General features: G+C 43.9%; 2 long non-coding RNA genes across 5 annotated transcripts; both read right to left on the bottom strand.

The window, feature by feature from the left end:
* Positions 1-9,406: 9,406 nt before the first annotated feature.
* On the bottom strand, positions 9,407-17,381 carry LOC307211988. Of its 3 annotated transcripts, none has more exons than XR_013836691.1 (3): positions 16,986-17,379; positions 11,891-12,025; positions 9,407-9,984 (listed from the first exon to the last, which is right to left on the bottom strand). It is a non-coding gene; the product is annotated as an uncharacterized lncRNA (long non-coding RNA). The 3 variants fall into 3 exon arrangements; XR_013836692.1 differs by having other exon boundaries at positions 9,410-9,981; positions 16,986-17,375; XR_013836693.1 differs by lacking the exon at positions 9,407-9,984 and adding an exon at positions 10,081-11,440 and having other exon boundaries at positions 16,986-17,381.
* A 9,603-nt stretch (positions 17,382-26,984) lies between these two features.
* Positions 26,985-50,611, bottom strand: LOC307212022. Of its 2 annotated transcripts, none has more exons than XR_013836733.1 (4): positions 50,487-50,611; positions 43,274-43,684; positions 31,044-31,165; positions 26,985-27,580 (listed from the first exon to the last, which is right to left on the bottom strand). It is a non-coding gene; the product is annotated as an uncharacterized lncRNA (long non-coding RNA). The 2 variants fall into 2 exon arrangements; XR_013836734.1 differs by lacking the exon at positions 26,985-27,580 and adding an exon at positions 29,745-29,813.
* Between the last annotated feature and the right edge of the window lie 21,478 nt (positions 50,612-72,089).

Here is a 72,089-nt window from a genome sequence, read left to right on the forward strand (position 1 = left end):
AACACAGAAGTGGTCCATTTCTTTCTCTGAGTGTGAAAAAGAAGTGAAGACGAAAAACTATGAAAGATATTCATATGACCTCCCCGGTTCCATCCTGAACACAAATTATCAAGTGACTTCTGCAGGGGCCTTTGTTGTGAGACACACCATTGATCCATCTAGCTCCATACTGCCTGCACAGACTGGCAGGGGCTCTCCATGGCTGTAGGTAGGGGAGATCCTCAGCCCTACTGGGAGATGCCAGAGATTGAACCTGGGACCTTCTGGGGTGGGGGAAGCAACCATGGTCCTGTCAGGAGCTCAGCCTACACTTGAGTAGGACCCTGACAGAGACACATGCCCGACTGGCATGTTCTCTCCCTCCTGGTCTTTCGTCCGGGAGCTTCATAAGCTTTCTTCAGCCCGAACATCACAGCGACCAATGCCAACCGACACCAGCACACTTAGGGATCCACAGAGTTTGTGCAACTTGCGTGACAGACCTCAGCAACTCAGCATTTTGGCTAATCTACTTTATTTACTGGTTGGACAGTGTTCTCGAAGCCACAAACATGAGTCTGACCAAACTGTGGGAGGCAGTGGAAGACAGGAGTGCCTGGCGTGCTCTGGTCCATGGGGTCAAGAAGAGTTGGACACGACTAAACGACTAAGCAACAACAGCAACACTTTATTTCCATAAAAACACACACGGAACACTGTAACATGGCTCCCTCTCTCTCTAGCATCACACAGCAAAGAGAAAAAGAACAAAGGACAATAGTCCCACTTCATGGAACACAGTAATACAATCATCCTGTCTTCGTCACTTCCCATTCTGTGGAGTCAAAACATACAGTATACCATCATGTGAAAGACAACAATCCCATGACTGCAATCATGGAGCAGGAATTCTAACAGGTCCTTCCCCATAGGAAGTGTCAGCCAGTTGCAAGCTTGGCCCCAGATCTGACAGGTGGTGGAAAAAGCCATCCCACTACCAGTAAAAAGCACTAGGAGCCAGCTCTGTGACTTTCTTCCCTTCCTGCTTCAGCACTGCACAGTCACCAGGCTGCAGCATCAAGGAAGGACATTATAAGATGGACACCAGCCACAGAAGGCATCCATTGCATTTGTGAAAGTGTTCTGCGCAATTGGGCACTATTTTCTGCACCCCTCCACAGCTGTGCCTCTTACTTCCTCCTCTCACACAGCAGCATCCATTCTCTCCCGCAGGGATCTTGACCCTTTTCTATAACAACCTCTAACAACAACACCCGGTGACTGGAAGTCGGGTTACAGGAGCTGCCTTTGCCGACGACAGAATTATTTCTCAGCATTCAGTTTCTAGACACCGATCAAGTGTTCCTTTCGCTTGCATTTCTGTTTGTTTGCTCGGAGTTGTATATTAATGAGGTGCCTGGAATAATCTTTATCAAACCCAGTCTGCAGCCACTGCCATATGGCACCTATCTACCTGCTGACAACATAATTAGACACCCACCCCCTGTATCATTTTCCAGCACCGGCTTCTGAAAACACAACCAAACAACAACTCCCACCATTACTCCAGCACTATTCAGGAGTTGACAGATTAAAGCTTTGCTTTATTTCCAGTGTCTCAAGAAGCAAATTAGCTGCTATAAATCCTTTCCCAAAAATTTTTTTTTAAAGCTGTCCTGGATTTCTATTCTGCCCTTGCTACCTCACTCTTGCCTATTCAGTCTATGTTCACTTGATCAGTTATGCCAAGTCTAACAAAAGCTCAGTGCTGGCTCAAAACATCCTGCAAGAGACCAATAACTGGCTGAGTTGAGGAGATGGCAGGTTGCAGCTCAGAGGCGAAACGTCTGCTCTGCATACAAAAAGTTCCAGTTTCAGTCCTTGGCATATCCAGGTAGAGCTTGGAACACCCCCTGTCTGAAAACTTGGAGAGTAACTGCCAGCCAGTGTTGAGACTATTTAGCTAGATGGACCAATGGTCTGACTCCGGATAAGGCAGTTTCCTATGAATTGTAATGTGAAGAGGAACAATTTATGCTGGAAATGCAGAGTCAGGTTGTTCTATATCAAGTGATCCGACATTTTCATCTCATATCAAACAATTTTCTTAATATTCTGTATACTTGTTGAATGATCAGAACAAAGTTTAAATCTAAAAAAATTATCTCATCCCATTTGTGAGTTATGAGGATTTGAAATTTCAAGAAATGGACAATTTTGGCCTTGCCAGACTACACAAAAAACCTTAAAAGCTCATCCCAGAACTGAGATACATCAAGACTAAAAACACCAATCTCTTCAGAACTACATGGGATTTAATATATGCCAAGTGGTGGACTTACTTTAAAATTTAAATTTAAGTTACAAAATTTAAATAATGATTTAAAAAATATGATTTAGAAAATACAAAAAAAGTATTTATTATTTAATATATTTAAGAGCTACCTGCAAAATTTCATCTTGGGATCCCAATGGGATCATATTATATATATATATATATATATATATATATATATATATATATTGTACATACATGTCTGCCTTATTGGGTTCTGTTTAGGATAAATGGGTAAAATATAACAGAATAAACAAGACTTCAGACTGTAATTTCAGTTACTTCAGGCATTTCTTTAGAAAGTTACTTAAGTAAAAGGTACCTGAAAAGCTAGTCAGGCTTTTCTTTTTAAAATGTGTTCCAATGCAGAGCGAGAGCTTGCTGTTGCATGATAGAAATGCCTGAAAAGGGATGGAGGCCAGTGTTGCCCCTGACCATCATTCAAGGCACCCAGGATGCCATGGCAAACTGGTTGAAAGCCACTGGTTTAGATAATACTGAGGTAGATGGTCCAGTGGTCTGACTCGGTATTAGGGCTTATGCACACTTTATAAAGCAACCTGTATGCTGGCTGAGCCATTTCCTTCCCTTATCTGATGTACACACTACAGTTGTACCTCGGGTTACAGACGCTTCAGGTTACAGACTCCGTTAACCCAGAAATAGTACCTCGGGTTAAGAACTTTGCTTCAGGATGAGAACAGAAATCGTGTGGGGGTGGCGCGGTGGCAGCGGGAGGCCCCATTAGCTAAAGTGGTACCTCAGGTTAAGAACAGTTTCAGGTTAAGAACGGACCTGTATAGTCATTTTCTTAAGCACAGCATCCATTTATTCTATGGGAAATTAGCAAAACTTGACAACTCTTGACTTGGGAGTTTGTTCACGGATCTGGTAGAAGCAGCACCTCAGTGTAGCCTTTAAAAAGGCTCAGCCTTAACTGCTCAGAAAAAGATAGAGAAGCAGATCCACAGTCCCCTGGAAACAAGGAATGCCTTTTTCAGCGATGTCTTGGGAAAGCTGAAGGGCAGACTTCAAGAACCAGATGTTTTGCCTAGGAAATATGATATGGATAAAAGCAGGGAGCCGATCTGAAAGGAAAAGGGGCTAGACCATATGACTTTGATTCTTGAGGCAGCTGCTTTCTCTCTTTTCACTCTCCCTGCCTTTGGCAAATGGACAATCTGATTGCTCCTGCTGCAGCAAGTTATCTTATCTCCTTTTCCTGGGCTGGCTCTCCATCCTACCGACACAGCATATGGCAAGGCTTATCATGTGGAAACTCCTGATGACCTTCATAGTTTCCACACCAGCAATGCCTGCTTCTGGGGAACACCGAGTCCCACCAGCACAGAACTTTTCCATGTCTTCGGCAGTTTCCTGCAGGGCAAGAATACATACCTAGACTACTCAAGCGATTTGGTTGTGTGAGTGGGTGGGGCTGAAAAGACTTCGCTCTTTAAAGAGCTGTCAAGTAGAAGATGGAGCAAGCTTGTTTTCTCCTGCTCTGGAGGGTAGGACCCAAGTTGCAAGAAGGAGATTCAAGAATGGATTCAAGTTACAAGTTACAAGAAAGGAGATTCCGACTAAACTTCAGGAAGAACTTTCTGACGGGAAGAGCTGTTTGAAAGTGGAACAGACTCCCTCAGAAGGTGGTGGGCTCTCCTTCCTTGAAGGTTTTAATGAAGATGTTGGAGGGCCATCTGTCATGGATGTTTTAGTTGAAATTCCCACGTTGCAGCGGGTTGGCCCCCGGGACCCCTTCCAACTGTACAATTCTTTGATGCTGTCATTCGCCTACCTCTCATTCTCATTCCATATAGTTAAAGCTATGGTTTTCCCAGTGGAAGTGAGAGCTGGACCATAAAGAAGGCTGATTGCCGAAGAATGGATGCTTTTGAATTATGGTGCTGGGGGAGACTCTTGAGAGTCCCATGGACTGCAAGAAGATCAAACCTCTCCATTCTTAAGGAAATCAGCCCTGAGTGCTCACTGGAAGGACAGATCATGAAGCTGAGGCTCCAATACTTTGGCCACCTCATGAGAAGAGAAGACTCCCTGGAAAAGACCCTGATGCTGGGAAAGATGGAGGGTACAAGGAGAAGGGGACGACAGAGGACGAGATGGTTGGACAGTGTTCTCGAAGCTACAAACATGAGTCTGACCAAACTGCGGGAGGCAGTGGAAGACAGAAGTGCCTGGCGTGCTCTGGTCCATGGAGTCACGAAGAGTCGGACACGACTAAACGACTAAACAACAACAACAACAACTCATTCTGATCTATCCAAGTCACTGTTAGGACGGTTTTTGTATAACATCCACAATGAAACAGAACTTGTTCCCTTATGCCTGATCATGTTTACTTAGAATTAGGTCCCATTGACTCAATGGGATCAGTTCCTGAGTTATGCCTCTCTCTTTCCCTGCCCACCCCCCGACAGATTCACCTCAGCAGCCCTCCCTTCAAGGTGCTTTGGGCATCACAGCTGCCTCCTCCCCCACCATGGTCCCAGCGCAGCTTAACTTTCAGCAAGTGCTCTATCTTGGCAGAGGATCACTTTATTGCTCTCAAAGGGAAAACATGTCTGAGGTCTTGCAAGAACATGAGAGCGAATTTCCTGAAATGAGTTTGATCTCTCCAAGTTGTTGTGTTTAGCCAGGAAGGAAAATCAGTCTAGACGGTCACGTGACTGGTCAGGAGACCTGATTTACCGAAGGTTATTGCTCCCCTTGCAAAGTGAAGAACATACAAAGCTCTGCTTAAACAAGAATGCACGTCTCAGTTGTATGAAGCTGTGTTCAAATGAAATGTGACAACGGCTATGAGGAAATAACCACAGACATAAAAAACTACTTGCCAAAAGAGAGATAGACAAATCTATCATTTTTGGTTTCTCTCCTTTTCTCGTTTTCCAGTCACAAGTTCTCCACATTTCTGCAGCAATCCTTGTGAAATTTCATCAGCACTTTAGTGCAAATTTCTCCCCATAAACACCTTTTTATATGCAGTGTTGACTAATGTACACATTTTTGCAAGGAATCTTCTCTAATAAAATACATTTTTCTACACTTTGGTTGGTTGGAGATCATGTGAACAAAATTGAATTTCTCCAGCACCCAGGAGCTAAATTCAGCCAGTGCAATTCTTTCACCAGCCGTGTCACGTGATGGTGGTAGTTTGCTCCAGTGGATGTGTTGATATTATTCAGCGACATCTCTTGTAAAGACAATCAAAGGTGGGCAGAACAAAGGTGAAGACAGAGCATAGCTGGAATGAGATGATCCTGGATGAAGTTGGCAGGTGTACTGCCTAAGGAGCAATCATTCTTTTAGGATTTAGAGCACACAAATAGAGTGAAGGCTAAAGATTTCATCAAATGGCCCCCCTCCCCAAAGCTACAAAGCATTGCCACAATCTTATGCTCTCTAGTGCTGTCAGAGAACCACCCAACTGAGAGCTTGGCACAGAGGTGACAACTAACAAATGTGTTCTTGGGGCTTATAGACCCTTTGGACTGTGCATTTGGGCGATACATCCATTCCCAACAGAGTGGTTGTTGGAGCTACATAAGCCACAGCTGGTGTTAGAGGGACACATCAGTTTCCCAACTGAGTGAAAGACTAACGCTTGGAAGGAAGTCAACACAGAGGTGACTCCCAAGGCTATCCTATACTACTTTTTCCAGGTGCCACCTAAAGTGCCATTTCAGTGCCATCTCAACAAATAACTGACTGTGAGAAACTAATCCTTTATCAAATGTACAGGGCCACTTAAAGGACCAGGCCCACAGGATTTCTAGTCACAGTGGGAGCATGGGAGGGGCAATTGCTGGGCACCATGCTAATCTCCTCGAGGTAACAATAATCTTCTGCGACGTGTCAATACATTTGAAAGGGACGATTTGCAGATAAGCTTTCAGCAGACGGAAGGTGAGTTGACTATGGAAGGTTTGTAGTCTATTATTATACTGAGCTAAGATGAGTAGTTAAAGTGAAATTGTTGTAGGGAATGAAGCCTTAATGAAATCACCGTGCTCTCTGAGAACTGAACAAGCTAATTATTGCTGAAGTCCAGGAATCAATACACAGTAAAAGATGCAGCACTGAAAGGCAGCCAATATACATGCCACATTTTCCAGACCAGAAATTACTCCTGTGCAAATGCCATATGTGCAATTTGATTTCCTGGATATCCATGAGCGGCCATCAACGGGGGGGGGGGGGGGGCGTGTTCTATGTGCAATGAGTGAAATTTAGCAATTTGCAGATATGAAAGGAATGCTTATTATTGATCTTCCACGTATGTCCCAAGGTGATAAATATAGGGGGGGAAAGCTAAATAAAAACATATTAGGGTAAGGGAAGAAGAAGAAGAAGAAGAAGAAGAAGAAGAAGAAGAAGAAGAAGAAGAATAGTAGTAGTAGTAGTAGTAGTAGTAGTAGTTTGGATTTGATATTCCGCTTTATCACTACCCGAAGGAGTCTCAAAGCAGCCAACATTCACCTTTCCCTTCCTCCCCCACAACAAACACTCTGTGAGGTGAGTGGGGCTGAGAGACTTCAGAGACGTGTGACTAGCCCAATCTCTGAGCAGTGCCAGATTCCAGCAATTTGGGGCACTTACCTAGGGTTCCGTTTCCTCAGAATGTGAGAAAGCAGAGACTGAGTTGTCTTAATGATTATGATTATGATTATACTGTGCTTCATACGCAGATCTCAGGGAGATCCACAACATAAAAATATATGGTTTATTTACACATTCAGTCAAACCTTGGCTGTCAAACGTAATCCGTTCCAGAAGACCATTTGACTTCTGAAACGTTCTACAACTGAGGCGCGGCTTCCGAATGGTTGCAAGAGCTTCTTGCACTCAAGTGGAATCTGTGTTGGATGTTTAGGTTTCGAAAACTGTTCGAAAACTGTAGCATTTACTTCCAGGTTTTTGGGTGTTCGGGAGCCGAAACGGACCATAACAGATGTGTTTGGAAACTGAGGTTTGACTACATATACAACCTGAGCCTATGATGGAAGGGCTCACAGCATTAACACCCCAGAACGTCTTACTTCTCACATAGCCACAACCTTGGATTCCAACAGAAATCAAGCATGGCTTTTACTCTCTGGCTTCTGCCTGCAGCCTGCTTCTAGCCTAGGGTTACCAGACGTCCCCGGTTCCTGGGGACAGTCCCCAGATTTGCAAGTCTGTCCCCGGACAAATTCTATCCCCGGAATGACCCGAGATTTGCAAATCTGTCCCGGGAAATGTGGTAGTGTGGCAGCCTCAGCAACCCAGAGCCAGCCTGGTAGCGCAGTTGGCTCTGGCTGGCTTCAGGAGCTGCTTGCTGCCATGGTGCCTGCCATTTTTCCTCGCCCAATAGCGAGGGGAAATGGCAGGCTCCAAGGCAGCGAGCAGCTCCTGAAGCCAGCCGGAGCCAACTGCGCTACCAGGCTGGCTCCAAGCTGCTGACTGCCGCTGCCGCCACTGCCAAAAGGGAACCAGGGACGTCTGGTGGTATAGATCAAAGGGGGAAGGGGGCAGGAGATTGGGAAAGGCTCAGGAGTCACGGGCGGGTGGCACGTCATTGCCCAGGAGGGGTACAAGGTGTGTGGTTTCTCTGCCGGGCAAGGTACAAAGTCCTTCTTTCGCACCCTGTGAAACAGAAATGCAGAGTTTTTTAAAAAACTGGGCAACTGCGCGCAGCCCACCTGTGACTCCCAAGCCTTCCCCAATCTCCTGTCCCCTTCCCCCTTTGTTTTGACTGATTGGGGGAGGCTCGTCCGGCCATTGCTCAGTTTTTTCAAAACTTTGCGCATTTATGTTTCACAGGGTGCGAAAGAAGGGTTTTGCACCTTATACAATATGCATGTGTGCTTGGGCCCAAGGTCTTTTGCCTCACCATTCCCACTACTGACTCCCTGTTGCTACTCAGCTTAAAAAAAAAGTGCCCCTGGATTCATTGAAAATAATCTGGTAACCATATTCTAATACATGCTGAGCACATTGGCTTTTGATTAAGCTTAACATTGAAAGGCATATAGCATGAGTTTCAAAGACGAAGTTAATAAAAACATTTTCTTCAATTGCACCACAGGCTCCTGTGTGAGATTAACTCAGACATTTAGGTGAAAAGTAAGTAACTCTAGGAAATGAAAACTACTGATGAAGCTGCAATTTTTTTTTTTTTTTTAAAGTATGGCCCCAAAGAAAGAAGTTTCAGAACCACTGTTCTAGAGTGTAAATTTGAACTCTGCTAATTAGATAATCAAATGAGCACTATTGGAGACGAAAGATGAAGAGGTAAAATCAGTCATGATCAAATGGGCACAAGATATAGGTCATAACATTATGATGGAAGATTGGGAAAGGTTATGGAAAATTTATTTAAAATTTACAGATTATTCTTTGTTGAAAGAAAATTATATGAAGATGATGTATAGATGGTATATGACACCAGTGCAGTTAGGGAAAATGTATAAAACTAGCTCAAATATGTGTTGGAAGTGTAAGGAAAAGGAGGGGACATTTTAGCATAAGTGGTGGGATTGTAATGAAATTTTTAAAAATTTGGGAAATGATATATAATGAATTGAAGAAAATGTTCCATCTAACATTTGTTTAAAAACCTGAAGCATTTTTGTTAGGGATTGTAGGAAAAGACCTGCCAAGGAAGTTGAAAAATATCTTCATGTATGTGACAACGGCGGTGAAAGTCTTAATAGCACAAGGATGGAAGACTGAGGAAATCCCGACTAAAGAATTACGGCAAGAGAAACTGATGGACTATGCAAAATTCGCAAAATTAACACATAAACTATGGGACAAGGATAACTGTGACTTTAAAGATGAATGGGAACCTTTTACAAAGTATCTAAAGATCCAACAAAGTGAATTGGACTCCTTGGCAGGCTTTGAATAAACACTCACAAACTTTTTATTGATAATAACCAGTTAGACAAATTAAGGATTTATACAATTTTGTAACATGCAGAGAATAGCATTTATAGAGAAACCAGAGATTGGAACTGAGGGAAGACGGAAGGGGGCGGGGAAGGTGGGTTGTTTTATGGGAGGGAGGGGTGGGGGGAAATTAAGGATGATATGTTTTAAGATAATGTTTTGTTTAAATTCCTAATAATTTTTTTTAAAAAGAAAGATAATCAAATGAGCATTATTATATTGATTTCTGCATATTAAACCATCTGTCCAAGAGCAGGTCAAGCTGCTTTTCCCCCTGGCTTGTTGGCAACCTTTGCCGCAGCCTTGTCTGCTATGTTTTCTAGGCTCTGGAGAATCAGAGGGGCTCTGCCTCCCTTTCTCCACAAATGAAACCCTCAATTCCTGCTCTTCCTGCTGCCCACATGCAGGGCTCCTCTCCTCTCTCTGCCCCTTTGTTCTCCTTGGAAATGAACCAACAGATTCTTCTTCCCATGTGGTGCCCTGCGCAAAAGTTGTTGACCAGTCCTTTTTTTTTTAAAAAAAAGCACCTCCACAGCTTGCCTCCTGCTCTAAAAGAAACTGACTTTAAAAAGATAGGCGGCAGCGGCAACAGCAGCAGGGGTACCTTTTGGTCACACACCCCACACCCCCGCCGTCTTGAGTCATTTGTTGTTCTCCTAGCTCTGAAATAAACTGTCTTCCCCTCCCATGAAGGTCTTCTGCCTCTGAAGAATCTGCTTCGGAAAGGCAAAAAAGTAAAAGAGCTATTCTCTTTGTCTCTCTTTGATATTTTCCCATAGATGTCCCTGTTTCCCTGTACACCTTTCTCGGCATTCACATGTACATAGCAAACAATAAGTGTCTCCTGGATTCATTGAAAAAAAATCTGGTAACCTTATTCCTAGCCCAGCTCTCACACACACTGTTACGTACTGAGTTGAATAGGATTCAGAATGCAGCAGTCTGATTGGTCCTAGAACAATAGGATTCAGAATGCAGCAGTCTGATTGGTCCTAGAACAATAGGATTCAGAATGTAGCAGTCTGATTGGTCCTAGAACAATAGGGTCCAGAATGCAGTAGTCTGACTGGTGCACAGGAGCCACCCAATCCAGCTCCAGGTGGAAGTGAATCCTCAACCTGATTGGCCTACAGGTGAATCCCGGAATTAGCCAATCACGTGGGGCCCATTGTGTAAATAATGTATATAAAGCAGATACTTTGGGGGAACTTCCATTCCTCCTCACCACTATGAGCTGAATAAAGAGCATGAAATCCACTCTCGACTCCGAGTATATTTCACACACACACTCAACTCTCTGGCTTTTGTTTTTGTCATTGCCAGCCGCCCATTTGCCCTATGGTGCAGAGAGCTTCTGTTCTTACACGACCCATAGTTAGGGGGCCATTATGGCCCTTGCCTGGCTAATTCATCACTAATTACAAGGGACTCAGACACCATGCAGCAGCTGCCCCCCCCCCACGTGTGTGTGTGTGTGTGTGTGTGTGTGTGTGTGTGTGTGTGTGTAGAGGGAATATGGAGAGAGAGGGGGGGAAATGTTTCTGATTGACTGGCATCTAATCCCTCTGCTCAGGCCTCTGTTTTGCTGAAGGGTTCCTGGCTCATCCAGAGTGTTTTATTTCCACACATAAAAACCATGCGCATTTCATTTATGTCATACTTGCAGGCTGGACCTCATGCATAATAACCGTGTGTGTTCCATGCCAGCAGAGGAAATGGATTTTGGTTTGTGTTTTTTTTTTTAAAGAGCACAGCGGCCCAGAGCGCACCATAAAAAGTATTCGGAGCCCTGTAAACTTTGGGTTTTGTTTTTGCAGGAGGATTACAGGCAGCCTGATGTTGTGAAAGAATAATGGTTGGGATGAGGGCAACTGACACTTGTCTTGGAAACAATAAGCCTTCACAACCCACATGCGCCCCAGATGTAATCTCCTCTGATGGAGATCAAAGAATGCCCAATCTCCCAACTCAATGTACTTGCCTGTGCGTCCATTTCAGCTGGGAGATCTCCATCAGATAATGCAGGCAGCATTTTGCCCAATGACTGTCTGGCTTCTGCATTCCTCAAACTCTCACCGTTTTCTATGCATTTGTGAAACCCTGGATACAGCATAGCCCGACTCAATCAGGACAATAATTAGAATCAAAATAGTTCACAGAAAATAATAAATGCTGGTGGAATGAAGTGAGGTGAAGTTATTGGGGGAGGGGCATAGTTAATATATTGTTCCTAAGCAGTTTTCAGACCCCTGAGCAGTGCTTTTTTATATAAAAATAATGTTTAAGGGGTACTCTCATTTTGACTCAAGAAAATCACGGGGAAAGGAAATGAAGCCACCATCGGAGGTGGCAACACCGTGCTAAATTCCAAGTCCTACTTCACATGTTAAACACTCGCTTCCATCTGAGACTCAGGAAACATTGTGACAGAAAATGAGGTAGCAACGGAACTGATGATTCACTGTGCTAGCAAAGAAACTAAAAATTTTAATTTTTATAGTTTCTTCTCCCGTTAGATTCACTACATGTTTAGAGGTATGCGCACCCCTGCCCCCCCCCGAAAAAAGCACTGCCCCTGAGTATTGAACATTGAAGATGGAGGGACTAAGGATAGCAACATACCACTCCGTCTATTTCTGATGTTCAAGAGGAGAGTGTCATTACTAGGGATGGAAGGATTTGTCAGCTTCGGTTGTCTCAATTTCTCCTTTTCCTCCCCTGAAATTAAGTTCTCCACATTTATGCAGCAGTTTGAGACTAATAATAATAATAATAATAATAATAATAATAATAAATTAAAAATCACCATGAAAATTATCCAGCATTACAGTGCAAATTTCTCCTAATAAACACATTTTTGCATGCAGTTTTGACACATTTCGGCATGCAATTTCTCTTAATACCATACATTTTTGCATGTTATCCTCACCAATATATTTCCATGCACGCTTTCATGATCCAGCAGGCTTTTCTTATGTTCGAGCATCCCTATGAAAGTGGAGCAAACAGCTTCTCTCCCCTGAGTAGAACTGCTGCTTATGCATGCTCTGTTTCATAACAACACAGGAAGAGATCTGTTGGATCAGGCCAGAACCAGCCCTGTCCTGGGATGCCCAGCATAAGAATACAATGATAGCTATGAGAAGCTCATGATAAACCGAGAGCATAACATTAAATCTGATTCATTGCTAGTAACTCTTCACCAACGAAAGAGAAGATTTCCCCCTTCCTTCAATTCCCCTTCTCCGTTCTCTGGCATGATGAACTGGGTGGGTGGGGGGTAATCCTACAGCTTAGAGGAATGGCAGTGGCTGAGAGCAGCCTTGTCTTTGTGGATGAATGCTTTTAATTTCATCACGAACAGGACTGCTGCACCCGTCAAGTCGCAAAAGGAAGTTCTGTACAAGTCCAAGTCGAATGGAACTACCCAGCGTGAGATGCAGCGAAATGTGACCAAATAGGGAAAGCGCGGCTGAGAAGTAATTTAATGTGCTCCATGGGAGTGGAGATTTCTTCTTGAACAACGCTTGATAACCCTGCAGAACGGAGTTCGCTATAGAGGAGAAATGTTTCACTCTGGCAAGGACCATTCAGGGGTACTGTTTCAGGCTTCACAGAGGTGTCAGAGGTTTCAGTAGTGAGGAAAGGAGACAAGACCTTCTTGGCTATAGTCAAGAAGGATCTGATTTGGGCCCACACTTGATTATATGGGTTTCCTGCAACCTCACGCACTCTAGTCAATGGTTAAGGCCAAGTTGATTTTCCTCTTGCTGGTGCTGTTCCTGGGAGGGAAAGAGAAAAAACAACCAAAATGAGGCCTGACATTTAACAAAGCAAATGAAATCCCTGTTGGGTAGCAGAGGAGTGGGGCAAGCGGCAGCTGTAGCCCATGGCCATCAAACAATAGAAGTGGGGCTGCTTTAGGATTAGAGATCTGTGGATTTCATTATGTCTGACAGGGACCGTGCTGAGGAGGGCTGCACTGAGGAGGAATGGTGAGAGCCACCCCTCCCCCTCCCCCTGACCCTTATCCTGAATCTTCCCAGGAGCAGGAGGACAGTATAGATTTGGAACAGTGGTTTGCAGAGGGGAATAGTTCAGAAGGCAGAAGTTGGGAAGAACTGGGTGGTGAACAGCTAGGAGAAGAAACACTGGGGGAGAGCGGGTTAACAGATTCACTGTCTATGGAAAGCATTCATACGCTTTCCCCAAGGTCAATAATAATAATAATAATAATAATAATAATAATAATAATATTTATACCCCTCCCATCTGGCTGGGTTTCTCCAGCCACTCTGGGCGACTTCCAACGGAATATTAAAATACAATAACCCATTAAACATTAAAAGCTTCCCTAAACAGGGCTGCCTTCAGATGTCTTCTAAAAGTCTGGTAGTTGTTTTTCTCTTTGACATCTGGTGGGAGGGCATTCCACAGGGTAGGTGCCACTACCAAGAAGGCCCTCTGCCTGGTTCCCTGTAACTTGACTTCTCGCAGTGAGGGAACCATCAGAAGGCCCTCAGCGCTGGACCTCAGTGTCTGGGCAAAACAATGGGGGTGGAGAAGCTCCTTCAGTTATACAGGACCGAGGCCGTTTAGGGCTTTAAAGGTCGACACCAACACTTTGAATTGTGCTCGGAAACGTACTGGGAGCCAGTGTAGGTCTTTCAAGTGCTGTGAAAGTGGTAGAACAGAAAGCACACAAAGCACAGAGGGGACAGGCCCAGATTACAAGACGTAGAAGTGACGTAGATCAATAGGGACAGAAGGGGGTGGGATCCTTAACTGGGAGCACGGCCATTTCTAGGAGACGAGTTCTTTGTTCTCTCGCTGTGATTATTAAAGTTTCTAACTGATAAGAAGACTCCTTTTCCTTTGTTCTGCTTATCTACTGCCATGGGGGGAGGAAGCCGATTCCCTGAAGCCTGACAATGTCCATATCAGAAGAGCCTGCTGGATCAGGCCAGTGGTCCATCAAGTCCAGCGTCCTGTTCTCACAGTGGCCAACCAGGTGCCTGAAGCAGGATCTGACCACAAGAGCCCACACTCTTCCTTTTAAAGCCATCTAGATTGGTGGAATGCAGCTACTACTGGCAGACAGGGGGCAGGTCTCAGGGCCAGAGGATTCTCAGTCAAATTAAGCCAGCTTGTGCTTAATTTGTGTCCTGGTTTCGTTGCACACCATGCTTGCTCTGGGTGGGAAAGGGCACATTTCCCCAGAGGAACGGCTAACAGCCAAAAGTGTGCAAACGTTCTCCATGAGACATGTGTTTGTTTAAAGAGAGAAAGCGGGAAAAGAACATCTTTGAACCTGGAGAGCACTCGGCCATCAATTTGGTCCCACCAAGACAGAGGCTGCATCTTGATTGAAAAGCCTCTCACACCCAAAGGATTCCTGTCTGGCGGCTTTCAGAGGAGAGAGAGAGAGACTGCATTCATCTCAAACTGCTTGGCTCTCAGCTCTGACAAGTACAGATTGTTTTTCTGGAGAGTGTTTTGATTTCACTCTATTCAGAAAAAAGGTTACCCAGCAGGGGAAGGTGGTCATCTTGAAATAAAGAAAGCAACACCGTGCCATTTGGAAAGAAATTTGGATTAAGACGTCTGCAGGCCTGTCGGTCTGGAAATAGCATTGCATTTTGTAAAGGAAAAGAGGTGCATCTGATCTCAGGTCTAGTACGGCTTCTCCATTCAGTTTAAAATTATCAAGGTTCTTCTTATTGCTGTAGTTCAGTGGTAGAGCATCTGTTTGGTGTATAAAAAGTCCAAGACTCAATGCCCAGCAGTGGAGAGCTGCTGCCAGTCAGTGAGGACAGTACTGGGCTAGATGGACCTATGGTCTGACTTAGTATTAGGCAGCTCCTTATGTACCTATTCAGATACATCTATACAGCCATCAGGCAATCAATGTTCCCTGGGCAGCTTACAAACTAAATAATATATATAATATATAGGAAATGAAAATCAAGAATATGTGCTAAAAACAGCAAAACTAACAACAAAGACAAAATAGAACCATTTGAAGCAAAACTTAAAGGCCCAGGTATCTACCTGCTGCTGAAAAGACCATAGGGAAGGCACCAGGCAAGGTGGGTTGGGGCAGGGGAAGAGTAAAAAAAGGTAAATGGTTAAGTCCAGTCAAGGGCAACTATGGGCTTGCTGCGCTCATCTCACTTTCCAGGCCGAGGGAGTCAGTGTTTGTCCACAGACTGCTTTCCGGGTCATGTAGCCAGCACGACTAAACCGCTTCTGGTGCAATGGGACACTATGATGGAAACCAGAGCGCACGGAAATGCCGTTTACCTTCCCACCGCAGCGGTACCTATTTATCTACTTGCACTGGTGTGCTTTCGAACTGCTAGGTTGGCAGGAGCAGGGACAGAGCAACGGGAGCTCACCCTCCCGTTCGAAGGGGAATTCGAAGGGGAAGAGCAGATTCCCCTTACTCATGAGCTCCAGCTGCTGCCCCTCAAGTGACAGTTGTTTGCTTTCAGTTGACAGCATAGGAGCCAATACTTAGGGGTTGAGGTCCCTTTGCCCCCCCATAAAATTTTTGAAAATGGCATTGCCATTCAAATGGTGTTTGTGCACCATGTCATGTGATCGATTATGCAGAGCGGGGCTCCCCCCCCCAATATTTTGTTCACATTGGCTCCATTTGAAGACAGAAGGAGGCAACCAGACTTTCAAGTGGGTTCTAGGGAAACAATGTACAGTAGAATATAACATATTGTGCATTGTTCATGGCATGCAATGCTGCTCAGCTAAGCTATAGCAGCTGTTTGTATCTGTGAAGGGATCCACAGCCAAATCACAACCTGAAATATACTGCAGGCATCAGGAGTGACATTTGAGTGGTGGAGAAAGCAGCAGGACACCCTCTGTTGCTGACAGTATGGGTAGGCAAACTAAGGCCCAGGGGCAGGATCCGGCCCAAACGCCTTCTAAATCCGGCCCGTGGATGGTCCGGGAATCAGCATGTTTTTACATGAGTAGAATGTGCCCTTTTATTCAAAATGCATCTCTGGGCTATTTGTGGGGCCTGCCTGTTGTTTTTACATAAGTTGAATGTGTGCTTTTATTTAAAATGCATCTCTGGGTTATTTGTGGGGTATAGGAATTCGTTCATCCCCCCCCAAAAAAAAAAATATAGTCCGGGCCCCCACAAGGTCTGAGGGACTGCTGAAAAAGTTTTCTGACCCCTGTTCTAGTTATTTGGGATGAAAATAGACATCACCAACCACTTAAGGGGTGTCACATGGAAGAAGGAACAGGCTTGTTTTCTCCTGTTCAGGAGGGCAGGTCCTGAACCGATGGATTCAAGTTACAAGAAAGGAGATTCTGACTAAACATCAGGAAGAACCTTCTGACAGTAAGTGCTGCTTGACAGTGGAATGGTCTCCCTCAGGAGGTTTTTTTCCTAAGCAGAGTTTGGATGGCCATCTGTCATGGATGCTTGAGTTGAGAGTCTTGCATTACAGGGGGTTGGTCTGGGTTCCTTCTGTGGGAATTAAACTCTAGCTCCCATTTACAGAGTTACGCAGAAGAGAGTCCAAATCTTGACTTAGTTCCCTTTTTCCTCCTATAAAAACCCACAAAACACTCTCCTTTAAAGTTTAAATAATAAATAACTCTTAACTCGGTGCATTTGCACTTGCAGGTTACCGGTAAATACAGAAAGCAGGCAGGTGTAACTTACGTTGCTAATACATCTTACCTAGATTTGTAGGTGAGATAAAATACTGTCACAGACTGACTAACTCTGAGACAGAGAGCAACATACCTGCTGTATGTTCTGCAGCACACCCACAGAACGTACCTGCTGCTCTAACTGTCAAGACTGTTCCCAACTGCCATAATCATAGCAACTGAAAATAGCTGCCTCAGGTGTATGGCATCACAGAGTTCTGTAGCCCTGGTGATCATTAACCCTTTCCGTAGCATTTTGGATCCTTTCATCCCCCACCTTCCAGCTCTACAACTCTATGATAAAGTCTATGATGTACTACTAACTTGATGGTGTTAAAAAAGAATAAGGAAAAGGTGCTATGTGCTCTACCAGTGGTTGTAGTTGTTTAATCATTTAGTCATGTCCGACTCTTTGTGACCCCATGCACCAGAGCATGACAAGCACTCCTGTCTTCCACTGCCTCCCCCAGTTTGGTCAGACTCATGCTGGTAGCTTCGAGAACAATGTCCAACCATCTCGTCCTCTGTCGTCCCCTTCTCCTTGTGCCCTCCATCTTTCCCAACATCAGGGTCTTTTCCAGGGAGTCTTCTCTTCTCATGAGCTGGCCAAAGTACTGGAGCCTCAGTTTCACAATCTGTCCTTCCAGTGAACACTGAGGGCTGATTTCCTTCAGAATGGATAGGTTTGATCTTCTTGCAGTCCATGGGACTCTCAAGAGTCTCCTCCAGCACCAGAATTCAAAAGCATCCATTCTTCGGCGACCAGCCTTCTTTATGGTCCAGCTCTCACTTCCATACATCACTACTGGGAAAACCATAGCTTTAACTATACGGACCTTTGCCGGCAAGGTGATGTCTCTGCTTTTTAAGATGCTGTCTAAGTTTGCCGCTGCTTTTCTCCCAAGAAGCAGGCGTCTTTTAATTTCGTGGCTGCTGTCACCATCTGCAGTGATCATGGAACCCAAGAAAGTAAAATCTCTCACTGCCTCCATTTCTTCCCCTTCTATTTGCCAGGAGGTGATGGGCCCAGTGGCCATGATCTTCGTTTTTTTTATGTTGAGCTTCAGACCATATTTTGCGCTCTCCTCTTTCACCCTCATTAAGAGGTTCTTTAATGCCTCCTCAATTTCTGCCATCAAGGTTGTGTCATCAGCATATCTGAGGTTGTTGATATTTCTTCTGGCAATCTTAACTCCGGCTTGGGATTCATCTAAAAAAAGAGGGAGGTGTTTGTAGGGGGAGGGAATAGGGGAGGAAATGGCTGGTAGAGAAAGAGTGAAACAGCCTTCTCCTGCAAAACGCCCCCTCCTCACCTTCATCTGAGTCATCAAATAACGTGCTGGGATCAGCATTTGCTGATGCAGCACCCACAACCTCTTTCGCCGATGGGGACAGAATGCCTTTTCCACAATGTCAGAGCCCCCCCCCCCCAGTTAAATACAAGGAACCACTTCCCAGGTTTTTATCCTCAGGTTTACCGGTGTTCCACTGCAGAGCCAGCCTGGGAATGCCGGAGTTCAACCCTGTGGAGGATGTGGAGGGAATAGTAAGTATGAGAGGGTGGCTTCTTTTGTGTTTAAAATATGCAGGAAGCTTTTCCTTCAGTGCTGCGGAACCATAATCAGCTCACACATCTGCAGGGCCGGCAGAAAACACGTCTGCTACTGCTGCTTGTCGGTTTAATCTGCATTGTGCTTCATCATGTTTGCTCTTTAAACTTAGGGTGCACTGAGCATTTGGAACGGGTGATTGTCCACACAAGCACCCCATCCCCAATTCCTCTTTGCAGAACTGAACTATTGCTTGGATAGCTCAGTTGGATAGCTATCGCCTAGATAGCTCACTTGGCTAGACAGAGCACGGCGCTGATAACGCCAAGGTTGCAGGTTTGATCCCTGTATGGGACAACTGCATATTCCTGCATTTCAGGGGGTTGGACTAGATGATCCTCAGGGTTCCTTCCAACTCTACACTTCTATGTCTGGCCATAATGACACACCAGCCTCACTGTGCGGGCAACAGTTTTAACATTCACAACAGCTGGGGAAGGAGAAGAATCTTGTGGGTTCCCAGCACCCATTCCAGCTTGTCAACACCTTTCTTAAAATGCCCAGAATTGGGCACAATATTCCAGGTGTGGTCTGACCAAAGCATAATAGAGTGGTACTATTACTTCCCTTGACCCCCTTCTTATATTTGTGCATCTGATTCTTCCTGCCTAAGTGCACAACCTTACAATTGTTTCTACTGAAATTCATTTTGTTATTTTGGGCTCAGCTCTCCAACCTTGCTTCCGGTTCCAGAAAATACCACCCTAATTCCTTCTCTGTTTAGTTTTTAGAATCTTTCAATTCCTCACCATGACCTTATGGCCCTTGCAGCCACAAAAGGAGCCATCTTTATCGCTGCCAATTACAGTGCCTAACCTTTGCAAGACAGACCTGCCCGGGGTCTTCCTCTGTTCTTCATCGCAAGACTTCTCTTCAAATTCCATCCATCTCGTCTGATCATTGATGCCTTGGGCTGCAACAGCATCCAAAGCAACTGGAGGGTAGACTTTATGCCATCCAGGCAATTCAGTTCTACCCCCATCTTCCTTTTTATATGCCATTTCCTTCAAATCACTTCTTCCTGTGGTGGAGGTCATGCTTGGTCAAATGATTTGTGCCGGCTTCTTTCAACTGCTTCCCAAAATGTCAGTCCTGTGGTTTTGAGTTAGAAACTAGAGTTCTGACAATTTCATCTTTCCCCTCTCCATGCTGGAATTAGATTCTAAACACTTAAGTTTGGGTGCTCTGTGATAACCAGCCTTCTGTCCCAGATAATCAGACACATCGGCTCTGGTCGTAAATAACCTTGTGAAATCCTCAGCTGTTCTAAAAGATGCTCAGGAAAGAAATATTAATTTGTAGCCTATAGTCTGTGATGTGAGAGGGAAACTGGCAATGCAATGATTGGATCATGAAGAAGCATTCAACAGAGAATACGGAAATTGGCAAATTGGCCAGTCATTGTTTCTTTCTGGTCCCCGCCCCTCCCCCAATCTGAAATTAAATTCACCACATTTGCAATTTATTTTTAAAGTCCTTGATACATTTTTTCAGCCTTTTAGTGTGCATTTCCCCTAATATAAACTATATTTTCTCTAGCACACATATTAGGGGTGTCTGCTTGCAAAAATGTAACGCGTTTTCCTTTTTTTAAATTCTAAAATATGCTGCACCCCATAGTCACCTTTGACTGGACTTAACTGTCCAGGGGTCCTTTACCTTTACCTTTTTACCTTACAATTCTAGACGGGTCTACCAAGAAGCAAGCCTCATTCATTTCAATGGGACTTACTTTCAAGTGTATATTGAGACTGCGGCCTGAAAGACTGCACGCTCCCTCTCTGCTTGCCCTTGTGATGACCTTCAGAAATCAATTAGCAGGGAAGGCGCCAAACCCAGTATTCATGATACCTCCATTGTGCTGATGATTAAAAATGTCTCCTTATCCCTGCAAAGCTGTGCTCTTCCAGGAACTGTTTTGCTCCACTCAGAGCATTAATTTTTTTAAAAAAAATGTTTTTGCACACATTCAGATGCACACAATGGAGAAATTCCAGGGGAGAAGATTGCAATGGATATTTTGATTTCGCAGGAACAATAGCGTGTGCTGAGGTGTCTCGAAGGGATGGTGTTGCACGTGACCCTTGGTTTTTAAGGAGACAATTAAAACACCTGAGACGCTGAGGAATGAACAGCAGCTACTGTGTCTGTAGACCAGTATAACTCCCCCACAATAGATGTTTTGCTATGAAAGACCGCTGCACATATTTTTAAAAGCAAATGCGTAGCAGTAATTATGCTTCTCTGAGTCATCAGTCATGTGTACCATGGTTGTACTTCGAATCATGCAAATTACAAGTGAGACCACTGTAATTTGGGATGAGAATGGGCAACAGATTATTACACAAAACTAAACATCTGCATTATGGTCAAAGTGCATTAACTAATCTTACATTATATTTAAAAGCTGTGGCCACAATACCAGCAATTCTGCTGTGATCATTCATAATATCAAGTCATCATATATCTCAGGTGTTTTTGCCTAGATTATAGACTTGAAGCTAGAGCTGTAATTAATATTTCTAAATATGTGGACGTTCTCATGCATTCCAGTTTCAGCAATTGAATTTTGCATGAAATATTTCAAGCTCATAATTACTTTGGACTGTTATTTTTTAAAAAATCTCGAAATATTTTAAGCTTGGCCTCTCTTGACTGGTTTTGATTTTGACCAGTTTTGTGCGTAACAAGTCCACTTTCAAATACAAACTTCAATTGTCCTGCGGAATTCACTGCCACAAGGTGCAGTGGTGGCTATCCACGTGGATGCCGATGAAAGAGGATTAAGCAAATTCATGGAAGATGAGGCTATTAATGGCTATTTTGCCATGTGGGCTCTGTTCTAACCCAGTGCTCGAGGCAATATACCTCTGTATAACAATTGCTGGAAATTGCAAGTAGGGAGAATGCTGTTCTACCTGTGAGCTTCTCAGAGGTATCTTGTAGGCCTCTGTGTGAATAGGATGCTGGACCAGATGGGTCCTAGATTTAATCTCACAGACCTCTTATGTTCTCATTGCATGCTAACACTGAAATGCTATCAGACAGGAAATATGATTCCTGTGTTGCAGGTTTTGAGTCTCTTCCAGCTCTAAAATTCTATGATTGGGTGTCAGCTACAAAATACTGTCAAAATGTAATTTTACATTTCACATTTATTTATTTTTACAATTTGGAAGCTTACACAAACAAAAAATCTACAAAGACAAAAACGAAGACACAAGAAAACAACAATAGGAACACTACCCACAGCAGAGAACAGAAGCAAAACCAAAAACAGGGGTTTCAGAAATTGGACATACTGAAATCATGAGATTTCAAGTAATACAGATGTTGTTCGTTTTTCCTGTTTTTTTTTTGTTTTGCCTTTGTAGATTTTTGTTTGTGTAAGCTTTTAAATTGGAAGCCAAAGTTTTAAATAGAAAACAAAAACAAATGAAAATAAGGTGATCAATTGTTAATAGTCATGGTGAATGCTTTTTTTCCTGGGGGTACCCAAGGGTACGTGGTACCGGCATATTTTTTCCTAGAAGAAAAGCACTGGTCATGATGACTACATGCTGCCTATATTCTGACTCAAGGCACCAGGTCTCTGGATATCAGTCACTAGGGAACCACAGTGCAAGAGTGGTGTTGTGTTCTTATTGACTTCCCAGGAGCATCTGGGCGGCCACTGTGGAAAAAGGGTGCTGGACAAGGTAGATCTTTGATCTGACCCAGAAGGGATCTTTGTACAATCTTAAGACCTGAGATGTCGAGACTGTCAAATAGTGTATACCATTGCATGTCAGTACTGTCAAATAGTGTATGCCATTGCATGTCAGTACTGTCAAATAGTGTATGCCATTGCATGTCAGTACTGTCAAATAGTGTATGCCATTGCACGTCAGTATTGTCAAATATCAATTCTCTGCCATCAGATAGTTAAACAATTGCCTGAATTCACATACTCCCTCTTCCCTTTCTCCCTAACTTTTAGAGGTCAGGGGCTGTCTTGGTTTTTTAAAGATTGAATTGTAAGCCACTTTGGTGGCATTTTGGGCTGAAGAACATGTTTGTGTGAAAATGCTGCAAATAAACAATAATTTAATTGGATGTTAAATACATATTTGGAGTACTTTATAACAGGAAGGTGTGTGCACTCAGCTACGTAATAGTTTCAGCTAGATTTTGCTCGCCAGATTTGTTGGAGAATATTTGACAACTTTTTCCAAAGGAGCATTTTGAGGACAAATCTGGCGAGCAAAATCTAGCTGAAACCATTACGTAGCTGACTGCACACACCTTCCTGTTATAAAGTATGATCTCCCAGTTTTGTGTTTGTCTGTTTTACGTCCATTGGCATTTCCTGAGTGACACTCGTTGGTGCTAAGCCCTCAGCCGGATCAAATCCTGAACGCTTTGCAAGATTGCCCATCAGCTCCTTTGCAAGCCAAGTCGTCCAGAACCTGAGCTGCTAAATAAAGTCTTCAGCTGCTTTACAAATCATTACTAATCAGTTGGTAGATCACTCTGATCTAGGTCTGGCAAGCAATGCTCAGTGCTTTTGCCAGCAACCTGAGCAGCAGGTACCTAGATCAGAAATTCAGTTGACAGAGTCAAGCAATAAAGCTCTAATCTACCATCCAGCTTTTAAGTACTGAAAAATGAAGCATCTTGCAAAACATCTAGGCTTTGCTTTAATTCTAGCATGCCTGGGAATATGATCCAATTAAATGCAGCTATCAACACATACCTTTTGAACTATCTGTTTAATCATGAGGCAAACAGAAAAGCCTGTGGCAGAGCAGTTTTCCAGCTCACAGTGATATATCCTAAACATACACACCACCACCACAACAACAACAATTTATTACTTATACCCTGCCCATCTGGCTGGGCTTCCCCAGCCACTCTGGGTGGCTTCCAACAAGCGATAAAAAATGCATTAAAACATCAGTCATTAAAAACTTCCCTAAACAGGGCTGCCTTCAGATGTCTTCTAAACATCAGATAGTTGTTTATTTATTTGACATCTGATGGGAGGGCGTTCCACAGGGCAGGTGCCACTACCGAGAAGGCCCTCTGCCTGGTTCCCTGTAACTTTGCTTCCTGCAGCAAGGGAACCACCAGAAGGCCCTTGGTGGTGGACCTCAGGCGATGGGGGTGGATATGCTCCTTCAGGTATACCGGACCGAGGCTGTTTAGTTAAGTGGGGTTATGAGTAGCAGCCTTTGCCCAACTTGGAACAGACCTGTTGACCAGCTGCAGAGCATGTTCCCATGGTTCCCGAGCTAGGCACATGCACCCACACCAGGAACCGGAGCGCTTGGGGAGGGCAGAATGAGAAGGTTGCATAGCTGTTGCAAAGCCCTGAGTGGCTTTCTGTGGAGTCTTTACATGGCAGGGTGTGCACCTATTTATCTACTTGCGCTGATGTTCTTTTGAACTGCTAGGTTGGCAGAAGCTAGGACAGAGCTACGGGAGCTCACCCTGTCACTCGGATTCGAACCACTGACCTTCCGATCAGCAAGCCCAAAAGCTCAGTGGTTTAATCCACAGCGCCACCCAAGTCGCTCTAGAATTGTACTGTTAGTATATCAGTGTAGTCTATCATTCTCCATCAGATGAGAAAAGAAATTGCATGCAATAATTATTAAGGGAAACAAACAATTCAGTGACATTCTCATGGGTGGGGCATGCATCTTTGTCCATGCTCTCCTTATTTTAAAGGTGAACCTGCGGAGTTTATACGTCTCATATCATTCATTCTAGAAAGAATCTCTCCAGTGTTCTGTATTTTGCAGCCTTCCTGGGTGCCTTTGTTTTGGTGAAAACCCAATTATCTCCTTGGCTGGGCTTTCCTGTAAACACAGCAAGCTAGAGAGGTTGTCTACCAAGGGTCTGGCTTTTCACTGTTATTGTTTTAAGTGAAGTGATATCATGAGGTAATTCCTCCTATACAGATTTTTTTAAATTCAGGAAGTGCAGGCAGCTGGGGAGGCTGCAGAAATAAAAACATATAAATCCCCCTTGGCCACCTTACAGCAATAATGCAAGCTCAATCCTATACCTTTCAAAATAATAAAGGAATTCTAAAGTGCTCTGTATGTGAGGCAAGAAGTCCTCTCCCCTTTATCCTGCAGCTGATCATGTCTCTAAAAATAGTTCAGAAAAGGGAGCTAGTGTGGTGTAGTGGTTAAGAGCGATAGACTCATAATCTGGGGAACCGGGTTTGCGTCTCTGCTCCTCCATATGCAGCTGCTGGGTGACCTTGGGCCAGTCACACTTCTTTGAAGTCTCTCAGCCCCACTCACCTCACAGAGTGTTTGTTGTGGGGAAGGAAGGGAAAGAAGAATGTTAGCCGCTTTTAGACTCCTTCGGGTAGTGATAAAGCGGGATATCAAATCCAAACTCTTCTTCCATAGGCTGTATAATCCAGAAAAGTAAGGTATCTGGGCTGATTTCCACATACATGTACATTATCACATATATGTACATTATGAATGTACTTCCTTCATAACCAGGAATTCTAATAGAAATGAATGAAAGACAATGAGTCTGAGGTTAGTCAGCTGCAGTGGCTAGGACTGATAATGAGGAAATGAGATTCCATGGCAGGAACAGGAAAGCTGTAGAATTACTCTGTGGTGTCCAAAGAGATTAAAGTGAAAGGAAATCAGAGTATAGACATCTTTGTTTTAGTAGCAGCTGTTTCACTTGGTGGTCCCAATTTGGTCTCCACTGCATTCCTAATTGACTTGTCTGAGTTAGCGTATTTCCTTGTTTAATCAAGTTCATTTGGATTTCATTTTATTGTCTAACCGGGGCCTCCCTTTCATAGAGCTTTCTGGCTTTTAGTACTTTGCAGAGCTGTTATCAGTTATAACTTGGAGCATATGGCAAACCAGATGTACTTACATGCCCTGGTAGATAGATGCAACTGTAGTGATTCCTACAACCAGTGCACTTTGGAGCTGAGACTTCTGGGAATTGCCAGAGTCAACATCTACTGATGTTTACAGGTGATTCTTGCCCCAAGTAATCCTGGATGAAATTTGGGCCACGGGGACAGAGTCCATTCATCTCCAGTGATTTTTAGAACATTAATTTGATTTGACGCTGGTCATTTGTTCTGCATTTTAGAATTTTATGATTTGATGATGTTTTTGACTGCTGGACAGTTAAGTCCAGTTAAAGGCGACTATTAGGTGTGGCACTCATCTCACTTTTCAGGCTGAGGGAGCCAGCATTTGTCCAGAGGCAGCTTTTGGGTCATGTGGCCAGCATGACTAAACTGCTTCTGGCGCAACGGGAGACACCGTGACAAATGCCAGAGTGCACGGAAATGCCATTTACCTTTCCACCACAGCAGTACCTATTTATCTACTTGCGCTGAGGTGATTTTGAACTGCTAGGTTAGCAGGAGCTGGGACAGAGCAATGGGAACTCACCCCTTCACACAGATTCTAACTGGCCAAGAGGCTCAGTGGTTTAGGTCACAGTTCCACCTGTGATGCTTTAATACCTATATCAGTAGTCTGTCTGTCTTTCTATGGGAAATCCGGACGTATGGCAGTCCATGTTGACAGTGCAGATTTTCCTGATTTCCCCCCTTAAAATAACAACTTTTTTTGGGGGGGGGGGGGAAGCTCAGCAACTTTTCTTTCCAGACTCTCACTGTTTGAAATATGGAAACCTTAACCTACCCATCAATTTATATGAATGAGTTGGTGGTTTAGAAAGACTCAGTGCTTTTTTTTCTAGGGGTACACAGGGGTACGCATACCCCTAAACATTTTGTGAATCTTTAAGTTTGGCCTTGTGGGGCAGTATTTCAATATGAGTAGGAAAATGAGAGTACCCCGGAACAATTTTTTTTGGGGGGAAGTAGATTGAGTATGGACTAAAACAAAGGACAGTGGCCAACCCTCCCCTCTGGGGGCAGGAAGCTGTGAACTCCTCTTTGTCCTCTGGAATGTATGCTTCAGGGGGAAAAGAGGAGAAACAGAACAGGTGACAGGACACTCAGGTTACCAATTCAACCCCTCCCTAAACCCCTCCTTTTTGTGATGTATCAATGATGTAGTCTTAGGGGTGTAGCATGGGGATTAGGAGCTAATAAAAGTTGGGGTCTTCTTTTGTTCAGGGCTTCCATCTTGTTTCGTCTTGCTGTGAGTGGGAGTCCTGTCGCGACAGTTTCAAAAAAGACCAAGCCTACTGGCTGCTATTTTGCTCCAATATTCCTGGTTGATGTCCTTGCTTTTTGTTCAAGGGAGCCCTCGGATTTCTCCGTTAACAGTTCGCAAACCTTGGGGGTCCTCATTGAGCATGCTCCTTCCTCCCCCCCCTTCTGTTTCTCAATAGCTGCACTCTGGCCACAGAGCCATCAATCGAATCTCAGCTGTGAGGAGTTTGAGAACACTTTCCTAAAGTCCTGAAATCCAGCCCAGCCTTTTTGACTCTCCCTCAATTGATGGGACTGGAGTTTCCCAAGTGCGGGGGGCTGGGCAGGGGCTGGGCAGGGGGCAAGAATTCATCTCAGACTGCTGCGCACAGACTTTGGTGATTATTATTAATAATAAAAACACCCAACAGAAAAACAAACTGCCGAGAGACTTATGAGACATACTGTTCTGGGGAAAAGTATGCCGTGCCCAAAGCTATCAGACAACTGATAAATGGCATATGGACATGGCTTTATAACATAACGAAATGAAGAAAAAAATTCAATACATTTTCCCTTCAGTTTAGACTGACACCTTATTTATCAAGTAACAAATCTGAATAATTTGAGGTTTTGTGCCACCCGATATTGTATTTCTTTTCTTCTTGCTGTTGGTTTTTTTGTCTGCCTGCAGATTTCTGTGCATTTAATTTCAGGCACAACTAAGCGAAGACCCAAGCTGCAAGTAAGCAAACTCTTTAGCATAGGCATTTTTCAAGGCTGACGCTTGCCCAGATGATGGCCGACATGGAGAGGAATGCATAATGTTTCTGTTCGTTCCGCAGAGCTACTGAGCTTGACAATAGGCTGAAAATAAGGCCAAGCGAAAATCATTATATGCAGCTATGGTAGGAGCATTAGCCTTTTGCACTTGCAAACCTAATTAACAATTACCAAAAGAGCCAGTGTGGTATATCTATGGCTGGATGTTGCATGTTAAAATAAATTATTAAGTTAAAGTTGAGAAATAAGTAAAAAGGATTTGCTGAACTAATAATCTGAATTGGAATACAAGAAGGGGAGGTGTGAGGAGGTCTGAGAAGCAAGTTAAAAGAAAATAAGCAATTGAAATTTTATGTGTTTTTAATTGTTTTTAAGTTTTGTATTTTTGTATTTTTGTTATTTTGTTATTGTTTATTTTTGTTTCTGTGTTGCTATTGAAAATGCCAATAAATATTCATTTAAAAAAACAACAACTAAAAACACCAATCTTTGTGGGCTTTAACAGGATATGTCACATGGTGGACTTACTTAAAAATGTAAATTTTAAATTTAAGTTGCAAAATTTAAAAATTGATAAAAATATGATTAAAAGTTTCAAAAATAAAAATAAAAATCTATGGCTGGATGTTGCTATTCATAGAATCATAGAATTGTAGAGTTGGGAGGAACCACAAGGCTCATCCTGCAATATAAGAATCTTCCACCCAATGTGGGGTTTGAACCCACAGCCTGAGATTAAGAGTCTCATGCTCTACCCACTGAGCTATCCAGCCTGGATGGTGCCCAGCCTGGAGCATAGAGCTCTGTTCACCCTTCACACCCCACCATGTAAAGACTCCACAGAAAGCCACTCAAGGCTTTGCAACAGCTAGGCAACCTTCTCATTCTGCCCTCCGCAAGCGCTCTGGCGCCTGGTGTTGGTGCATGCGCCTGGTTCAGGAACCATGGGAACACACTCTGCAGGTGGTCAACAGGTCTGCTCCAAGTTGGGCAAAGGCTACAGCTCATAACCCCCCTTAACTAAACGGCCTCAGCCCAGTATACCTGAAGGAGCATCTCCACCTCCAGTGTTCAGCCAGGACACTGAGGTCCAACGCCAAGGGCCTTCTGGTGGTTCCCTCACTGTGAGAAGTGAGGTTACAGGGAACCAGGCAGAGGGCCTTCTCGGTAGTGGTGCCTGCCCTGTGGAACACCCTCCCACCAGATGTCAAAGAGATAAAGAACTACCAGACTTTTAGAAGACATCTGAAGGCAGCCCTGTTTAGGGAAGTTTTTAATGTATGGTGTTTTATCATGGTTTTAATACAGTGGTACCTCAGGTTAAGTACTTAATTTGTTCCGGAGGTCCGTTCTTAACCTGAAACTGTTCTTAACCTGAAGCACCACTATAGCTAATGGGGCCTCCCGCTGTCGCCGCGCCACCGGAGCACGATTTCTGTTCTCATCCTGAAGCAAAGTTCTTAACCTGAGGTACTATTTCTGGGTTAGCAGAGTCTGTAACCTGAAGCTTAAGTAACCTGAAGCGTATGTAACCCGAGGTACAACTGTATTCTGTTGGGAGCTGCCCAGAGTGGCTGGGGAAACCCAGCCAGATGGGCGGGGTATAAGTAATAAAATTACTACTACCACTGCTACTACTACTGAGAGTAAGCCCCAAATAATTCAGTAGGACTAACTTCTGAGCAGACGTGTTTAGGATTACACTGTTAGTTGGATACAATCCTAAATCTTTCTGGCTTCAACCCCATTCAGGTCTCCTATCATGTATATGCATGCAGTATACATCCTGGAACCAACCATCCTTTTTATATATATTTTTAAAAAACAATAACCAAACAAACTTGCCGCTTCTGTTTTTGTTGTTGTTTGCTCAGATAAGCGGTATTAGATTACCGCTTGTCTTTAATCTGTCACGCAGTGGGTGGGAACTATAAATAGCGCAGGCAAGAATGGGCCTGTTGTCTTGGCTATACATATGATTAGTGAACATCAAGCTAAATTCATTACAATAGGCTTAATTTAATTTGAACCGTCTAAATGTTCTGAGTGTGTGTGTGTGTGTGTGTATCACATTTATGAACAAATTGGGCTGACATATGCATCTAAAAAATGGATGAGAGAGAACTCGTAGGACCACACCAAGAGAGTAAAAATCAGAATGCTAATCCATGCTGAGAGACAAAACCACACACACACACACACACACACACACACACATCCCACACAAAACTATAGGAAACCAGGGAAATTCTTCATATTGCTCATTGTTTGAGGCAGCAGTACAAAACATTAACTGATATCTGTTTGATGTTCCTTTCTGCAAAAAGAAGAAAATATCTACTTTTTTTATAAAGGAAATCAGAACGAATCCGCCTTGCCGCCCCCCCCCCCGACCTCTCCCCAAAACATTTTCCCTTATGAAGGAGGTTGGGAGACAGGACTGCCCAGTATGTGCGACAGAGTGGTGCTGTTCATGTTTTGGTCTTGCTCATGAGTCTGTTCCTGAACAGGGCTGAGGAATATCACATCACAGTGGAGAAAAGAAGTCCTATATAAGCCCATATGAAACCGCCCTAGGGTACAATCAAATGAAAAGATTGATGGGATTGAGATACAGTGAAATCACGGAAGAGGAAAACGACGTTTCAGCTTAACAAAATCTCTCTTATTGGAAATCTTTCCTGCTGGCCCTTTGCGAACAACTGATACTTGATCATCTTCTGAGGTGGGGAGGGTTTTGTCCAGAACCCACGCAACCACCAAAGCTGCTTAAACTGAAAGTGGGTAATAGGAGGTGTAAAATCTGCCAAGATTTTATATATATATATATATATATATATATATCTGGCAAAATTCCCAGATTGGCAGGAGTCACTTGAGTGGCTTTCTTTTTCTTTCTGACATTTTCCCTTCCATTTTAAAGTTAACACTGATTCACAGTGAAATTCTCAAGTTATGGAAATCTTTAAGCAGTCCTAAGAAGCTGGAGGTGTCGGTGTAAACTCTTCCCCCATCCCTGTTAGTTAACCGGCTCATATAGTAGCATCTATGTTTCTGTCCTACATGATGGGACGCAGGTGGCGCTGTGGGTTAAAGCCTCAGCGCCTAGGACTTGCCGATCGAAAGGTCGGCGGTTCGAATCCCTGCGGTGGGGTGCGCTCCCGCTGCTCGGTCCCAGCGCCTGCCAACCTAGCAGTTCGAAAGCACCTCCGGGTGCAAGTAGATAAATAGGGACCGCTTACCAGCGGGAAGGTAAACGGCGTTTCCGTGTGCGGCTCTGGCTTGCCAGAGCAGCGATGTCACGCTGGCCACGTGACCCGGAAGTGTCTCCGGACAGCGCTGGCCCCTGGCCTCTTGAGTGAGATGGGCGCACAACCCCAGAGTCTGTCAAGACTGGCCCGTATGGGCAGGGGTACCTTTACCTTTACCTTTATGTTTCTGTCCTACATGATGCCCTGTCTACTGCTGATTGGGAACAATGGAGGGTGAAGGAAGAGGGGAGGTGTGGGGTGCCATCTGATAAGTTAATGCCCAGTGGCTGCCTTACTATTACTGGTGCTGCTGCTACAATAGGGACGGGAAAACGGTCAGTTTTGCTTCTCCCAGGTTCTCATCCTTCCAGTCTTCAGTTCAGTTCTCTACATTTCCACATCATTTTCCTGAATTTATCTTTAAAAAGAAGAAGAAGAAAAAAGTCCTTGTGAAAATCCATCAGCATTTGGGTCCAAATTCCAATATGCACATTTTTGCAAAGCAACTTCCCTTAATATGTTAGGTGTTCAGCCTACACTCAAGTAGGACCATGGTCGATTGTCCGGGAGCTTCAGAAGCTTTCTTCTGCCCGAACATCACAGCGACTGATTCCAACTGACAGTGGCACACTTAGGGATCCACTGAGTTTGCGCATCTCGCGTGACAGACCTCAGCAACTCCGCATTTTGGCTAATCTACTTTATTTACATATAGACACACACGGAGCACTGCAACATGGCTCCCTCTCTCTCTAGCATCAGACAGCAAAGAGAAAAAGAACAAGAGGACAATAGTCCCACTTCAGGAAACACAGTAACACAAACATCCTGTCTCTGTCACATCCCACTCTGTGGAGTCAAAACATACACCGTCATGTGATAGACAAAAATCCCATGACTGCAATCATAGATCAGGAGTTCTAACAATACACAGTAACACATTTCCATATGTTATTTTCACTCCTAGAATCATAGCGCTGAAGGGACCTGGAGGGTCATCTAATCCAACCCCCTGCATTGCAGGAATCTCAACACGTGGTTCCCCATCCAATCAAAAACCTTGGCAGACCCTGCTTAGCTTCTTAAATGTGCTAGCAGTTTTACTGCTGCGCCACTAGAGCCTGGACATAATCTGAAAACAGAATCGCCGAAGAGTGCCACCTAGTCACTGTGATCAATGTCTAGTGTTCATTTCACCTTTTGTAATTGATAACAGGACACCACCAGGATAAAATAAACGACTGGCTTGATCTTTTCAGGGGCTCTGGGTAGGCTGTCCCCAGTGTCTGCTGCCCATGCCTACTATTGCTTGCCCCCTCTTCCTACACACGCTCATAGGAAGGCTTATGCAATGGCAGCAGTCTAAATGTATCTCCGAGGTCTAAGCCTTTCATTAAGAACAAAAAGATAATGAAGGAATTAAAAAAAGTATCAAATAGCCAGGATCCAAAGTTGCTATGGAAATTGAACTAGAATACAAAAAGGGAGGTGTGAGGAGGTCAAGGAAATAAGCAAAGGAAAGAAAGTTATGTAAAAGTTTGAGCTGTTTTTTCTTCTCTTTTTTTTCTTTTTTTCGAATTGTTTGTATTTTTGTATTGTATTTTTTGTACTTTTTATTTTCCTTTTTTGTTTTTTCTAATTTTCTCTTTGTAATCTTTAAAATTTGAATAAATATTATTTTTTTTTAAAAAAAAGGAAATTGGTGATTTGGCTTTTCAATTTTCAATTCTCTAGCAAGTGGGAAAGTGTGCAAAGATAATATCAATACATCCCCCACACCACAAGACCAAAGATGATAACCTATGAAGCTTATTTAAAATAGACATCCATCTTTGGTTGAGCTTTGATGCATTTTTCAGTTGCATTCTTCCTTCCTGGGGAATCTTTTAGGAGCTGCATTCCATTGGTACATGGGGCCAAACATTCATTTGTATTCATAATTTGCCCTAGCATGTGCATTTTGGTATGTATTATTTGGCTGCAAAACTGTGCTGCAAAATTCAGAGAAGAGCAAATTTCGAAGAACGGCTGTGTTTCGTTCTGCATATTGTTTCAGAAAGTGCAAAATAGGGAAATTTGAGAGCCAATGTGGTGTAGTGGTTAAGAGCGGTAGTCTTGTAATCTGGGGAACTGGGTTCGTGTCTCCGCTCCTCCACATGCAGCTGCTGGGTGACCTTGGACCAGTCACACTTCTTTGAAGTCTCTCAGCCTCACTCACCTCACAGAGTGTTTGTTGTGGGGGAGGAAGGGAAAGGAGAATGTTAGCCGCTTTGAGACTCCTGAAGGGGAGTGAAAGGCGGGATATCAAATCCAAACTCTTAAATTTGCCTTAAAATGCAAATGGGATTGAATGGGTGGTGTTCAGAGACTTCCGGTCGGCACCAGCGCTTAATGGCGGCTCTCTCCGCGATCTCCGGAGAGAGGGCTGCTTCACGAGTTCGGGTCTGACTGCTACGGCGAAGCGGGGACCCCTAAAATCACAAGCGCGGAAGCCTGTGAACAAGGAGACTTGGTGGGCACCTTTTGCGCCCCCCTTTACTGCAAAAGAGCCTTTTTAAAGGCTCCGGAGGAGCATCGGGGGATCGTGCGGTGCTGAGAGTCGCTACCCAGCCCGTGAAGTGAAGCCGCGTCGCCATAAGCGGAGAGCGCCGATTCCTTCCTGAAATCTGGACTGAAATTGAAATACCTGTAAGTAGGATTGGGAAACCTACTGGGATTATAAAAAAAGTCTGAAATTTGGCTGAAAACGGGGTTGGTAAATAAAGGAAGTCTGCCTCCCCCGGTTTGCATGGCTTTTAAAGCAACGGAACTGGAAAGCTGCAATTGAAGGAAAAATAACTTTGAACTTTTGAATTACCTAACTTTGGCATTGAACTTTAACTACCCCTCCAGCAAGCAGGAGCAGGGGGGGGAAGAAAAGGAAACTTGGCTTAACCTGCGTGAGAGGAAATTTAAGTGATTAATTTCTGCTGTCTCTGACTCTGGGAACGGACTGCCTGGGTGAAGCGCTTTGACAGGAACTGTCTGATAGAATCTGCTGCAAAGCAGAGAGCTTAAATAGATACAATTTTGGGGACTTTACAGATACAATTTTTGGGACTTTACAGAAATAAATACTGTTGCAATTGGAAGACTGAAAGCTTCTTTCTCTAAGAGGGCTTTTGGTTTCTTTGTTTCTTCTGCTTATTGGATATAATGTACTGCTCCCTCTAGAGGGCTGAAAGGTTACAGTTTGTAACATAGACTGTCAAATAAAAACAAGTCACTGGATTTTTCCACTTAAGAGCTGTTCCTGTGGGAACGACCTTGGGACATGAGTGGTTCCGCAGAAGACATAACAACAAGATCTAAGGCTAAAGCTGCACAAAAGAAAAGAGGCTCAATATCAGGCTTAGCTGGACAGGAGAAAGGAATAAACGCATTCATGGAATCAGTGACTCAAGCATTACTCAAAATAAATGAATCTTTAGAAAATTTGACCAAGCAGAGCACAGAGAATACCAAACAACTGACAGAACTTACAACAAAATTGGACTTGAATACAAAAAGTATTACATCTAACACAGAAACCATAAATAGATTGGTTCAAGAAAACATTACAATTCGAAAAATTGCAGAAGAGGCTAAAGCCACTGCTGAAAACACACAGGAAAGTTTAATACCAGTCTGCAAGAAGTTGGACCAACATGAGGCGGCCTTGTCTTTGTGGGAGATGCAGAGGAAAGAGAGGAATTTGAGACTTAGGCTGGTCCCTGAAAGTGAAGGGGACAACCTAGTGGACTTTCTCACAAAAGAAGTATCAGAATTTTGGCAGGTAAATTCAGAGGAAGACGACTTTAAGATAACAACTGCCTTCAGACTGGGCAGAAGGCAAGGCAGGAAGATCCCAAGGGATTGTCTGATAACTCTGAGATCCAAAGAGGAAAGAGATAAAATTCTAAATTTACATTACCAGAGAACCCTTCAGATTGGAAATGCTTCTGTTCAAATTTACAAGGACATCCCAAAATACATTCTGGAGGTAAGAACTTATTTCAAGAATCTGGTTGACCTGCTGAAGAAGAATAACATAACTTTCAGGTGGGAATTTCCACAAGGCTTGTCTTTTAACTTCAAAGGAAAAAAAGTCAAAATAAGAACAGTGCAAGATAAAGAACAATTCCTAGACAGAAACGAGGAGGACCTTGTGAAAGGAGTGCTTGACTCGACTTCTGATACAGACCTTGGAAACTTGACATTTGGATTGAAATCACCTACGGAAGGAGAACAGCTGCAGGGGCAGCTGGAGGCAACTAACTAATAATGTCTCTGCAATTTTTAACCTGGAATTGTAATGGGCTTAACCTTCCCAGAAAAAGGCGCGAGGTCTTTCATATTTTGAAAAGAGAACAATTGGATTTGATATGTCTACAAGAAACCCACATAACAAGAGCACACAGAAGACTACTTATAAATAAAAGATTAGGACAGGAATTTATCTCATCAGATAAAGTTAAGAAAAGAGGAGTGGTGATCTATGCAAAGGAAAAATTGGCCCCAAAATTGATCTTTAAAGATGAACATGGAAGAACTTTGGCAATTGAGGTACAAATCCAAGGAGAAAAACTCTTGATAGTTGGCATCTATGCACCAAATGAAGGGAAGGCAGAATTTTATAAGAAATTGCATGAGACATTAACGGACTATTTGGATCATAAGGTGATTTTATTAGGAGATATGAATGGCGTGGTCTCTTTAAACATGGATAAAGCACAAAGACAGGTGGTCTCTAAGGACGGGAGACTACCTAAGACCTTTTTTGAAATGACTGAAAATATAGATCTGATTGATATCTGGAGAACAAGAAACCCTCTTGAGAGAGAGGGAACATTCTTTTCAGAGGCACAAATGACATGGACAAGAATAGATCAAATATGGATTACTAGTGGAATGGCTCCAAGGATAAAAAAGGTGGAAATCTGCCCAAAGACATGCTCCGACCATAATGCAGTGAAGATGGAAATGAAACTAACAACAGCTGGATCCTTCAGATGGAGAATGAATGACACCCTATTTAGAGAGGTGGAGATTTACAAAAAGGCCCAAAAAACCTTGAAGGATTACTTTGAGATAAATCTGAGGACAGAGGTTGACAAAAGAGTGATTTGGGACGCAAGTAAGGCCGTGATGCGAGGTTTTCTGATACAACAGAACTCTTTAAAGAGAAAGAAACAAAATAAAAGGAAGGACAAGATTCTGGAAAAAATAAAAGAAGGAGAAAAGAAACTGAGGTCTAAACCAAAGTCTCATGAAATCCTGAGAGAAATTAAGTTCTACCAAATGCAATATATGGAATTGATGAACCAGGAGATAGAATGGAAAATTAAGCAAATGAGACAGAGGACATTTGAATCAGCGGATAAATGTGGGAAACTTCTAGCATGGCAATTGAAGAAGAGACAGAAACTAAATACAGTCACAAGCTTGGAGGTGGATGGAAAGAACATTTTTAAACCAAATGAGATTAGTAACTGCTTTCAGAGTTATTTCAGGAGATTATATGCACAAGGGCCGGAAAATGAAGGAGACATGGAAGATTTTCTTAAGAAATATGGATTACAAAAAATTTCGCAACAAAGTATGTTGATTTTAAATGAGAAAATAACAGACCAAGAAGTGGAGGGTGCCATTCAAAATATGCAACCAGGGAAATCTCCAGGACCAGATGGATTAACCTCCAGATATTATAAAACATTGAAAGAATGGTTAATACAGCCGCTTAAGGAGGTTTGTAATGAAATATTAGAGGGGAAAAAGGCACCTGAATCGTGGAAAGAAGCTTTTATCACACTTATACCAAAGACTGAAACTGAAAAAAACCAGATTAAGAACTACCGCCCTATATCACTACTTAATGTGGATTACAAAATATTTGCTGACATTTTAGCAAAAAGACTGAAGAGGGTGTTAATGGAGGAGATTCATAAGGACCAGGCAGGCTTTCTCCCAGGAAGACATTTATCAGATAATGTAAGGAACATAATTGATATTATGGAGCTGCTAACTGTAAATATTAACACGAAGGCAGTTCTGATTTTTGTGGACGCGGAGAAAGCCTTTGATAATATTTCTTGGAAGTTCATGAAAAAGAATCTCCATGGGATGGGGGTAGGTCAAAGGTTTGAAAATGGTATAAGTGCAATATATTCTGAACAAAAGGCTAAGTTAATTGTAAATAATGTGGTTACTGATGAACTTTCCATAGAAAAAGGGACACGGCAGGGGTGCCCGATATCCCCATTACTTTTTATATCAGTCCTGGAGGTTTTGTTGAACATGATCAGGGGGGACCAGCTGGTAAAAGGAGTTCAGGTCGGAGCTAAACACTATAAATTGAAGGCATTTGCAGATGACTTAGTATTGACTTTACAAGAGCCAGACACTAGTACAAAAAGAGTTTGAGTTAATTCAATTCTTTGGTCAGGTGGCAGGATTCAAGTTGAACAAACAAAAAACTAAAGTTCTGGAAAAAAACTTAACAAATGTTGAAAGAGAGAGATTCCAAAATGAAACTGGGTTAATGGTGGCAAAGAAAGTAAAATATTTGGGGATTAACATGACATCTAAAAATGTGAATTTATTTAAAGACAATTATGATAAATGTTGGACAGAGGTAAAGAAAGATCTAGAAATATGGTCGAATTTGAAGCTTTCCTTGTTAGGCCGAATTGCAGTGATCAAAATGAATGTATTGCCTAGAATGTTATTTTTGTTTCAGACATTACAAATTGTGGATAAACTGGATTGTTTCAAGAAGTGGCAGAAAGATATATCTAAATTAATCTGGCAGGGCAAAAAGCCCAGAATAAAATTTAAGATACTTACTGATGTAAAAGAAAGAGGGGGGTTTGCCCTGCCGGATTTGAGACTGTACTATGAATCGGCGGCTTTCTGCTGGTTGAAAGACTGGCTACTTCTTGAGAATGCAGACATTCTGGACTTGGAAGGATTTGATAATAGGTTTGGTTGGCATGCATATTTATGGTACGACAAGGTTAAAGTTCACAAGGGTTTTAAAAACCATATTGTTAGGAAAGCACTATATAATGTTTGGATTCGGTACAAGGATTTGTTGGAAAATAAAACTCCTAGGTGGTTATCACCTATGGAGGCTAAGGAGGTGAAGAAACTTAACATGGAATCCAAATGGCCAAAATATTCTGAAATTTTAGAACAAGAAAGCGGTGAATTTAAACTACAGAGTTTTGAGAAATTAAAGCCCAAGGTGCGAGATTGGCTTCATTATTACCAAATAATGGAAACCTTTAAACAAGACAGGAAAATTGGCTTCCAGGTGGAGAAATCGAAATTGGAAACAGAACTGTTAGAACCCAATACTAAGAATGTATCAAGAATGTACAATTTGTTGCTGAGGTGGAATACAATAGATGAGACAGTCAAATCAGCCATGATTAAATGGGCACAGGACATTGGACATGACATTATGTTTGCTGACTGGGAACAGTTATGGACCACCGGTATTAAATTCACGGCATGTAATGCCCTAAGAGAAAATATTATGAAAATGATTTACAGGTGGTACATGACCCCAGTTAAGCTTGCGAAGATTTATCATCTGCCCAATAATAAATGTTGGAAATGTAATGAGACTGAAGGTACCTTCTTTCACCTTTGGTGGACCTGCCCAAAGATTAAAGCCTTTTGGGAAATGATCTATAATGAAATTAAGAAGGTACTTAAATGTACTTTTCACAAGAAACCAGAGGCATTTCTCTTGGGCATGGTCGGCCAATTGGTGTCAAGGAGGGACAAGATCTTTTTTATGTACGCCACTACAGCAGCAAGGATTCTTCTAGCAAAGTATTGGAAGACACAAGAATTACCCACACTGGAAGAATGGCAGACGAAAGTGATCGACTTTATGGGACTGGCAGAAATGACTGGCAGAATCCGTGACCAAGAGAAAGAGACAGTGGAGGAAGACTGGAAGAAGTTTAAAGTATATCTTAAGAACTGTTATAAAATTGAGGAGTGCTAAAATGTCAAGGGGAAGGAAGATGCAGAATTACAGCTGAAAATGTTTGATGACTTAAGGTGAAATTGAGAAAGATAACAAATTTAAACTTAATTGGCTAAAAGGGTTGCTGAAAAACTGTAAAATAAGGATGCAAAAAGGGTGAGGTATGGGGAAGTCCGAGAAAGGAGGTTTATGAAAATGAGGTTAAGAACTTATATTTGTGTGTTTGTATGTATTTGTTGACGTTTTTATGTTGCTGTTGCTGTTTTGTTTTAAAATTGGAAAATTAATAAAAATTATTATAAAAAAAAATATGAATGGGTGGTGTTCAATGCTAGTCCTACTCAAAGTAGACCAACAGAAGTTAATGGGCATGACTAACTGGGCATTACTAGCAGGAACCACTACTGCGTATTTCTTACTCTCATAGGAACCACATTGGTATTTTTATTTTGCAAAAATGAAAGAAGTCTGGCTCCGCTCTTAAGAGAACTGGAATAACTGCATGTTTACAATGCAAAATAAAATGAGCAAATAAATGAATAAGGGTAGAGGAAGCATCTGGAAAGTTATATAAAAAAATTATTTAATCTGAAAATTTGCTTGTTGTGAATGATGAACAAGTTGTACCTTAGCCGTTTTGAAAAGGAGCCTTTTCAGCTCAGCAGTAACATAACATTACATCCAGATTCCTCTAAGCCAAGAATTTCAATGAAGATCAATTAAGTCTCTCTCTAATTTAGCGGCCTTCTGCCAGGCTTTGGGCACGAAGAAGCTGGCAAAGAAAATGATATTCAATTGACTTTTGAGGATTAGATGCCAGCCAGTGCATATTAATCAGCTAATAGCATGCACCCAACAGGTACCATGGGATCTCATTAATAGTGGTACGTGATTAATGCAATGATGAAGGGAGCGACCCAAAAATTACAGTTGATGTGGGTCTGTGCGGACAAACAGTTCACAGGCAACCACACATATCTGTCACTTTTTTGGCTCCTCTATGCCATTTTTCTAATATCATTTTGAGACAGCAAAGTGAGAAAGGGAGGGTGACAGAGAAGTGCAGGATTATTAATCATAGAGAAACATTCTGTTACTCAGCAATAGATGGCTATCAAAATAAACAACACAATAGTTGAGTTGGAAGGGACCCTGAGGGTCATCTAGTCCAACCCCTGCAATGCAGGAATCTCAGCTAAAGCATCCATGACAGATGGCCATCCAACCTCTGCTTAGAAACCTCCAAGCAAGGAGAGTCCACCGCCTCCCGAGGGAGTCCATTCCACTGTTGAACAGTTGTCGGAAAGTTCTTCCTGATGTTTAGCTTTTCCATGGACCGCCTGAATAGAGCTTCAGACCACCAGTGGCCTACAGGCCACAGATGGAAAACTTCTCTGGTAGCTGTTAATGCCCCCTGCAGAACCATCTTTTAGCCACTGGCTAAACAAAAGCCTCGGGAAAAGGTCATTTCCTTACTCTGCAAGGCCATAAAATAGCATTTTTGTTGCTGCGTGTTACACTGAAACCATTAATTTGGCCCCAAGTGTAGACAGGTTTGGCCAGTACCAACCAGGGGACAATGTTCCTTCCATTCTCCTAAAGTCAAAACCAGCTCATTGGCCAAACTTCTGAAATATCAAGTTGATCCCCACGCACCTTTATAACTGCTTATATGCTGGAAACAGCAGGCCGAACGTCAGCCTTTTGTACCTGTAGCCTGATATTCTGTTACTTTTTAAATATATTTTTAATGTGCTTGCTTCTTTTTATTTTATTTTCCATATGTTAAATGTTGAGGTGGCCGGATGTGTAGGAACTCGTTTTAAAATCTCAGCGCATCCGGAATATGACTCGTGCACTCCTATATGTAATCGCCCATGTGGAAGTTCATTTAGCAAACATTTCCAAGGTGGTTAAGTGCTTGTTAAATAAATCTTTATACGACTGCTCAGATTGCCTGTAGGCTTGCAAAGGATCCCACTGCTCTCAGAGCCATCTGTTAGAACCTGGGCCGCACTGACTCATGATGAGAAACATGAGGAACAGCTCATTCGCAAGCATACTAATTCAAATTGGCTGGAGTTGTCCGTAAGCCAGTGAAAGAATCACATTCAGAGATGACATCAACTGCAGCAGGAAGTCTACTGACCCCAGATCTGTGGCTGGTGTGTAATTCAGTAACTCTGCTTAAAACTAAGGCTGTGGACACAAGTTTTATTCTATAATCAATGGAGTCTGAGTACTTCTTTTTCCTATGTAGTCCACACATACAGAGGCTAGATCTATTGCATGTTTTTTGGGGCTGCTTGAGAAACTGGTTTCATCTGGAAATAAAAGCTTGTAGATTGATTCTGTGTTACCCTGCAGTGTGACCATCTGAAAACATATGTAGGTAGTCTCAGCAATGGAGAAGAGGTATCTGCATACCTGCCTAATGACATTAGTGGATGGGCACATAAGGTAAAGGGACCCCTGACCGTTAGGTCCAGTCGTGGTCGACTCTGGGGTTGCAGCTCTCATCTTGCTTTATTGGCCGAGGAAGCCGGCGTACAGCTTCTGGGTCATGTGGCCAGCATGACTAAGCCGCCTCTGGCAAACCAGAGCAGCACATGGAAACACCATTTACCTTCCCACCGGAGCGGTACCTATTTATCTGCTTGCACTTTGATGTGCTTTTGAACTGCTAGGTTGGCAGGAGCAGGGACAGAGCAACGGGAGCTCACCTCGTCACGGGGATTCGAACCGCCGACCTTCTGATCGGCAAGTCCTAGGCTCTGTGATTTAACCCACAGCGCCACCATACTGAGATCATAATTACCACTTCCTTCTTCCTTCACCTGGGCATGTGTAGAGAAGAAAAGTAATGTATAACGTAATCAAGAGAAGGGTTTTTAAGTGTGCATCAAATAACTATACCCACCTTGTGGGTCACAGAATCTATTCATCATCATTATCATCATCATCTGTGATCCACTCAAATGCTGTAATCTGTTGTTTTACTTAGGGTTGCCAGATTCCTCAAAGTGAAAAGCAAGATAAAATGGTTGAGCGCTTCCTGGTTTTCCCAGACATTTTGCCAATTCAGTGAAAACCCTGCCCCACCCCCCGATGCCATTTTGCTGCCCAATTCCTGGATGTGTCTGGGGAAACCCAGGCATATGACAGCCCTAAGTGACACACACAGCTAGATCGGTCTGAAATTCATTGGCCATTCAGAAGATTTAAGGAAGATCGTCTTAACAATCGACTCCCATGGGAACACATTGTTTACCTAACAAAAGGTGGAGCAAGCTTGTTATAATAATAATAATAATAATTTATTATTTATAGCCCGCCCATCTGGCTGGGATTCCCTAGCCACTCTGCTCTGGAGGGTAGGACTCAAACCAATGGCTTCAAGTTACAAGAAAGGAGATTCGGAGTAAACACCAGGAAGAACTTTCTTACAGCAAGAGCTGTTCAACAGTGGAACGGTCAGTGACGTGCAGTGAATTTTTTCGTAGGAGAACAGTTAGGGCCAGAGGTGCCAGCTTGCAAGGGTGATTGGGAGCGGCCGTGATGTTGTTCCTGCGAGCATCATGCCTCCCTCCTTCTGCTGGGCAGAAGCTTCCCGGAAGGATGTGCCAGGGGAACGTTTAGGGGGCTACCCTAGTCCCCCTAGTCCACTGATCCCATACCACGGCTAGAGTGAGGTCATAGGCAGCCAAGCAACTGTGTACAAAGTGTCAGCCTATGAAACAGATCTGATACCCACTTAGACAATTATTCCCTTTCCCTCAAAAAAGGACAAAGAAAGGTATTTGCTTGAAGTGGAATGCTCTCCCCAGGGAAGTTCATCTGGCGCCTTCATTATACACCTTTAGGCACCAGGCAAAAACATTCCTTTTTAATCAGGCCTTTGGTTGATCTGATTACATCCTATGCCCTTATAAAATGTGGGGTTTTTTTTTTTTTATGAGTGCTAAGGGCAGTGTAAATGAAATGATGGGGATCCAGTGATTAGGATAAGGAAGAGTACAAAGGGAAAGATAAAGGATAAAACGAATTTGAATGAGCTTGCTGAAAAAAAAAAACTTTTAAAGTGGAATACAAGAAGGGAAGGCGGGAGGAAGCAAGGAAAATAAGGTTTTGAAGACTATTAGAATGAACCAGAGTGGTCTTTTAATGTTTCTTTTATTATTGTGTTGAATCTTCTGTATGTTTTTGTTTTTATGTTTTTTGATATTGTTTGTATTTCTGATGTCTGTTGTTTGTTGTTCTGAAGTTTGTTATATTTTGTGAAATTTAATAAATATCATTTTAAAAATAAAATAAAATAAAATGTGGGGTTTTTTGGGGGGAGTTTATTGGGTTATTGTTTTTATTTTGATTATGTATTTTGTGGTTTCATATTTTGATTTTATTCTGTGAACCACCCTGAGACCCCTGGGTATAGGGCAATATAATAATAATAATAATAATAATAATAATAATAATACGCATAAGTGTAAATGTAGAAATACTTACTAGAATTGAAATAGAAATATAATCCATTTCACCACAGTGAGACAAGTGGCCAGGTGACCGATGTACCTTCTTGGTCCAGGTGATGGTCCAGGTGATGAGGCACTCCTAGGCCTCTCCTGCTCTCCCTTGCTATAGCTCTTTAGCTTTAAACATGGCAGCTCTTCAGTCAAATGGTGCCTTCCAATAGAGGTGTGGCCTCCAAAAAGTAGGGCACCAGGGAGTCCTGTGCTTCTCCATTTCCCCCCTCTCTGCCTCTCTGGGAGGTTCAGAGAACAGCCTAGTAGAGCCAACAGGAGGCCATTTCAAATATTCAGCATGCCTTCACTTCTGTCCTATGTGTAAATGGCAGACTCTGAACGCAGAAGAAAAGGACAGCAATATCGGAAGACCGAAAGCTCCGGGAACAATAACCTGCGGAGGAAGTAGAAAGTGGGGTCAAGGCACGCAGAGCAAGATCCAGAAGCCTCCCCTCTGGCTTTTTCTTTCATTCTCTGAGGCTCCAGAAACGTTGAGGAATCTTACAATCCATTTAATTAGTTACCTGGGGAGCTCAGCATCTACGTGTAGGGCAAACTGTGTGGTGCATGTTTAATTATGCCCCTTTCGTTCAACTGGTTCCAAAGAATAAAAGTGTCTGTGTAAGTTCCGTTGGGGGTCGCTGCCCACATTATGCCATGCATAATGTTCTTGTTATATCCTGTGGGTTTTTTAAAAAAGAAAGACTACATCTGTTGCATTTTGCAAATCATGGGGTCTTGGCCCTTCCACAGTTCAGGGGCAAGCCCATGAATTACACAGTTTTCTTCTGCTTCTATATAAGAATGTTATGAAGAGCCAAGAACTGCTTCTTCTGGAAGGACAAATGTATGGTGTGGGTGTGACTTGAGTTGGCAGTATATATATTTAAAATAATAAATAACATCGATAAAGCTCGGTCTGCCCTTATCCAGCCCCTCATCTGCCTATCTGGTAACTAGTCAGCTCCCCCCACCTTAGTCTCCTTGTTGTCCTTGTAAACCTCAGCAGGGAGGAAGAGGATGGGGACAAAGTAGAATTGGTTGGCTCCACCTGTCATTGGCTCTGGCACCACCTGCAGTTGGCCTCCTTGCCTACCAGTCCCAACAGGCACCAGCCATCACTGGTTCACTGAGGAGATGATAAGTCTCTACCTCAGTGGGTCCTCATTCAGATTGCAGATAGAAGTTAATGTGATTGAATGTGTCTCTATAAAAACGAAGAGAAAACCCATCTTTGAAGATGGCTATCATATCTCCTTCTCAGTCTTCTCTTTTCCAGGCTAAACAAACCCAACTCCCTCAACCGTTCCTCATGAGGCTTGGTTTCCAGACCCTTGATCATCTTGGTTGCCCTCCTCTGCTCATGTTTCACCTTGTCAACATTCTTCTTAAATTTTGGTGCCCAAAGCTGGACCCAGAACTTCAGGGGAGCTCTGACCACAGCAGAATAGACTGGTACTATTACTTCCTTAGGGACGTGGGTGGCACTGTGGGTAAAACCTCAGCTCCTAGGACTTGCCGATCACATGGTCGGTGGTTCAAATCCCCGCGGCGGGGTGAGCTCTCGTGGTTCGGTCCCAGCTCCTGCCAACCTAGCAGATCAAAAGCACCTCCGGGTGCAAGTAGATAAATAGGTACCGCTTACCAGCGGGAAGGTAAACGGCGTTCCGTGTGCTGCACTGGCTCGCCAGATGCAGCTTGTCACGCTGGCCACGTGAGACGGAAGTGTCTGTGGACAGCGCTGGCCCCCGGCCTCTAGAGTGAGATGAGCACACAACCCTAGAGTCTGTCAAGACTGGCCTGTACGGGCAGGGGTACCTTTACCTTTTATTACTTCCTTAATCTGGGCACTATACTTCTGTTGATGCAGCCTAGAATAGCATACAGAGCTACGGTTTCCAGAATTCCCTGGAAAGAGGAATAGATTGGGAAACCAGTTCAGAAATAGCTGCTCTTGTAGGAGAATAGGGGTCTCCTAACAGCTCTTGCCAAGGGACGCAGGTGGCGCTGTGGGTTAAAGCCTCAGCGCCTAGGACTTGCCGATCGAAAGGTCGGCGGTTCGAATCCCTGCGGCGGGGTGCGCTCCCGCTGCTCGGTCCCAGCGCCTGCCAACCTAGCAGTTTGAAAGCACCTCCGGGTGCAAGTAGATAAATAGGGACCGCTTACCAGCGGGAAGGTAAACGGCGTTTCCGTGTGCGGCTCTGGCTTGCCAGAGCAGCGATGTCACGCTGGCCACGTGACCCGGAAGTGTCTCCGGACAGCGCTGGCCCCTGGCCTCTTAAGTGAGATGGGCGCACAACCCCAGAGTCTGTCAAGACTGGTCCGTACGGGCAGGGGTACCTTTACCTTTAACAGCTCTTGCCACCTTTAACAGCCTACAGCTCCCAGAATTCTTTGGGGGGAGCCATGATTGTTTAAGATGGTATCATAGTGCTTTAAATGTATGACATGAATATGGCCTTCATGAATCATGCTTGACTACTATAACAGTCTTTTTTGTCAGTTGGTATGTGTGGGTGTTCAGACACCCCTGTTCCAGTCCCTATTCCCATTCCCTCTTCTGAGGTCCCAAGGTGTGCACAAACACACTTTCTTCTCCCCGTGCCAAAACTTTGGCCATTACTTGACTATTTAGCTGTCATGACTTATGGAGAATTTCAGAAAAATATCATTATTATTGTGCCCTTTATGTACGCTGATCTCCTGCTGCCTTTTAAAATTTCAAAATGATGCAGAGAATATGTAGCTCTGAGGAATTTCTGTGCATTTACTTCAGTTTTTTTAAAAAAAGAAATGGAAAAGATTGTATAGCTTTCTTTCTTTTCCTGGTGAGAATTGATTGCTCTGAGAATAGTTAATACCCCTGAGAGGTTTTTTTAAAGCTTTCATTTCAAATTGCTCCTAACATTGCCTATTAAAAACACTTTTAAAAAACCCACCGAAACCTTCAGGCCTAGAGAACGGAAATCAATGGTATACCACAGATATTTTCAAGAAAAAGAAAGGTAGTTTTCCCACTTCATTTTCCCCTAGAACTGTAGCTTCATGTCAGGCTCTGAGTTCATATCAAACCGGGGCGGGGGGTACCAATTGCCTTGTAAACCTCTCCTCCCTCTGACAAAAATTAAGCAAGGCCTGTCCTGGATTTTGCCCAGCATTCGTTTGAATTTGACCTTCCATGATGGAGTTTTGTTTTCATTAGTGTTCTAGCGCAGTTATTTCAGTACCGAAGGAGCCTTATTAATCAATCCATTAATTAATTTCTTATGTTTATATGCCACCTTTCCCCCCAAGAAGCTCAAGGTGGTTCTCCCGCCCCCATTTGATCCTGTGTGAGGCAAGGACTGGCCCAAGGTGAGCTTCAGGAACATGGGCGGGATCTGTGTGGCTGTCAACTTACAGATTTGAAAATAAGGGACCAGCAGCCTCGAAAATAAGGGATCAGCAGCCAAAATAAGGGATTTTCCAACACAGGTATGTTCAACTTCTGAGCCCCTTCGAGCCAAAGGCAGAAAGCCCAGCCAGCAGCCAAATGAAGCCTCAAGCGGTGGTTCCCACAGCGCAGCAACCCGGCAAAGGGGATGCAGCAAGGAAAACCACCGTCACCTCTCCGCTGGGAAGCGCTGAGCAAAGGCGAGTCCCCAGGCAACGCGGCTGATTTGATCGGCACAAGGCATGCAAGCTCCACCCCCCCCAGTCATTCTTAGACTTCTTATTGGGTGAGCAACACAGCCAAGCAACACAGTTGGAGCCTCCCTTCTCCCTGGCCGGCAGGGAGGGAGGGAGAGGAGCTGCTTCCTATGAAACCCAGGAAATTTAAGACACATCATCAATAAGGGACAGCAGCGGGACACAGCGCTGGGATAAGGGACTTTCCCGCCAAATAAGGGACGGTTGACAGCTATGCCTTTTCCCCTCCTGTGAAAACAATACACACTATGCAACACACTTTTGTTTTAAAGTTTAAAAATAACACATGACTTTTACTTGGTGTTCTTGTCAGATTGAATGTACAAGACAGGCAGGAAATACTTATGTTACTAAAACATATTTACATGGTTTTGCATCCGAGACTGACTAATATTTGCAGAGCGGCTGAACAGTCGATAACTGAACTAGCGGGGGGGGGGGGACCACCCTCAGGCATATGACATCACAGAATTCTATACTACAACTTTGCATAGTATTTAGGAAGCACGATTCCCACAATCCAAACCTTATTCTCCCAGGTCAGCACTCTAAGCATTACTGTAATGTTTTACTGTTGCTATGGCCATTGGCTAATGTGAATAAAGTTCTCTCTCTCTCTCTCTCTCTCTCTCTCTCTCTCTCTCTCGCCATGCTTAAGGAGTGTTGCTTAATGGAATTGTATTACCTTTAAACCCCAAGATGAACTTTAAGGAGCCACTTCCTAGTCCTGAAATCCTGTGAATTACATTGCCACTCTAGGGGGACTTACCCAATAGGACTTATTTCTGAGAAAGCATGTCTCTTATTACACTGCACATCATATGATAAAGGTAAAAGGTAAAGGTACCCCTGCCCGTACGGGCCAGTCTTGACAGACTCTGGGGTTGTGCGCCCATCTCACTTAAGAGGCCAGGGGCCAGCGCTGTCCGGAGACACTTCCGGGTCACGTGGCCAGCGTGACATCGCTGCTCTGGCCAGAGCCAGAGCCAGAGCCAGAGCCACACACGGAAACGCCGTTTACCTTCCCGCTGGTAAGCGGTCCCTATTTATCTACTTGCACCCGGAGGTGCTTTCGAACTGCTAGGTTGGCAGGCGCTGGGACCGAGCAGCGGGAGCGCACCCCGCCGCAGGGATTCGAACCGCCGACCTTTCGATCGGCAAGCCCTAGGCGCTGAGGCTTTAACCCACAGCGCCACCTGCCTCATATGTATCATATGATACATACGTTCAAACAGTCATTATTTTCTCATCCCTGACCCTGGTCACCCACTGACCTGTTTCTCCTTATTTGTGCAATTAAAGAATGTCATATTCACATTTTGGGGCAAGTTGTCAGGAGTTGGCATTATCCTGGGGATAAGCTCCCTCCCATCTAGAGAACCCAACTGGGATCTGGGAAGAGAATAACTGGCAGGTAATGGATGCCTCTTGCCTCTCTTGATGTATTTATTTATTTATAACCTTTACTCCACACTGGCCCAGTTCACTGGCCTTATCCACCCTGTTGGATGACTTCTGCTGAGAGAGGTACAAGGGGAACATAGGAGGTGGCCTTATCCTGAGTCAGACCTTACGAATGGCGTCACATGAGAGTCTGGACATGTGGTTATTACCAAGCTTGTGGTATTACTTCATTCTAGAGCGTTTAACCAAAATAAGCCCCCCCTTTTTTATTCCTAAAACGCAGAGAGCCAAAGGCATCAACAAAAGCAGGCGATTTAGAAAAGAGAACAGTGAAAGGAAAATTTACTTCTAACTTGGCTAGTGCAGCTGCCTCGCTGATAGCTTCACAAGCCAAGATGTACAACTTAATTACTGCCCTGAAAGACAGGATACTCAAGACAGGATCAGATTAATGGCACGCAGCATCTTCCCAAGATTGGGTGACTTCAGACTCCGGCCAAAGGAGAAAACAAAACAAAACCCTCTTCCAGGCAGATTTTTTCCTTAGCATCTCTTTGGCCACTGGGGGCTTGGTGTCTAGGGGTGATGCAGACAGTCAGGCAGAGGGCTTTGAAGGGCTTCTTCCCAGTGGATATTACGCCCAGAGCCTCTGTCTCCTGCCTGCGATTCTACGACTAGTAGCCTCAGTCCATGGAAGGGAAGATAATCCACAGGGACCTAAAGTTGCTCATGGTCACTGCCTGGGAAAGAGGGTAGCAAAGGCAGTGGAGGGAGATGGCCAGATGAGGAAAAGGGCTCCTTCAAGAGCTGTATATAATAGAGAGACTCCTGCAAGGGGAGGTGGGCCTATAGGAAAATCACCCCCAAAACCAGTATTGTGATTTCCTCTCATCCCAGCAGGGGTAGGGGCAGGATGAAAGAAAAGGGAGCATTTTGGAGACTCCCTGCAGCTGCCACCTGGGCTCGATCGTCAATGGTTCTGATAATCAAGATGTTTCTCTCTTTTTTTTTTAAAGATATTTATTAGAATTTTGTATAATAAGACAAACATCACAATCCGAACAGAAAAATACAATAAAAAACATAGATAGAATAAAAGAAAACAAAAAACAAAGAAAATCTGGTTTTTTACTTATTATCTTTATAACCCTCTTTCCTGACTTCCTCACATCTCCCTTTTCTGTGTTCCCCTTTACACAATCAAATTCAGCAATTCCTTATCCTTTTTCAAATCTTATTCAATAATATACATTTCAACCTATTATGTCTCCGATTTTTCCTTTCTTTTTAAAACCATTTTTGCATGTTCTTTATAACTTAATCCCTTGTATCATTTTGTTTAGAATTAACATAATTTTAATCTGGTCTTTTCACCCTTTTCTTTTAAAACATTTTTGCATATTCCTTCTAACTATGTCACTGATGCCATATTATCTTTATAGCCAACATCAATTTAGCATACAAACATTTTACAATGTTTTTGGAGATAGTCCTTGAACTTCTTCCAGTCCTCTTCCACCGACTCTTCTCCCAGGTCTCGGATTCTGCCAGTCATTTCTGCCAATTCCATATAGTCTATCACTTGCATCTGCCATTCTTCCTGGGTGGGTAAATCTTGTGTCTTCCCAAGATGTTTCTCTTCCTTAATTTATAACTAGTATCTTGTAAACTTTGGCTCAACCTTGCGTTTGGCACTGCCTAGCAAAGTGCTCAGCCCAGCCCAGCTTCATGCAGCCTCACAGTTTAGGGGATAATGAGATAAAACAATAAATTAAAACAACAAAATGAAGCACTAAAAGGAGTTAAGAAATAAAACGGAAGAGAGGATAAAAACAAATGCTAAGGATTGGTTATAGAGCAGAAACCTGCCTTAGAGTTGGCCTTAGAGCTCAAAACCCTGCTTCAAGCATTCGGCAGCCATTTTCCCCTCCCGAAAAGGCACCTTCCTATTTTCCTAGCTGTGTGGGTCTGCGCTGCTATCGTAGTGCACTTGACAACTGTAACCTGTTACAAACCTGATATGTTTCCCCCAGGGATTCTAGAAATCATGAAATTATGACCGTGGACTTTCTCCTTCCGCATTAACAGGGAAACTCACTGACCTTGCCTTAGCCTGGCCTGGGAGTGAGTTGTGGCAGTAGCAACAAAGCAAAGGCCACATTTTTGGTGGTCTGCTCTGCAGGGCTGGTGCTAGGGCAAGCAGGGATGACCAATCTCCACAGATGAGGCCTAGCAGAGAGCATTGTGATGAGAGCCTCTCAACCCTCTGATGTCATGAACTGTGATGTTAAATGCCTTTATGACCAAGAGTTATTTTTAAAAAAACCCACACCAGGTTCTTTCTTGGCCCCTTTACACCTGAGGTGCTCCTGGCCACTTCTGTTTTCACTCACTTATGAGGAAGAGGTAGTTCTGAGCGCTTATTGCTAAGTGCCAGTAAGAGATCTCTGAGTCACAACATTTCCCCGTCTACCATATTCTAAGCCATGTTCCATGAAGTGTACCATGTGGCTATTGGCCATTATAATCTCTTACTGCCAGCAAATCACAGATGGCCCGTTGTACTTGCTATTAAAAGTAACCATCCACGAACGAGGCCAGAGTGGCATGGACGTTTTATTGGGAGAGCTAAAAAATAATTGCATATTTCATGTAAGCAGGCATTTGGACTGCCCTTCAGAAGACTCCCTTAGTTTGAAAGAGGAACAGGAGGTGGGGAAGAGGGCAGTGGCGCTTTCCTTTTCGTGCTGTGTTCCTTCCATCCTTTCCCAATGGAAGTGGCCCTGCCACTTGAGGAAGGGCCATAGCTCAGTGGTAGAGCATCTGCTTTGCATGCAGAAGGTCCCAGGTTCAATCCCCGGCATCTCCAGGTATGGCTGGGAGGGAACCCTGCCTAAAATCCTGGCAAATCTTTGCCAGTCAGTGTAGACAGCTGGGCTCAGTGGTCTTGACTTCCTGTGCCAGAAACAGGGGCATTTAGAGAAGGGCAGTGGCAAGGCAAAGAATGCCTGATACTGGAGGAAGAAGATTAGCCAGCTTCCTTGTGGCTGCCCAGCCAGGCAGGTGTTATCTGTCTGTACACAGAGATGGGGCTTCTTCATCACCTGGCCTGCGATGCCAACTGAGCTGGGCCCAGGGGTAAACCTGAGCAACGTGGTCCAGGTCCGGTCCCGAATCCAAGGATTCCGCGAGGAGTCAGTCCAACAGGGCCAAGGCAAGTCACAAGGCAGGAAACCAGGCTAGGTCAGGCACAGGGTCTCAGGTAGGAAGCAGCAATGTTGTTCCCACGACCTGGGGCGGGGTCCGACAGCCTTTTATCTCTGTCGGGGTAATGGCTGGTCCTGATGCCCTCCCTGACTCCTGAAGAGGAGCACTCCTACTGCAAGTACTCAGGTCTCTCCTTCTCTCAGACCTCAGTCTCTGCAGCTTGGGAGACATCAGTGGGTTACTAGACCCAGGGGCCACCTCAGCCTCCCCTGACCCAACTGGTCGTGGAGCAGCTGTAACTGATGGCCTTTGGCTTAACCCCTTAGTCGTCATCCTCCCCAGATGAAGTCTAATATAAGTACATTCAACTGCATTTGCTATCCTTGTCCCTCTTCTCTCTTTCCACCATATATATATTCCACCATATATATATATATATATATATATATATGGTGGACACCAGCTGCTGCCACTGCCTCTGATCCTGCAAGTGACCAAAAAGTCATACCAGGGAAAACCTTATCCTCCATCAGTTTGTCTAAGCCCCTTTTAAAACCTTCACACCAAACCTTGCAGGAGCAAATTTCATATTATAGCTACACTCTGTCTAAAAAAATATTCCCCTTTTTCATTTGTACCAATCCTTCCACTGTTCAGCTTCCTTGGATAGTTTCTGGCATTCTCAGGAAGGGAACAGACCCTCAGGTGGTGCGATGGGTCCGTGTGGTTCAAGCCCATCCAGAGACAGCTGCGGGCAGAAGTCCTGCATTGTGGCGGGTTGGGCTAGATGACCCTCAGGGTCCCTTCCAACTTACAATTCTGTGATTCTGTGATAATGCTGGAGTGTTAAGCTTCCCACAGGACCTTAAAAGCCTGGGAGAATTCATGTGATGGGGGGGGGGACATGTCGGAAGGAGAGAAGAGGGACAAGGAGAGCAAATGCAGTTGATTGTACTTATATTAGACTTCATCTGGGGAGGATGACAACTAAGGAGTTAAGCCAAAGGCTTTTAGGGGAAAGGTGGATATCCAAGAAAGAAAAGGAGCCTGCACCACAGAGGTGCAAATAACCTAATACTTTGTCCTTTCCCCCCATCTGTTATGCAACGGTACTTAGTTTGGAACCATAGATAGCCAACGAAATGTGGAACATTTTGAAGTAATTTACCATTGTCCCGAGGCCTTGGAGGGTGGCATGCGAGCTGCCAAACAAGATTTGACTAGCTGATTTCAGCTGCAAAGGGAGGCATGTATAGCCTTCTAAGGAGAAAGGCTTGAAAGGAAAGGTTTCGGGAGGGGAGGAGGGTTCGCCCCTGGAAAACACAAAGAGCTGAATCTGAGCTGGCTGTTGTGACTCTCAAGCAGGTGTGGACACAGATTGCTGTTAGGTGCATTTGGCAACCCCTCCAGGTTAGACCCATAGTAAGAACGTAAGGAGGGCCTGCAGAATGAGGCCGGTGGCCCATCTAGTCCAGCATCCTGTTCTCACAGCGGCCAACCAAGTGGGTAACCTGCAAGCAGGACCTGAGAACAAGAACATTCTCCTCTCCTGCGACTTCCACAAACTGGAATTCAGAAGCGCTGCTGCTGCCAACCGTGTAGGCAGAGCATAGTTCTCATGGCTAGTGTAGCCACTGATAACTTTCTCCTCTGTGGATTCACCCAGTACAGTGGTACCTCAGGTTACATACGCTTCAGGTTACAGACTCCGCTAACCCAGAAATAGTGCTTCAGGTTAAGAACTTTGCTTCAGGATGAGAACAGAAATCGGGCTCCGGCGGCGCGGCAGCAGCAGGAGGCCCCATTAGCTAAAGTGGTGCTTCAGGTTAAGAACAGTTTCAGGTTAAGCACGGACCTCCAGAACGAGGTAAGTACTTAACCTGAGGTACCACTGTACTCTTTTAAAGCCATCTAACTTGGTGGCCTTCGCTGCCTCCTGTAAGCCTGTAAACCAAATGGACTGTAAATTATCAACTTAATTTGTATTAGGTACTAAGAGTACATTCATTTGAAAAAAAAGGAATATACAATGGGATAGACAGGAAGTCCAAAGTGTTGGTATATATATGATTTTGGAATAGTTTTTTGCCCTTGTTTCTTTTTTCTTCTTCTTCTTTTTCTTTTAGTATATAAACTTTGTATACATGTTGAAAATTATAGTATAATAATGGAAACAAGAACAAATACCAACACTGGAGGAGTGGAGAATGAAGCTGATGGACTATGCAGAACTTGATAAACTGACTGGGAAGATCAGATATCTACGAGATCAAAAGTTCATCGAGGACTGGGGAAAGTTAGTTGAGTATTGGGAATGTATAAGTGATAGTGAAATAACGTTAGTGGCATTTAAAGAAGCTCTGTAATAACGTAAGAAATATTACAAAAAAGGAAAACAGAAGCGGGGGGTAGGGATAAAGGTAATAGCAAAATCTGGAAATGTGTAATTAAAGAAAATTTAATTCGGATGATTGGCAGAGAGGCTGAAGGAAGTCTAAAAATGAGGAGAATTTGTTGAAGTTGCAATGTGATTTGTATTTTCTTTTGATGGAAAATTAATAAAATATAATTTTGTTTTTTAAAAAAGGAAAATTATAGTATAATAAGCCTTGTGATGTAATATGATAATGTTTACCGGTGTAACATAAGAACCTAAATAAATAAATAAAATTTTATATATATATATATATATATATATATATATATATATTAATAATAATAATAATAATTTGTATTATGTACAACTGGGACCTGCAACAAAATGTTGCAGCGTATCCTCCTAGGCAGGATTGTTCCTGTTCAAGGTTTCTGTCTGCCAGTCTGTTTCCCTTCTCATTCCTTCCTCTCTCTTCTCCAGTTTCCTTTCATTTTCCAACTGGTGATTAACATTCCATAGCTGCTCAGTCCTCACTAGCTTTGTGGGCCACCCTTTGTCTCCTTTGTTTGGCTTGTACTTTTGCAAACCTTTAGATTTCCCGAGAGAACGTGCTGATACCTCCCTCTTGTTGCTTAGTGGCTTATTTTTTTGGCCACAGTCCTATCGGCACTTGCCACCTGCGCTTGCTGTTAGAAGGAGTGCTATTGTCTTCAGCTATGGGGGAAATGGCCTTACGGGTTCCCTCACTGATTGTGGCATACACCCACACAAAAAATTATTTTAGTTAGGCTTCCAACAAATCGTAGAACTGTAGAGTTGGAAGGGACTCTGGAGTCTTCAAGTCCAAGCCCCTGCTGTGCAAAAATCTCAGGTAAAACACCCATGACAGGTGACCCTTCCGTCAATGGCCTAGGACAGGAATGGATAACCAGCGGTTGCTGGACTCCACTTCCATCATTCCCAGCCAGCATGGCAATGATTTGGGGTGATGGGATTTGTAGTCCAGCAATAGCTAGAGAATCACAGGTTCCTCATCTCTATAGTCTAGTGTTATGTACTGAGTTGAATAGGATCCAAAAGGCAGCAGTCTGATTGGTCCTAGAACAATAGGGTCCAGAATGCAGCAGTCTGATTGGTCCATAGGAGCCACCCAATCTAGCTCCAGGTGGAAGTGAATCTGCAAACTGATTGGCCTACAGGTGAACCCCAGAATTAGCCAATCACGTGGGGCCCATTGTGTAAATAATGTATATAAAGCAGACATTCTGGGGGAACTTCCATTCCTCCTCACCACTATGAGCTGAATAAAGAGCATGAAATCCACTCTCAACTCCGAGTATATTTCATCTAGGTTTGTGCCAGGTGCAGATAGTAGGGATTGAATCTGGGGGTCTTTCTGAGCAAAGTGTATTCTGCAGCACATCTACATGTCCCCTCCAATGAGATGCTACTTTATTTGAAAGCTTTAGCAAGATGACTGGCCACGGATATAAAAAGAGGGGAAACTGGGAGGCATTCAAAAGGTCTGAAAGTCTAATCCATATACATATGGGATGCTTTGAGCTGGAGGATGCAAATATCATCAGAGCTTTCAGGTTGTTAATGTTGCTAAAAGAAGATAAGTGGCAGAGGAGAATGTACTCTTTCAAGAACACTGGAAACAATCTAATCAAATAAATGCAGCATGGAGCTGAGTAGCAGCTGTCCTATGCAGAATGTTCCTACCATGGCTATGATGTCAGTACAGTTAGGGCTTCTTCATCAGAAGGCAATGTTCTTCTTGCTGCAAAGAAGTGCTCTGGTTGTTGTCTTCAACTCCTGCCACCCTTGACCATTGACCATGCTGGCTAGAGGCTCACATGTCTGTCTAAAGGGACAGACTAACTGTGTTGAGTCCTCAATGAGCCCCAAAGGAATATGCTGGGAGAACACTTGGAAGAGGGAGCTATGGAGACTTTAAAGCTCGCCCCACAAATATTCAGCTCAGCTCTAGTCCGCTCTTTCTTTGAAAACCTCAATGGAAGGAGATTCTAGGCCCTCCTTCAACAGCCCATTCATTCTGCTGCCAAATCCATTCATCATTAGGTGATGCTTGCAACGCTTGCCTTCACAAGATTCCTACAGCACAAAGAATAATGGCTGCAATTCCTTAAAGCAAGCAGAATTCTAACAGAAAGTTGGCGTGACTAGCAGAAGCTCATTCTCATCCTATTCAAGGGAATGGATGAAACAGGCAGGGCAGGGCAAAAGAGAAGGATGGGCTGTGTTTGCCAAAGAGAGAAATGGAGAGAAAGGAAAATCCCTTGCCAAAGAAAAGAAAAGAAAAGAAAAAGTGGGGGGAGTCACATATATGAACCATCTAGTCTAGCATCCTGTTCTCACAGTGGCCAACTGGATACCTACTGATGTCCCTCAAGCAGGAACTGAGCACAAGGGCACTCTCCTCCCCTGGTATTCAGAAACACATTGCCGCCAAATGTGAGCGCTACCCCATCAGACAAGGGACCCCTGACCATTAGGTCCAGTCATGGCCGACTCTGGGGTTGTGGCGCTCATCTCGCTTTATTGGCCAAGGGAGCCAGCGTACAGCTTCCGGGTCATGTGGCCAGCATGACTAAGCCACTTCTGGCGAACCAGAGCAGCGCACAGAAACACCGTTTACTTTCACGCCGGAGTGGTACCTATTTATCTACTTGCACTTGACGTGCTTTCGAACTGCTAGGTTGGCAGGAGCAGAGGCCGAGCAATGGGAGCTCACCCTGTCCACCGACCTTCTGATCGGCAAGTCCTAGGCTCTGTGGTTTAACCCACAGCGCCACCCGCATCCCGCCCCATCAGATAACTCAGTTCAAATGCCAGTATCAGCCTTCTCAACATGGTACCCACCAGATGTTTTGGACCACACCTCCCATCACCCTTGACCATAAGCCATGCTGGTTGGGGCTGATAAAGGTTGTAATTCAACAGCACCTGGAGGGCTACAAATAGGTCTATACCACCACATGATCAGGTGTAAATAAACGACAAGGGAGGAAGAGCAATTTAAGCTTTTAGAACCCAGAAATTATTTAGTGTTAGTTCCTCGTGCTCAAACTTAAAATGCTCCATCATTGCTCTGGACAATGGCCTTTAGAAGAGTGCAATTTAATTATGTACAGTAATGCCTAGGAGAAGGAAAGGCTTGGGAGTAAACCCTACTCCAGAGTAGAGTCGTTAAGATGGTTGGACGACGCCTTGTATGCCTCCTTTGGGCAACTCCTGCAGTCAAGCTGATGCCAAACGTATTGCTCTGCTTTTCTTTGGACTACATCAGCAAGGCTGAGAGAGGGGTTTTGTGGTCAGAGCAGCCCAGGACCTTCACACACACTGCCCAGGTTTCCATCCCAGAGAGGTCACCTTGGCACTACTAATGCAGCAGTTTGACTTCACCCCTAAAGTTGTACTCCATTGTCTCTTGAGACAGATGGATGTCAACAATGGATACATTTCAAGGATCACACCTAAAGCTAAAATCACGTCTAGTCAAACCCTATGGGGTTCAACAGCGGGTGCCATTGCTGAAGTCATTTTCCCCAGAACCCCACCCCTTTTAAATCTGTGTTGTTGTTGTTTTGTCACATGTGTAAAGTGGAATGCGCACAAGTTAAATGAGCATAAATTGTGGGCTTACTGTATAACCAAAAGCTTTTGCATCATGTCTACATATACAAAACTTGGGAACTGCTAACCATTTCTTTTTCTTTCTTTCTTTTTGTTCTGCACAAGTTAAGTGCTTCACCTATAAATCTACTATTGTGCTGTTTTCTGTTAATGATTTATTCAGCTCATTTATCTTTCATCATTCATTTTTAAATCATCCACCCTGCAAATTGGCATTGGTTAATTCATGTCATTGACTGTGGCAACTGAAAAAAGAATGGGTAGCTGCAAACGTATTAGTATGAGCTCTCTCTTGGGTGTAGCCTTACCTTCACTGCCAAAGCCCTCCTTGGCCTTACCTCTCTCATCTCTCCACCCTTAAATCCAATGACCTCTCCACCTATGACCTTCACTCTTCCAGCTTCACCCCCGCCTGCCGTTCCAATGTTTCCTGCTCCATCAAAGAGCTCTGCCCTTAATGCTTCAGCTATTTCCAGGAACATCTCTGCATATGCTACCACCTCTCTCGCCTCCTTCTAATCCCTCCTCAAAACCGGACACTTTTCATAAAGCCTTTGGCACAGTCCCACAGTTTCCATGTCCTACCATAACTAAAGCTGAATCTACACACATATATTTTTTAAAAAATGCTGTGAAAATGCTTTTAAAAAAGTTTTTAAAAATATATGGAATCTGCCATTAGCTCACCAGCACAATCTAGTGTCATGTTAGTATAATGCACTTAAAACATCATTATTTGCAGCTGTATAGCTGAGTCCCAAGTCTGAAACCAGGCCTCAACTACAGGTCGATTAAAACAGGTGCACATTCTTCCTTTATTTACTCATGCTTCCACTTCCGTCTTCTTCCTCTTAAGTTGGGAGTCACCCTAACCTTGGAAGGGCCCAGAGACATCACTTGGTGCCTGAAGAAAAGCAGATATAAACAGTGAAGAGCAAGCAGCATTCCCCCCCCCCCAGCAATTGACTATAGTACTAGGGGAAATGGTTCTGTCAATACTGAAGTTTCTGCTTGTGGTGTTGAAAGACCTGCTATTCCAGCCTCTGACCAATTGTCCTAGTAGTTCAGTGAATGGAGAACTAGTGTCTGCCTCAGTACTTGGTCCCTTCTGCCTGGGGTCTTGGATTCTCACATTCACACCCTCAAAGTGTATTCTTGTTCACAGCCTCAAATCCACACCTGAACCAGGGGTTGCTATTTCTGCTCGCCATGTTCCCTTCCCATCTTTCGGAGATGATGTGTGGGCTTCAGGGACATGGGCACGCCCCTTGAGGGCAGTACAGGATCTTATTGACCACAGAGTTTTATCTAGTCACCAAGTCCAGCTAAAAAACTGTGGATGCCCTTCCCTAAACCATTGTACTATTCCCAATAGCTCTTCTTCACTCTAACCTCACCAGCACTGCATTCTTCCTGCAAAGCCAGTGCCATCGCTTCTATCGCCCATCCTGTGTACGCGTGATACATTTAAAGCACATCCCACTCAAGAATCCTGGGAAGTGTAGTTTGTTATGGGTGCTGGGAATTGTAGCTCTGTGAGGGGTAAACTGCAGTTCTCAGGGCTCTTGGGGTGGGTGCTTCACATATAGAAGAAGAGAAGAAGAAGAGTTTGGATTTGATATCCTCTTTATCACTACCCGAAGGAGTCTCAAAGCGGCTAACATTCTCCTTTCCCTTCCTCCCCCACAACAAACACTCTGTGAGGTGAGTGGGGCTGAGAGACTTCAGAGAAGTGTGACTAGCCCAAGGTCACCCAGCAGCTGCATGTGGAGGAGCGGGGACGCGAACCCAGTTCACCAGATTACGAATCTACTGATCTTAACCACTACACCACATTGGCCCTGATCTGTATGAAGCCTTATACCCAAACAACTGCCCCTTTGCTATTTACTAGATTGCTTCAATTCGTTCATTTCAATGCATCATCTTTCATTCTATATATTGAAGTCTACAAGCATTTTCTGGCAGTTACGTTACATGAGCGATGAAAAGGAAAGCCCTTCTTCCAGTGGAAGGAAATAAAATGCAGTCATTAGTTATAGTGGCTACATTTATATAGTAAAGCACTGGTTTATTGTATTAATGAATTTTATTTTATTCTTGCAAGCCTTTCCTTAAACATACAATACAATCTCAAAAAAGAAACAAAGAACCCATATTTCTGCATGCTTTGTTAACAAAAACAAACCCAAGCAACCCCCCCCCCCCAAAAAAAAACAACCCTGGGTATTTCTCTTCTTTTTTTGGTGCTGGTGAGAGATAGGGCTTGCCACGACCAATTTGCATGTTTTTAAAAAAGACACAGAAGTATATAAAAGACTGCAAGCCATTTTGCTCACATAGCATTTTGCCATCTCAGAGTCACTTTTGTATAAATTATTTTCTCTTTAGATACAGTTGGCTCTTTCGTCCAGCTTCATGTTAATGTATTCTGAACATTCCCAGTGAGGGCATAATTTATATCCTTCAATTTTAAAGTGCATTTTAAAATTCAGAATGTACTGCTGCCTTCTTCTTCTGCACCTGAATATTCTGAATGCATCAACTTTGCAAGAACCTGTCATCCGGGTGCATCTCCAGGTTCACGATTAGGCATTTGGTACCTCCAACCAACAGATGGTGATGTACTACTTACTAAGTTCTGTTAGCTGCTGTCTTGCCATTAGATGCAGAACCTGGAAGCTTAGTCCATGTGCTAGCACAATGATTTGTAACCCTCTAATTAAACTTGGTTCTGTTCGGATTGTCCTACTCTCGTGTAGGACCCTGGCAGAGAACACATGTTCTCTCCCTCCTGGTTGATCGTTCGGGAGCTTCAAAAGCTTTATTCAGCCCGAACATCACAGCGAGTGATACCAAGAAGCATCAGCACACTTAGGGATCTGCAGAGTATTACGCAGTTTGCATAACAGAACTCAGTAGCACAGCATTTTGGCTAATCTACTTTTATTTACATATAATACACTCGGAGCATTCTGCCTTAGCTCCTTCCTCTTTCTCATCAGACAGCAAAGAAAGAGAAACAAAGGACAACAGTCCTACATTCCAGAACACAGTAACACACAACATCCTGTCTCCGTCACGTCCCACACTGTGGAATGAAAACATACACCGTCATGTGATAGACAACAATCCCATGACTGCAAACACAGAGCAAGAATCCTAACAGTTTCTTTAACCAGATATAACTTCACGAATGATTTGTTAATGTATGATAGTTGCAGTGTTTGAAGGTTAGCCTGCAAAGAAACTCAGTGCTATCACAGACACTGTGAAATCAAATGTAAGAGTGAGCATGCCTTTCTATAAGACTTGCTAGAGAACTATTGCAACATCTAAATTGCAGTGCAGTGTTGAAGTCAGTGGTAGTTAGTTAGAGATCTAAGTTGGCAGCCTTCTCCTCGTCGCGTGCTCTTCAGCAGTTGCTACGAGCTGCCCAAGGGAGAAGGCCAGCAGCAGCAGCCATAGAGAGGTCAAGGAGAGGCAACGGGATGCTCTCTTTCAGCTGCCACTCAGGATAGGCACCAACTTATCCTCCTCCCTGAGCTTGGCTGCAGCAGCAGCACTGGCAAGAGAAAAGGGAACATTCCAGGATCAAATCAGAAGCCCGGATGGCTTTCATAATTCTGGAACTGTCCCTGGGAAATCGGGGCACTTGGGGTTTGCACAGAAGGTTTGCACACTCTGGACCTCTCGTGGAGAAGGTGGTGTCTCCCATAATTTTTACACATCACTTGGGAAGACAGGCGAACTAATGCCAGTGTACTGGAAGAAGCAAAGATCACCAGTAACAAAGCAATGATTCTTCAACAACAACAACTTCGTTGGACTGGTCATGTTGTGCGGATGCCTGATTATCGTCTTCCAAAGCAACTACTCTATGCCGAACTTAAAAATGGAAAGCGTAATGCTGGTGGTCAACAAAAGAGGTTTAAAGACTCTCTCAAGGCCGACAACTGGGAAACACTGGCCTGCGAGCGCTCCAGTTGGAGAACAGCTTTTACCAAAGGTGTCATGGGTTTTGAAGACGCTCAAACTCAGGACGAAAGGGAGAAAAGTGCTAAGAGGAAGGCACGCTTGGCAAATCCACACCGTGATCAACTCCCGCCCAGAAACCAATGTCCCCACTGTGGAAGGATGTGTGGATCCAGAATTGGCCTCCACAGTCACTTATGGACTCGTTGTTAAAACCGTGTTTATGGAAGACAATCTGACTTGGCTACAAGTGATTGCCAAAGAAGAAGAATCAAAAATACATGAAGAAGGGCGTCAGATGATGATTGCGGGGCCCGGTATGGTTCAGAAGCAGCAAGGGGAGAAAAAATGTTTTGTGTTTTTACCTTTCACCAGGGTGAGCCTGTGCCCCTCTAGACTGGTTGTTAAACTACAGTTCCCATCATTCCTAACCATTTGCCATCCTGGTTGGGGCTGATGGCAGTTGGAGTCCAGCAAAATCCTTGTTCCAATAATTGTAACAATATCCACTTTTTAAAAAAAATGTGGACAAGCATGGCATCTTGACAAGGCTTTAACCCACTTTTCCAGAATATTATATGAAGTCCATCTATTTTCAGGTCAAATATATATATATAATTTAAAAATCTAGTAATAAGTAGAGTTTTAAAAATTGTTGCAGGAGATCCTGCATGTTTCCTGTTAAAGCTATTTTGCAGGCCTAGTGGCGTCCCGCTCCATGTTGACAAATTGTTTCCATGTGCCGTGAAAGCAAATTCTCCTTGGGCAGTTATAGCTCCTTTTCAGGTTCTTAATTTTAACCTTTCTCTTTTCCAAGGAGAGATTACATGGTGGTACAGCAGCTCAGGGCAAATTAACATTACAGAAGTACAATAAAGCAAGTTTAAACCTGCTCCCATTGTTCTGGGAAGTGGTTTCATGCTAATGATGGAAAAGGCGACAATGCAATGCTGTGATAGTCTCTTTCCCATTGTTCAATGAAACTGCACTTCATTAAATTGCAGCCTTTGTACAAGGCCTAAATAATAAACTATAGTTGGTGGCGATAGGAAAAAAAGCACTTTCAATATTTTATAGCGGCTCAGGCTGCCTGCTATCTATAATTACAGTCAATATTTCGACTGGAGGGAAATGCCTTAATTTTCTTAATGTTTCATGCATGGAAAAACAATCAAGCTTTCCCTTTATTTGTAATTACATTACTGGCTCTAGGTGCACTTTTCCAAATTATAGCCAAGCCTGGCCAATGTAAGCACTCAGCTTAAAAACCTTTTCACAGCTAACTGCTTTCCCTCGCTGCTGCTTAATGCCACAGAGATAAGCATCTTCCCTCGACCACAGATCCCCACAAAATTCTAATTCTGTATTTGTGTACCTTAAATCTTGATTGTGGCTTTTTTTTACCCGCCCCCCCCCCCTTTGGCTGGGACATCTGGGAAAGAATAAAGCTCAGGCACAATTCCCTTGCTGTGGTTACTTTCAGTCCAGGCTCTGTATTCCATTCTAGATCCTGCACATAGAGCATAGCTGTCAGCTTACAGATTTGAAAATAATGGAACAACAGCAGCCTCGGAAATAAGGGATCAGCAGCCAAAATAAGGGATTTTCAGAGCACAAGTATGTTTGACTTCTGAGCCCCTCCGAGCCAAAGGCAGAAAGCCCAGCCAGCAGCCAAATGAAGCCTCAAGCGGTGGTTCCCACAGCGCAGCGACCCAGCAAAGGGGATGCAGCAAGGAAAACCACCGTCACCTCTCCGCTGGGAAGCGCTGAGCAAAGGCGAGTCCCCAGGCAACGTGGCCAATTTGATCGGCACAAGGCATGCAAGCTTCACCCCCCAGTTGTTCTTAGACTCCTTATTGGGTGAGCAACGCAGCCAAGCAACACAGTTGGAGCCTCTCTGGCCGGCAGGGAGGGAGGGAGAGGAGCTGCTTCCTTTGAAACCCGGGAAATTTAAGGGACATCGTCAATAAGGGACAGCAGAGGGACACGGCGCTGGGATAAGGGACTTTCCCGCCAAATAAGAGACAGTTGACAGCTATGACACAGATCGTGCTTCCTCTCTGCCAAGGCTTGAGGTCAGCCTGTTCACTGGCCAACACAGGCGCCAACTTGAACAAAATATTGGGGGCCCGCCCTCCCCCCCGCCCACTGCCCACACTTCTTCAGAGCACAACTTCCTCTGCTGCATGCAGCTGGGTGCAGGCCTCTCCTTACCCCCATCCACTCACTTGCCTCCCACCTCCCGCCCACGTGCAAGAAGTTTCTGCCTACAAAATATACACCAGGAGGCTTAGTTTGGTCAGGATCAAGTACAGTGGACGCTTGAGATGTGAATGTGATCCGTGCGGGATGCACATTTGCAACCCGCAGCATTCGCAACCCGCGTCTGCGCACACGAGGGTTGCGATTCAGCACTTCTGCACATGCATGACCGCTGAAACCCAGAAGTAACCCGTTCCAGTACTTCCAGGTTTCGGCGGTCCGCAACCCAAAAGTACACAACCTGAAGCGACTGTAACCTGAGGTATGACTGTATACATTTTCAGAATTCACACTTGATACAGTGGTACCTCGGCTAACATACGCTTCAGGTTACAGACTCCGCTAACCCAGAAATAGTACCTCGGGTTAAGAACTTTGCTTCAGGATGAGAACAGAAATCGTGCTCTGGCGGTGCGGCGGCAGCAGGAGGCCCCATTAGCTAAAGTGGTGCTTCAGGTTAAAAATAGTTTCAGGTTAAGAACGGACCTCTGGAATAAATTAAATACTTAACCCGAGGTACCACTTACGTTACTTCTGGTGAATGAGCCACCATAGCTGCTAGAGGGCCATGAAAATTTGTGTCCCAAGAACGTTACTTGCCCCCAAATGGAAAGAAGCAGAAGTCCCAGTAAAGGAAGAATGGATACAAATACTTATGATATATGCAGAAATGGCGATACTGACTGGAAGAATAAGAAACCAAGACAACAAACTTTCTATAAAAGAATGAAAACAGTTTATTGAATATTTACAGATAAATTGTAAACAGATAAGAACAATGGCAGGATTATTGTAATAACCTGCAGTTTTATAATGAGTATATATTAAAGTAGATGAATAAATGAGCAGATTAAGTTAATTTGGATATGCAGAAGGTATTAAAAATAAATTTAAGGAACTGCAGAAAGAGGGGGAGAGAAGCGGATAAACATGGGCTCTACCACTGAACTTTGGTCCTTCCCCAAAAAGGTCATTTGACTGAGACATTAGAGCAGGGGTCAGCAAACTTTTTCAGTAGGGGGCCAGTCCACTGTCCCTCAGACCTTGTGGCGAGCTGGACTATATTTTTTTTTGGGGGGGGGGGATGAACGAATTCCTATGCCCCACTGAGGCATCTAATCATAGCCTGCATTTTTATTGAGGCTTGATCAGGGCCTGTATTTTAAAATGAGCTTAAAGATTTTCAAATGTTCATGCCAGGCAGAAGACCAGCTGCCTAAGAACCTTGGCAAGATGTTTATTCTCCTGGACAAGGGGGCCCCCTGATTTATAGCAGAAAACAATTCTCAAAGTCAAAGGGAATTACAGGCTGACAGCCAAGGTTACACTGACCCTACATATTACAGAAGATAAAAAAGGAGATAAACATAATTAAGAGTGGGTAAATAGTAAAATAAAACCATGTGCCTCCCATTAAACTTGAGCCATATTTTCCTAAGGTTGAAAGGTCAAGAGCAGTGAAAAAGGCAACTGGCTTGGCTGGAGAAGAGGTTTTCTTTCTATCTTATTTTGAGGCTGGAAACTGTTCCTTCTTTTTTTACTTTGAAAAGGTTTATTCTTCTAAAAAGCTATCTATGGTATGTATTAAATATATTGGCTTAAATATAATTATGCAAAGGAATTAGAAGCTAAGAAATGTTAAATCCTTATGCTAGATTCTTATTTCATATAGTTGGAAGAGATCACAGGGGCCATCAGCCACCAGCCCAGCCCCTCCTGCCAAGCAGGAAACATCATTAGAGCACACATATGGTTATCTGTTTAAAGACCTTCAAGAGAAGGAGATCTTTCAATGATGATGTGAATTCAAGATCCTTGACATCTGTTTAAGATAAAAATTTGAGATTAAACCATTTGTTTTGGAGGGCAATAGGGCGAGGTGAGCTGGTAATTAAGGTTCCTTGTTGAGACACATGTAAGATATATTACTACTTATTTGTCATTTATAGATAGAAGAATATATATCTTTTTGTTTCCCATAAAAGGACAAGAGGAAATGGGTGTATCTTTTGTGATTGGTTCTAGCAAACAGCCAATAGGAATTTCAACCAGGCTGATTGGACAGAGGCAGCCCCTGGAGGAGCAAGGGGGCTGGATTAAGGAAATATAAGTGCTGGCCAGAATGGCAGGAGGCCAGGCCAGAGCTTGGTAACCATATACCACTGTGCCTCATATTTATTTGTCTGACAAATAAATTATTATTTTAATTTCTCTATTGCTGCGCTGAATATTTCATTCCAGCTAAGCGTTAACCACAAGCAGGGTGCTACACCACAAATAACCCAGAGATGCATTTTAAATAAAAGCACACATTCTACTCATGTAAAAACACTAGGCAGGCCCTACAAATAACCCAGAGATGCATTTTAAATAAAAGCACACATTCTACTCATGTAAAAACATGCTGATTTCCGGACCATCCGCGGGCAGGATTTAGAAGGCGATTGGGCCGGATCCAGTCCCTAGGCCTTAGTTTGCCTACCCATGCATTAGAGAGTCATTTGCAATTGAAGGAGATGGGCCAATGAGCTGACTTTTTATGTTCAATTAAGACCAATATATGACTGCATTTTCTCACATTTTATTTTTTCTTGCCTTCATTCCCTCCCCCCACCACTCTCTTCTCTGTTGTCCCTCACCTTCCCTATTCTCCTTTATTGTTTCCCTTAAGTCAAAATATAGATCATAGGCTTCCTTAGGCTATGGACTTGCCTTTTGGGCCTTGGTTACTCCATAAATTCCCTATTTGAAGGGCTCTGTTGGCTGCTGCCTCTGCCAATCAGTTCTGAAATGTACCTGTGCCTCTTTTTCCAGGTGTACATAAAGGTGGGGTAGCCAGATGAGTTTGGCCTGCAGGTCTCTGTGTCTTAGAGGAGGTCTCTGTTGGCTGCTGCTTCTGCCACTCAACTCTGAAACCCACCTGTGCTGTGCTGCTTTTACCATCAAACATTAAAAGCTTCCCTAAAGAGGGCTGCCTTCGGATGTCTTCTAAAAGTCTGGTGGTTGTTGTTCTCTTTGACATCTGGTAGGAGGGCTTTCCACAGGGCGGGTGCCACTACTGAGAAGGCCCTCTGCCTGGTTCCCTGTAACATGGCTTCTCACAGTGAGGGAACCCCCAGAAGGCCCTCGGCGCTGGACCTCATTGTCCGGGTAGAACGATGGAATGGAGACACTCCTTCAGGTATATTGGGCTGAGGCCGTTTAGGGCTTTAAAGGTCAGCACCAACACTTTGAATTGTGCTCGGAAACGTATAAAGCTGGAGTTGCCAACCTGTGTGCAACTGGTACTTTTTAAATGGTAATAATAACTCTCCTTCAGATCACAAAGGCTCAGTTTATTGAACAGTGCCCTTGAGTCCAAATCTTGGACCAGCAAGCCCCTCTGAAAGGCCAGCTATACAGACAAATACAATTAAGAAGGAAAAGTCTTAAGTGAATTCTGTGAGGGTTTCAGAGTTTGCCATTATGGTCCATCATGTTGACTGGTTTGTTTTCTCTAAAGGGCACTGTGACTGACAGGAGTTGCCTTGTCCCCTGAATTATGAACATATCACAGGCAAGACAGATTCCTCTGGAGAGGGATAGTGGTGGATGAAACAGAGCATTGGTTGGCTGCTTGAAGGCAAGAGAGGAGATGAATATAAATTGAATCTAAAGAGATCCTTGGTGTCTCAGAGCACCCAGCAAGGAATTTAGATCAGAATTCCTGCAGCCATGACATGTGCAGGAAGAAACAGGACAGAATGTTCTTGGACATTTGCTAGACTAATTTTATGATGGCTTCCTCAAACATTTCACAGAAGGAAATGTGAGTCCCTCTTATCACAAGAATCACTGTCTGAGTGTCAATGACCTTCCGTCTGTAGAAGAGCACATGCAATCTATGTGAAAGGTCTCAAGTCCATGACAGGATGAGTATCTGAGTCTGTGAAACTGAAGGAAAGCCAGAAAAGTTTTGGGGAGAAGATAACTGGTGATCATGGGAAGAGAGGCAAAACCCATCTGAGATCCATGCAGTGTTAAGAGGTCTGGATTCAGGCTGCTTCTACCCCACCTTTCAACAACTGTATGGTTCACAGGTCCAAGTTACAAGAGAATGGGGTGGCACTTCTCCGTAGGAGCACAGAGCCATTAAAGTACAAATAAGTGAGGAGGCTAGTATCAGCAGTGGTGGGCTTTGAGGGAGGGGCAATGGGTCCCAACATTTGTTCCCCACCCCAGCCAAAACAGATCTGGATGATTTCTTGCCTCCTCCACAATTCACAGCATAAGGAATATAGCAGCCTTCACTGACCTGGTACCCTGATTCAACCTGAGGTTGAATCCTGACAAGACAGAAGTACAGTTTTGGGGGGACAGGAGACGGGCGGGTATGGAGGACTCCCTGGTCCTGAATGGGATAACTGTGCCCCTGAAGGACTAGGTGCGCATCCTGGGAGTCATTCTAGACTCACAGCTGTCCATGGAGGCTCAGGTCAATTCTGTGTCCAGGGCAGCTGTTTATCAGCTCCATCTGGTACACAGGCTGAGACCCTACCTTCCTGCAGACTGTTTCGCCAGAGTGGTGCATGCTCTAGTTATCTCTTGCTTGGACTACTGCAGTGCGCTGTATGTGGGGCTACCTTTGAAGGTGACCCGGAAGCTACAACCAATCCAGAATGTGGCAGCTAGACTGGTGACTGGGAGCAGCTGCCAAGACCATATAACACTGGTCTTGAAAGACCTACACTGGCTCCCAGTACGTTTCCGAGCACAAAGTGTTGGTGCTGACCTTTAAAGCCCTAAACGGCCTCAGTCCAGTATACCTGAAGGAGCGTCTCTACCCCCATTGTTCTGCCCAGACACTGAGGTCCAGTGCCGAGGGCCTTCTGGTGGTTCCCTCGCTGCGAGAAGCCAAGTTACAGGGAATCAGGCAGAGGGCCTTCTCGGTAGTGGCACCCATCCTGTGGAACGCCCTCCCACTAGATGCCAAAGAGAAAAACAACTACCAGACTTTTAGAAGTACAACGTCCAACAACCCCAGCCAGCAGGGGCTGATAGGTGCTGTAGGCCCAAACATCACCAGGCTGGTTTAAGGGAGAAACCTCAGCAATATTTTACCATGTTCTCTAAGGAGTCCAGGCCCTGTTCCCCGCCTGCCCATTCCCCCTCCCCATTAAATCCATGGCAGAGGAAACTCTCAAGAAAGAATACAGAAAGCGAAGTGTATGTCCAATAAGTTCAAAAATGATTCCCATCTGTTACAGATTGCACAAGCATTTATTGCTTCGCCAGGTAGTGTTGAGCTCATGAACAAGAAATTCCAAGAAACTGGAAGGTGTAAATACCAACGGATTAAGGTGGGAATTTATGGAATAATTGTTGCAGAATGAGCAGGGCAGTTTTGTGGAAGGTGACTGCCAGTAGCTCGGAGAGTTCTGGGAAATCTTCCCACAACTATTAAACAAGCCATAACAGAAAATAACATGGCCTGGTAATGTAACTAAAGTCACAGGGAGCCAGTTGTCCTAGAATAAATCCAGTTGATATCGCCTCCAAATGATGGAAACTCTTTGAAAATTACTCAACAGAAACAGAATAATAAATGGAAATGATCCAGTATTTTATTAGGAGTGAATGCCACGTGGATTTTCCCCCGGACATATAACAGCCAACACTTTTGATTTCCCTGCAGTCCACACATCCTGGGATATTTGCCCTGTCTTAGTCTCTTGCCATCCGCACTGCAGGCAAAGCTGGGAGCAGCTGTTTCTGCGGTAGAATCCAGGGTGACCAGTACATTGCTTGTGTCGATTCAAGAGCAGCGGTTGTGCAGAGCTGCCCAAATTCAATAACTGCCACGTGTCACGGGAAGCCAAGCAGCATGAAGAGATGAGAACATAGTCAACGGGGGGGGGGGGGACAGGCTTAGGAAACAAGGAAGCAGCCTGTTTGAGGCAACAAGCAACAAGAGACGAGAGCTTAGGTCAAGGTAGCCAGCTGAGTTGCAGCCAGGTAGACAATTCAGAAGCCAGCTGGGGAGCAAGGAGTGATGCAGGGATGAAAGCTTGATGGGGAGGGGAGAAAAGAAAAAGGAATACTAGCTCAACATCTGAGCACAAGGCAAGGCAACTTCTCGAGCCTAATGGTGCATTCAGAAGTGGGGATTATTGTGTTCATTTTCCTGATTACAATGCTTGTATGTCATCTGCTTCTTCTTCTTATCATTATTATGACCACAGGGCCACGACTGTTTAAAGTTGTATAGTACTGATTTAAATATAGACTAGTTCGAACCTAAAACAAATCTGTTTGGCTCTTTTAGGCCTGATAGGTGTATGCATGGAATCCCTTTTTATCTGTTCCTGCTATAACCAAGTAGAGTACTACAAATATGCTTTGAATGTGCTGATGAAATTAAGCTCCCTGGGGAAAGGGAACAGTGGGTGCTGAGGGGCAGGAAGGTGACTGATGTGTCTGAGTTCTGAATACAGTATGACTTTATTCTGTTTATTTTTTGTTTGTTTGTACACACACACACACACACACACACACACACACACTGACACTGCATTAAATGGATAGGGCAGATGGGGCCCAAATGTCTGTGAATTATTTGTTGGGAAATGTTATATTTTTTTTTCTTAAATGAACTACAGTAACAGAATTTAATTTAGCAGAACTCATTTCAGCCAGTTGCTTAGGCAAGCCCGAAAATCTAGTATGCAAAATCTCATTTGTGTGAATATATTTGCTGGCCATTTCACAAGGGCCAAATGTTGTGGCAATGGACATGGGCTTGTATTTTGAATCCTCGTGTATGCCATCTGTCCCAGAACAGTTGTTCTGTTAAGCACATCATTTTATGCCATAAGATTTTTTTTTTAATTCAATGGTGTTTATTGAATTGGAGGGGGAATGGATATTCTCTGCCTACATGGCTCATAAAAGCTGTGGTTCACTCTATTCTGGGGTATGTCACGCACTCTTATGAAAGCTTTTGCCATGATAGGTAGAGCTGCCAACTGGCCGGGGGGGGGGGGGACAACTTTATCACCTCATTTGCTGCTCAGCAAAACTGCCCTTAAAGTGGCAGCTTGAGGGTTTGGAACTAAATCTGGCAGCCTTAACCATACTGATTTGATAAAAGACAGGAACTCGGTGATTTTGCCAAGACATAGCTGACATAGCTTCCATTAACTGTTTTCCCACAATTTCTTCCCACCCCTATCCTTTTATTTGCAGGTTTCCATACCACCTGTTGGCTCTTTAGCAAGATAATACATTTAAAAAAAACCAAGAAGTTCACACATTTGACCAAGTAATCTGTTTGACAGCTCGTACCAACATTCTCAAAATAAAGCTGTGCAGCTCTTTAACAAAGGGTGAAAAATAGACAGGTGATGGATGGATGGGTTATAGTTCTATGCCACTTTTTATTCAAATAAATCCCAAAGCAGGTTACAAATAATAATAATAATAATAATAATAATAATAATAATTTTTTATTTATACCCCGCCCTCCCCAGCCAAGGCCGGGCTTAGAGCGGCTTACAAACAATAATAAAAACAAGAAGAATTATTACAACTTAAAAACAAAAATAAAATACAAAATTAAAATAATGGAACATTAAAATATTAAAATGTAGCCTCATCGCAGGAGGAGAAGGAAAAGAAAAGAAAGAGAGAGAGAGAGAGAGGGAGGGAGGGAGGGAATCAAATTGGCTCCAAGCCAAAGGCCAGGCGGAACAACTCTGTCTTACAGGCCCTGCGGAAAGAAATCAGATCCTGCAGGGCCCTGGTCTCATGAGGCAGAGCGTTCCACCAGGGCGGAGCCAGAGTTGAAAAGGCCCTGGCTCTGGTTGAAGCCAATCTAACTTCCTTAGGGCCCGGGACCACTAGGGTGTTGCTATTTATGGACCTTGAGGCTCTCCGTGGGGCATACCGGGAGAGGCGGTCCCGTAGGTACGAGGGTCCTAGGCCGTGAAGGACTTTAAAGGTCAAAAGCAGCACCTTAAATCTGACCCTGTACTCCACCGGGAGCCAGTGCAGCTTGAAAAGCACTGGGTGAATATGCTCCCATGGCAGAGACCCCGTGAGGAGCCTCGCTGCAGCATTCTGTACCCGCTGGAGTTTCTGGGACAGCTTCAAGTGCAGCCCCACATAGAGCGAATTACAGTAGTCAAGCCTGGAGATGACCGTCGCATGGATCACTGTGGCCAAGTCGGAGCGGGAAAGGTAAGGG

The sequence above is a fragment of the Podarcis cretensis genome (genome assembly GCF_951804945.1).
Source record: "Podarcis cretensis genome assembly, chromosome: 3".
In the NCBI taxonomy this organism is placed as follows: domain Eukaryota; kingdom Metazoa; phylum Chordata; class Lepidosauria; order Squamata; family Lacertidae; genus Podarcis; species Podarcis cretensis.